This window comes from Danio aesculapii, chromosome 18 (assembly GCF_903798145.1).
Source record: "Danio aesculapii chromosome 18, fDanAes4.1, whole genome shotgun sequence".
Lineage (NCBI taxonomy): Eukaryota > Metazoa > Chordata > Actinopteri > Cypriniformes > Danionidae > Danio > Danio aesculapii.
The window spans coordinates 38,090,316-38,154,232 of NC_079452.1; the positions used below are offsets into that span (position 1 = coordinate 38,090,316).

The 63,917-nt window shown below is 36.1% G+C and overlaps 1 protein-coding gene and 1 long non-coding RNA gene across 2 annotated transcripts; both read left to right on the forward strand.

Annotated features, from left to right (window-relative positions):
* The first annotated feature begins 11,960 nt into the window (after nt 1-11,960).
* On the forward strand, nt 11,961-14,075 carry LOC130246063 (uncharacterized). Its single transcript, XR_008839391.1, has 3 exons — nt 11,961-11,992; nt 12,232-12,360; nt 13,684-14,075. It is a non-coding gene; the product is annotated as an uncharacterized LOC130246063 (long non-coding RNA).
* A 2,061-nt stretch (nt 14,076-16,136) lies between these two features.
* Nucleotides 16,137-58,710, forward strand: LOC130245728 (protein arginine N-methyltransferase 8-B). Its single transcript, XM_056478488.1, has 10 exons — nt 16,137-16,529; nt 24,285-24,524; nt 31,768-31,923; nt 41,235-41,298; nt 44,282-44,424; nt 44,505-44,592; nt 47,241-47,356; nt 53,069-53,219; nt 56,849-56,970; nt 57,851-58,710. Exons 1-10 carry the CDS (start codon nt 16,461-16,463, stop codon nt 57,932-57,934), a joined length of 1,233 nt encoding a protein of 410 aa, XP_056334463.1. The 5' UTR covers nt 16,137-16,460; the 3' UTR covers nt 57,935-58,710.
* The last annotated feature ends 5,207 nt before the right edge of the window (nt 58,711-63,917 follow it).

Here is a 63,917-nt window from a genome sequence, read left to right on the forward strand (position 1 = left end):
CTGGTAAGAACACAGATCGCCAAAAAACTATAAATCCGCCATTATATGGACTACAGATCCTGTAGTGCACCACTCACTCATCTGTTCCTCATTCGGTTGATTACACACACTCAGGGCTGGGAGCTGCTCATGAACTGATTAGATGGACTTTTTAAACAGCACACACACACACACACAAACACACACTTCAGGGCTGAGTCTTGTTTATCTGTACTGTTAACATTAGGACGAGGTTTCCTTGCCTTACCTTCCGTGTTTAACCCTTGCTTTGTTTTGTTTGTTTACTGTTTATTCCTGTCTGCTTCCTGCCTTTAACCATCCACCGGTTTATCGACTACAACTCTGGATTGCCCGTATACATCTGTTTGTTCCTGTATTGACCATTGCTTGCCTGACAATTCTCATAATAAATCCTGCATTTGGATCCGCACTCCGTTGTCAGCATCCCATCCGCATTACAATATAGGCCTGTCACGATATCTATTTTTTTGTTGTATGATATATTGCACCAAAATATATTGCGATAAATGATTTTATTGTAATTTTAAGATCATTTTATGACACTTATTATATAATGCCAGAATAACAATATAATATCACAATGCAAGTACACTCTTTCAAACACATAATATATTATTCTTAAGAATATTTCATTTAATTAGTCATTTTAACACTTTGATAATTAGGCATTGGCATCAGAATGTGAAAACGCATATTCTAAATTAATAATAATTCATGTTAACAAAAAATCTTCAAGGTAAAAAGTAACAAAGGCTGCGATATCTGCTATTAGATCTATTTTCAGTTGTCAGAATAATAATTATATAGTATAATAAGTATATAGTATAAAAATAATTTATAGTAAATACTATAGTGTTTTTTAACCATACCGACACTGACAGCTCCAAAAGAGTTTCAATTATTTTATGTCAAGCCTTCTTTGGACAGGTGTTGAAAATTAACAAGTATTCTAAAACACTGTCCAGTGTAATTGTGATGTCCATGTCAAAAAAGTTATTATGTATGTTCCTTATCATATTACCACACAACTTATGGTTTCATGGGGTTAATACTTAAGATAACTTGGCATTAAACTCAAGATTGCCAAAGTGGTCCTGATTGAAGTGGAAGAGAATGGCCAGACTTCTTCAAACCAATAAAAAGGCAACAGTAACAGGTATAAAAGAGAATCTCTGAATGCACAACACATTAAACCTTAAAGCAGATGAGCTACAGCACCAGAAGAGCATCTTCTGTCAGTCAAAAACAGAAAACAGCGACTACAATTAACATGGTATCACCAGCACTCAACAATAAGATTAGAAAACAAAATTGCCTCATCTGAGACTCAATTTCTGCTGTGACATTCACATATAGGGTCATAATTCAGTGCAAAAAACAAAACAAAAACTTGGATCCATCCAGTTCGGGTGCTGATGATGTAGATAGGGTGATGATAATTACTCTGTCAATTATTTTATGTCGAGCCTCCCTTGGGCAGGTGTTGAAAATAATCAAGTCTGCTAAAACACTTAAACAAATGCATATGGATTGTCTAGTGTAATTGTGATATCCATGTTAATCAAAAGAAAAGTTAATACTTATGTTCCCTACCATCTTACCACTCTGCTTATGATTCCATGGGTGTTAATACTCACTGTTTTGTAAGATAACTTGTCAATACACTCAAGAAAAGTTGCTAAAGTGGTCCTGCTTGAAGTGAGGATAATGACCAGACTTCTTCAAACTGATAGAAAGGCAACATTACCAGCTATATAAGAGAATCTCTGAATGAACAACACATTAAACCTTGAAGCAGATGAGCTACAGCAGCAGAAGAGCATCCTCTGTCAGTTAAAAACAGAAAACAGAGACTAAATAAATAAACATAAAAACATGGATCCGTTAAGTTCAGGCTGCTAGTAGATAAGGTGGCGGTGGTATCCAAAACATTTTGTTGCCATACAGTACTTTTTGACCACAGGAAAACACACATTCACACTGCTCAAATCATCTTAAACTAGCCTCCAGAACATGACAATGAGGGCATTACATTCAAGTGGCCTCTACAGGCACCACATCTCTATCCAACTTAAGATGCTGTGCCACAAGAGATAGAAATGGCATGATACTGTCAAGTAAGTATGGACCGAAATCTAGGGTATGTTTTCAGCACCATGTTGACTACATGCCACAAAGTATACTGTAAGGCAGTTCTGAAGGCACTTCAAAGGTGAAACTCTAAAGTGAACAGTGAGTGTATTTATGCAGTATTCCAACTTTCTTTCACAACTTCAGATTGTAACAAAGTAACTGATGCATTTTTCATGACGTACTGTTGAAAACAAAGGCTTAAATGATTTCGAGAGGTTTCTCGAGTCTGCAAGGCACTGTTCCTACTCCATGCTTGTTAAAGAAACAGATAAAGCATTTCAAACACTCCAACATTCACAGGATAAAAGCATAGACAATGCAAATCTGAAAGTGCGACACTGCTGCAGTAGCTCAAGTGTGCACAGAAGAGTCAGAAAACAAAAACATGCTCGAGCTTATTGTTGAAAAGAGTTCCTCAAAAGTACCTGACGTTTCACCTTATTAACACCAAGCCACACTGCTAATAAGCTGCATTGTTATTTGCATTTTGTTACAGCCGGTTGCATAAACATGACAACATGAAAAAGCACGATTACAAAACACTTCTGCAACTCCAAACTTTCTTTTACTCCTTGCTAATTACTAAGTGTCGCAACAACCTTGATGACACTGTGAAAAAAAACACTGTTGTTCATTACCATGCATGGACTAGAGTTGTCAAGATACATAATGTTCCTTTAGCATTGCCTCTGTTTTCCAATAAACAATTTTAAGTGTTTATTAAATCTCTTTCTTTGTGATGTTGATGTTCTGAGCTACCCATTATGGGACTGTGTTATGCTGATTAAAAAATATCTCAATATTTTATGGAATTTTGACAATAATGATAATTTTGGATAAATAAATGATGAATACATACATATGACACACAAAACTAATTGTCTTAATAAGACAATAAAAAATTATTCAATTAGAATTCAATCAGAAAAGACGTTCACTGCTCAACTGATTACTTAATTAGTTTGAAGCTATTTCCATTAGGGAAATGGGAACCTGTCAATATTGTGTCTAAAATGTAATATACTCTATATTAAAGAAACACTCAGACTTGAGCAGAATGACAACTTCTTAAACTCCTTCAGATAACTTTGTTTTCAGTTTAAACTAGTCAAACATGTTTAAACTGCATATAATGTGCATATAATGTTGTTTAAAGGCGCTGTATGTAAGTTTTTGACTCTTCTAAAGCATAAAAGTACCATAAAATGTTTGCAGATATTTAAGAAACATATTACTTCTATTGCATGCCATTGCTTTTATATAGAACACGGTTTAAATCAGCCTTTAGGCATTGTCTGAACGAATTTAAAAAAAAAAGAGCTTGTTGAACTATAATAAAATAATGAAAAGCCATAAAGGGATATATTTAGTTTCTTAGCTCAAGACAAATTATTTTTTTTTTCTTTTTTGTATTGTTGCAAAACGAGTGATAATTGCAAATACTCAATAACGTCAGCTCATATATTGTTAAAGAGCAGTTACGATATTATCATAGACAATATTGCAATATAGCACACAGCTAATGCCTAAAAAGTGCATTAAGGCATCATAAACATAAACAGGTTATTATCATGACAATATCAATAGTTTTTTAAATCATCAAAACAAACACGTTACACTAACACAGTTGAATAAATGACTACAGCTGGTGTGGAGCCTTTAAATAGCAGCATTTTGGGATCTTGTCTCAAATGCTTTACATCAGGATAGTTTCATAGTAACCAATTACAAAAACTTCACACTGGCTTCATGCAACAAGCTTAATGAGTTTTCACACATGCCACATCCACCTGTCAATCATCCAATTACAAAAGCTCATGGGCACAGAGTAATGGCTCAATTGTGGATTAGCAGGTGTCACAACTGGCGTGTACGAAAATGATCACTGCTGGTGAATGTTATAAGCCTATCTTTGGAAGATTCATAAATTATATTCAAAGAGAATCAAATATGTTGTCACAGGTGGGATAATTGTTCAAACTATATAAGTTCAAAGAATAAAAAAATATTGGGAGTGTTTTAACATTAGGTAAAATAGGGGGAGATGTTTTATTTAATTATATTTTTATATTTTCATTTATTCATTCATAATTTTTTTAGGGGCCGGGTTGCGGGGGCAGCAGTCTTAGGAGAGAACCCCAAACTTCCCTCTCTCCAGACACTTACTCCAGCTCCTCCGGGGGATCCCGAGGCGATCAGAGGTCAGCAAAGAGGTATAGTCCCTCCAGCGTGTTCTGGGTCATCCCCGAGGCCTCTTCCCGGTGAGACAAGTCTGGAACACCTCAATAGGTAGGCGTCCAGGAGAAATCCGAAACAGATGCCCGAGCCACCTCAGCTGACTTCTCTCGATGTGGAGGGGCAGCGACTCTACTCCGAGCTCCTCCCGGGTGACAGAGCTTCTCACCCTATCTATAAGGGTGTGCCCTGCCACCCTGCGAAGAAAACTCATTTCAGCCGCTTGTATACGAGATCTTGTCCTTTCGGTCATGAGCATAGGTGAGAGTAGGAACGTAGATTGACCGGTACATCAACCGCATTACTGCTGCTGCTGCACCTATCTGCCTGTCAATCTCACATGTATTTTAATATAATTATATAATTTATATTATATTATATTATATTATATTATATTATATTATATTATATTATATTATATTATATTATATTATATTATATTATATTATATTATGCCAATTATTCATTTTATATGTCATAATGAGAAAAAGAAAGCGCCAGGCCCAGACGGTGTTCCACCAGCCTGTTTGAGAACCTGCGCTGACCAGCTGGCTCCCATTTTCTCACAGATCTTCAACAGATGACTGGATCAGCGCAAAGTTCCATCCTGCTTTAAGCGCTCCACTATCCTCCCAATCCCGAAGAAGCCAAAGATCACAGGACTCAATGACTACAGACCTGTTGCCTTAACATCTGTGGCCATGAAGTCATTCGAAAGACTGGTGCTAGCATATCTGAAGGACATCCCTGGACCGCTGCTGGACCCCCTGCAGTTCGCCTATAGAGCAAACCGGTCTGTGGATGATGCAGTCAACATGGGACTGCATTGTACCCCACAACATCTGGACAAACCAGGGAACTACGCAAGGATTCTGTTTGTGGACTTCAGTTCTGCCATTAACACCATCGTCCCATCACTGCTCAAGTACAAACTGACCCAGCTCTCTGTTCCTAGCTCTGTCTGTCAATGGATCACCAGCTTTCTGACAGAAAGACAACAGCTAGTCAGAATGGGCAAAATCACATCCGACAGCTGCACCAGCACTGGTGCCCCCCAGGGATGTGTTCTCTCCCCACTGCTCTTCTCCCTGTACACCAACGACTGCACCACAAAAGACCCCTCCATCAAACTCATTAAGTTTGCAGATGACACTACTGTTATCGGCCTCATCCGGAATGGTGACGAGTCTGCATACAGACAGGAGGTGGAGCGGCTGGCTTTATGGTGCAGATACAACAACCTGGAGCTGAACACGCTCAAAACAGAGGAGATGATTGTGGACTTTAGGAGAAACCCCCCTGCTCTCCCCCCACTCACTATCATGAATAGCCCTGTGGCTGCAGTAGAGTCATTCAGGTTCCTGGGCACCACCATCTCTCTATTGTGAAGAAAGCCCAGCAGAGGCTGTACTTCCCTCGTCAGCTGAGGAAGTTTAACCTGCCACAGGAGCTGCTCGTACAGTTCTACTCAGCTGTCATCCAATCCATCCTCTGCACGTCAATCACCGTCTGGTTCAGCTCAGCTGCCAAAACCGACCTCCATAGACTACTGCTGAACGAATCACTGGCACTACCCTTCCTACACTTCAAGAACTGTTCTCTTCCAGAGTGAGTAAAAGGGCTCGCAAAATCACTCTGGATGCCTCACACCCAGCACACTACCTGTTCGAACTGTTACCGTCTGGTCAGCGCTTCATAGCACCAAGCACAAAAACAGCCAGACACAGGAAAAGTTTCTTTCCTCAGGCTATCTAACTTATGAACAGTTAAATATTCCCCTACTGTGCAATAAATATGTGCAATACTTTCTCATACGCACTTGTACACAGCACCTTATATCAATATACAATGCAATATCTTCTCCATTCGCATTTGTACACAGCACCTTATAACCTGTATATTTATAACAAATCTGTACACACAATTCAACATCCAGATTTTTTGACTAACTGCATCACTGTTTAATGTTTATCGTCTTTTTTTCTTTTTTTCTCATATTTATTTTGTGTTGTCACTTGTCACTTTATGTACACTGGAAGCTTCTGTAGCCAAAACAAATTTCTTGTGTGTGTGAAGCACATTTGGCAATAAAACTGATTCTGATATCTTGACTTTTTTATTAATGAAGCTTTACACTAAACCACATACATGTTTTCTTCCAAATGACAAGTTGCTGTAAAAAGGAAAACAAAAAGTGTATATATTATATGAAACATTTAAAGACTATTTAAGAAACAACAACAAAAAAAAGAAAATACAAACTACAAATTCAGTTATTGTTTGAAAATGGCAATGTGGGGTATGGTTATTGTATATTGACATTATTGAATGTCCAACTTTTAATAAAATAATTTTGTTTAAAGTTAAAAAAGCTTTGACCAAATTCTCATTAACATAACAAATATTATAAGAAATGACAAACTTCTAAATGTATTTTGATTAATTAACATATTAAAATTAACCCCAAAACTTGATAACTTAATAGCTTAAATTTCTTTTAGCAACTATACGTTGATTGCTATCTCCCTTCATGCCAAACACCAGGGGGCGCTCCTAAGTAGCATGATGTGAACCCATGAACTTGTGTCATGAAACTGTACATGCACTTCCAAAACATAAAAACCACAAATGACCAAAAACTATCCGGGCAACAACACTTCAACAACCATCATTAAACCAAAAGTCTGCCTCTTTGCTGAAACTAATGTAGACAGCCCAAACATCGTCCTGCTCCTAAACACAAACTTCTACATTTCCATTCACCCAGCATGTATACAGTCAGTTATTTATATATATATATATATATATATATATATATATATATATATATATATATATATATATATATATTGTTTTTTTTCCCTGTAAACTATAAGATTGCATAAAAACCTGGCAGATCCACGCTTGTCCACCCACTCAGTGCACAGTTCGGCTTAATCTTCCCAAAACACCCACAAGCCTGAGCTCCTGTTCTCGCACCACAACTCCCACAGCTCTCAGAACAGTGCAGAAGATCCCCCTTATGCTCTGCTCAAAATTACTGGCAGCCACAATCCTTATCATTTAATGCAAGAGAAAGAAAAGCCAGATTATTGCAAGTGACTTACATTAATCATTCCAGTTTTTAAAATTAAAGACCTGAAAACCCACACACATTTCACACTCTTCTTTTCTATATTTAGTTCTCCTGAATGCTCTGAACAGAATTAATAAGACATTTGAAATGGTGCACAACAATATGTTGCATTTTTAGACATCATTCTTTAAGGGGACACATTTTTATAAGCTGTCAATTAAATTAGCGGTGTCCCCAGAATGTGTTTGTGAAATTTCACCTCAAAATACAGACAGCTAATTTATTAAAGCTTGCCAAATTTGACCTTATATGGGTGTAATCAAATGCTGGGGGTGGAGGGGGTTGTGTGTCACTAAATGCTAATGAGATGCTGCTTTACAGACGAGGGTGGAGCCTTGACATGCCATTCTGATACTCCAGAAACAACAAAACAAGCAAATCTCTCGCAGCTAAAATGTCAGAAATGACCAGTAGTAGATTAAAGCTTTACATAATGACTTAACTGGGACATTTCGGAGTGTTTAGTGGTTACATTTATGTAGCTGATAGAGTGAAGTTGATTCAACTCATTGACTAGCATGCTTTGTTATCGCTCTTTTCCAGTATGCTAGCCTTTGCAAATGTACTGTATATCTTATCATAGGAGAATGTAAAAAGTCTGTTACCTGAATATTAGGGCTGTGTGATTTGGGGAAAATATCTGATTGTGATATTTTTGACAGATATTGCGATTTCAGTTTACTCAATAATCTTCAGCTCAATAATCTGTATCGTAGCTTCTTACTGCTAAAATTCTGTGAGCGTTAGTTAAAAAAGATATTAACTTAAAAATGTATTCAAATTAATTTTTTTAACATATTCAGAAATTAAACACTCATTTTTCTCTAGAGCAAACAGTAACAAGTTGAACTCAAATTAGGGAGATAGTGTAGCTTATTATACAAACAAAAAATAATAATTATAAGAATACAGAACACTCAGCAAACTAATATGGCTGATAAGAGCCTTTCTGTAGCTTATATTGTCTAAAACAAAATAATTATGACAGATGCGACACAAAATATCATGACGTTAATCGTACAGCTGTGGTACTCCAAAATAGCTAAAATAGGTGCGAGACGGAAGTGTATATCTCCTATCCTGCATTTACATAGGTTTTTTAAATCTCTCTTTGGTCACTGCATTAAAAGGCACCATGTCTTTAGCGAGGAAGTGCGTTGTGGCATTAGTTATCTCCTGGGTAGGGTTGTGCCAGCTGTTCGTAAGCCACACTAGGGGCTTTGTAACTACTAGCTAGTTTGTAACTAAACTTGTTAACATGTTCTTGAAGCAAACTAGTTAGTAGGTTGTAAGCTCTCTATAAAGTCATGGTTATAGTCACATTGACTGACGTAATATCCAATAAGAAACATTTAAATCGTTAAATTGCTTTAAAATTCTGCAACTAATGCATCTATAAATAACTGTCCTATGAAAATAAAATGATCAATTATATTTTTATAGTACATTACATTACAGTCAGTCACTCAAGACGACGCACATACTCTCCAATGCATGCAAAATTCTCATGAAGTTATCAAAACACTAAGTGAGGTTTATTTATAAACTAATTTCGAGAGGATCACATGCTTATGATGGAACACAGCTGATCATGTATTAGCCAATTCATGATTCAACAATCAGATGATTCCCAGGCCACTATAAATACCCTAAGTTCCATATTACAGCCATCTTCGTTTTGAAGAATCCCCCCTACTCCTACTAAATTTTTGGTGACTTTGAAACCAAAATATGCTCATATTACCGAAGTCCTGTTTTTCTTTGATATTAATTTGTCTATTAATGCTTCTGAAGTGTAGACACCATCATCCCACTCGTCTGCGCTTTCCTGTTTGTTTTTTTGTGCGCGTTCCTCATAGTTCAGTTGCGCAATTCTGATTGGGCAGAATGAAAGTGTGCGCACTGAATTGGCTAGTAAGACTGTCACACATACATATTTTATACATATCTTATATTGCAGCCTCTTGCGATTAGCTAATTGCAACATTTCAAATCGCGATTGCGATTCAATTTCGATTAACCGCACAGCCCTACTGACTATACAGTGTATAATAAATGTTGTTATGTTTAAAATTATGTTGAAGGTGAAGGTTATCATATTTAATCCAGTCCAACCTCATGAGGAAAAGTAACTATTTCACATTTTGTCAGTTTTGTGGCTAATTCGTACGAATTTGAAAGATTTTTGAACATGAAAGAAGGCTTGGCACCAAACTCAAGCGTCATTTGGGGGGGGGTGAATAAATTGCATTCAAATGTATGAATTTGATTAATTAATTCATATGAATTAGCCACTAAATCAACAAGTTATGAATTGGTGTGAGATAGCTTTGGATTAATCTAATGACATACAGTATCTTTGGTCTCTGTGATCTTTGGTAAATTTACAAATTACCAGATTTTCCGCACTCTACCAGATAAGTTTGGTGTTGAAGTCCAATTTCTTCAAATGCCAAGTACCAAGGTCTACACTCAATAGTTTATTAAATAAAGCACAGGAAAAAAGACAAGCATTTCAAACATTGTGTGAGTTCTTCAGTTTAGCAACACCAACATTTTAACAAAATCCAATGAGAATCTCAAAGTGACACTTGTTTTGGACAAGACGTTAGAGCACAAAGCACTTGTACTGAATCTACTGACCCATTCTTCAGAATCAGCATTGACCAGACCCCCACTGGTGAAGCACCAACACCTTATCAAAATGCTTCAGCACATTTCCTTTAAAAATGAAACTCAATCCCAATGTTCCCAGTGGCTCAGATGTCATGTACCTATGGAGACCCTTATGTTCATTAATACATCCAACAACAGAACATTTGTAATGTTTTCTGTTGCAGACATTTGCTGCATCCACAACCGTAGACAGCTGACTTGTTGCCTCAGTGCCCTATCAGGCAGCTTTTGTGCACAAAGGCACATCACAAAGCTGATTTCAAACAGTCTTCTGAGATAGCATAATGACTTAATCAAGTACAGCAAAATAGAGAGAGCTTTGGTGATGACTAAAGCCCGGGACACACCAAGCCGATGCCAAAGAACTAGCGCAAACAAAACCAACAGTGTTGTTGCCTCATGCTGGCTGCATCTGGTTTGTCAATCTGTCACTACCACAAAGGGATTCGCTTGTGCACATATGTCTGATAATCTGATAATAAATATCATTTGCAAATATTTGACAAATTACAGCCGGCCTCTTTGTGTCCTCTTCACTCGAATCATTTTGTCACTTTTGTTCTCACGCTCCAATTCATTTGAACTTTAAGAGTGATTAACATGAGGGAAAAGTGTGAAAATGTTAATGCCTATCTGAGAAAAGTGTATAAAGTGTGTAGTTAGGTGTTTTACAGCCTTAAAACATCTATAATAATTGTAAAAAATAACTACTTATTTCTATTACTTATTTCGTAATATGACTATTGTGTATTTCGCCTATTGAAGGATATTTTTAGAACGTAACTTCCACGAATAACGAGGGACCAGAAATGAAGCAGGATTCAGATGTGCCTTGATGTTTTCCAAACCCCACCAAAGTGCATTTTTCAAATGTTTGAAAAAGACTTACCAAATTCAGTGTTGCCAACTTTTCAGACCCCATTAGCGAGAAATTTTCAAAAAAGCAACTAGCGACAAATCTAGCAACGTTTTTGTGTTACTGGAAATTTTTATAGACTCTCATGTGCCAATACTGTATTGTCCCTACTCTTCTCAACGAGCTGCGGGTGATGCCCCTCCCCCGCCTCAGAGCACTGACAGGCAGCCCAGTCCTCATACAGCAGTCTCTCTAACCTGCAACCTGAGAACAGATCAGCCCTCTACATACCAACAGCAAATGATACAGCACCGGAAGTGTGAGGTATTTCCATTGTACAGTCAAACTGATCTGCTTCTCCTTTATTTTAACAATTAAATTTGACCGTTTATTCTTTTCTTGTTCACAATCACAGAGATTTTAGTGACAGTTTCGGAACTTGTCTGAGTTTATATCTTGTCTGAGTAATATCTGAGAGATTACTGCAAATTCACTACATATCTAAACTGATATACTTGATTCAAACAGCAATACATTTAGTTGAATTGACATGCATATTTAAAGCATAGTGCAAATATAAATACCCATTTATTAATCTATAAGCTGTTAAACAAACAGAAACGTTTGGACGTGATGATGTCAGTAATATGTCAATTGGCATATGACGTAATCAAGCGACATTTAGTGACTTTTTGGGCAGAGTTTAGCGCCTTTTAATTGAAAATAGTTGGCAACACTGACCAAAACAATCTTACTGAATTGCCCTTTTTTACATTTTTGTAGATGCCCCAGGGATACAATTATAGCACTTAAACACTGAAAAAGTCTGATTTTTATGATTTAATATTTAGCATCTGACTTAGTAAGTAGCTATAGTCAAACAGTGTATTTACTGCACTTGTGCACCACACTGTAAAAAGTGCTACACTCACAAAGTTGGTTTTATATACTTTAAATAATTGCAATCTAGTTAATTATATTTGTTTTATACCAAAAAATATCAATTTGCTTATTCTTTACTTAAAGTAGATCCGTTTTTATATAACAGTATATTTTAAATAAAACTAATGCAATTTATTTGAGTAGATTTTTGTATGTGGTTATTGTGTAGAATAAATGTTATAAAAGTGAGTTGACACAGACAATTTATTAGAGCAGCTGTCGATGTCTGCAGGTCTGTTCATCAAACGTGATTTTAATAATTCTGCGTGACCCCATTTTCACTGCCCGCCACTTTCCAGACACACGCAGCAACTACAAGGGGCGACATTTACTGCTCGCAGCAGCGGATCTGATTAACACGGTAAGTTGCAAAAGTAGCCAAATGATAATTGTAAAGTCATGCTAAACTGCCGACTTCACTTGGCAGGTGAGGTTTTAGCTTGTAAATTGTACTGTAACGTCAGGTAACAGACTGCTCTCACATGAAAAGCTAAGTTGGCTAACGCTAACCAACGCTAGTTCATGCTAACGATTAAAAGTGATAGTCCTGAGAAAAAAAATGTTAAAGTAGTTTTAAAACACTTAGTAGGTATAACTAACGTTACAGAACGGATTAACAAGGTCTCTGGTGGGCGGTCGGGGGGTAGGTGCAGTTTGCTAGCGCTAAGTAGCTTAAGGTTTGTGTTTTAGAGATTTAGTCCATAAGTTTTTTGTTAATACTGCAATGTGAATAAATTACAGATTTATAATTTATTTGAACTTAAATTATATTTATGTTTACAGAACCATTTAAAATGTACGCACCTCATTCTAAAATGCATTTTCTTGGTCTTTAGATACCAAAGTGATTTAGTTTATTTTGTTAAGAAAAACATTAGGTATAATTACAGCTATACTTATTTGCAGGTAAGTAAAACATGGGTAAAATTGCAAACAATAGTGGGCTCCATAGAATTACATTTGATATCTGAAGATTTTTTTGTATGTGTGCAATGAACAAACAGTAAAAAATATCCTAATGCAGTTTCTTATTATCTGTCAGTCTTTCACTAAAGCTAACTGAAAACACTGATTCACTGAACTGTCAGTTGCCAGTAACATTAAATTTGGAGAAAAGGTCAATTAAAAGTAGCTTCAGCAAGAATGTATTGTAAACTTTAATGTAATATGTAAAATGGCAATGTATTTATTTAATTTTGTATTATGACTTAGACAAAGTTTGGTGCAAAATGAAGATGACAGTTAAATCATAGATTTTTATATTCGCCATTTTCAAACTGTTTAATATGTAAGTTACATACATATTTTTATGCTTTATAAGTTGCAAAAATAAACTGAAAATGTAATACCTAAATTTAAATAATTCCTTGATTGACAGGCAACCAAAATACCACACACTGTTACACTGAATAAAATCAGTTTTCTTTAGAATTTGATTCTTAAAAACACCTGGAATAATGTAAGTACACAATAACCTATATAACCTTTTTTTTTAATACAGAAGTTTAACTAAGGTACATTTTAACTGATAAACTAAGGTGTTTCATCCATGTATCATTCTCACTGCACTTTTGTAACTTCACTTGTAGTTTATGTAAGATATTTGCTATTTAGTATTCAGCTATTTAATATTATTTAGTATCAACCACTTGAACTCCTGTTTCTTTTTTCTCTCCAACAATAGAGATGTGTGGAATCAGAGGTGCATGCGGCTGCCCACGGGAAAAATTTGCCATCAGCCCAACACAGTTTGGATAATCATAGGACTGTCAGAGGTTTACCAAACCTGTCAAATGCATGATGGCTCCTGTTTGGACTTACTGATGTCCTCGACTTCCATCAAAACTGTATACATTATTTGACATGTATCAGAGACTCTTTGTGGGACTGGACCTTATGCATCCTAAATCTTCATCAAAGTATGCAGATCTCCTTACTGAGTTATCTTAGATGATTTCTCAATAGGATCTGGCATTATTAATGTTTTTATTTATGTATTGTGTATGTGCAGCCACATTAAAGGCCTGTTTTGTAATCACTTTTAAAAGGGACACTGGTTGACATTGAATAAATGCTATAGTCTTTAATCCATCTTCCCATTCTTGTTTAATTGTTATTGACCTTAAAGTCTGTTTATCTGTTTTTACTTAATCACTGCATATTGTGCGTAGAATATAGAAATGAAGATTTATTTTCTGAGGTTACAGCCAGAAGTCAATTGAATTCATTTTAAATGACATATGCATGGTTAATTTTATTTAGATAATAAAGTTCTTAATACCTAATTAAAATAAGTTCAAGCAACATATAGCAATGTATAAATAAGTTAGGTTTAACAAAAAAAGTAAGTTTATCTGATTTGAGTAATTTTAGAAATATTAGTTGGCTCAACTTAATTTTGTTACATTTGTTTTAAGCAATGTTTTAGTGTTTAATATACTTAAAAAAGGCTGGAAGTTGATTCAATCTAAAACGTCCGATGCAGCCACTTGCCTCACTTTTTATAAGTTAGATCTAGGTCATACTTTTTACAGTGCACTGAAGTCCTCAAACACAAGTTAGGTCAAATATAAGAGATCTTATTCAGACTACTATTATCCTTTTTTCCTTTCTTGTTCCTTTTTGCACACACTACCTATTCTGTGAGCAAAGATGAGAGGGTCATATCTTGAAATGCTGCACTTTGTAAGATGAGAGTGATCTGATAAGGCCAAGAGAGGTAATTCACAGAACATCACAGCTAACAGCAGCTCTTCAGAGCAGTACAAAGAGAGAACGGATGTTACATCCACCCCGCTGTCATTAGCTCTTTGAACCAGGAGCTTCATTAAACATTATGGGTAACAAGGTTCAAAGAGGAGCCCAGCAGCAGCTCAGATGATTTTTTTATGTATTGTGGAATAAGAAAGATATGACATGAATATGAGGACACCAGCAAAGTCCATATCACCTTTTAGTACCATAACAAATATTGTGAAATTTATTCAACTTATAACAAAACATAATGATCTGTGTAAAATAAAAACAGCCAGTTCTAGAAGACTGAGGTCAGAGTTGTTAACATAATTTTAAACAATTTGATGTCATTTTAAATGTTTATATGGGTTAATATAATATTATTAAAAATTAATAAACTAATGATATTAATATCTATTCAAAGTCTGAAGGGTTCAATGTACAGTAATTGTAAACATTCATTCTTTCACTTTCCTTTGGCTTAGTCCCCTTATTTATCAGGGTTCGCCATAGGGGCGATATATAAAACCTCCAACTATTCCAGCAACTCGAATCAGCGACCCTCTTGCTGTGAGACAACAGTGCAAACCACTAAGCCACCGTATCGCCCCAAACATTTTACAGACAAGTGGTAATATTTTATTAATTAGACTTGTATTAAAATATTTTAAAAAATTTTATTAAAACAATTAAAAATAAATTTTTGTAAGCTTTTTGTTATATAGCCTACATAATGTGTGTTTGAGAGAGAAAAATCTTATATTAAGCTTGTTTTATGATGTCTTTATAGTAATAAAGTATATGAATACAAACGTAAAAAAAAAAAATATATATATATATATATATATATATATATATATATATTACAATTAAATACATGAATGAAAGAACCCTTATGTAAAAACGAATAAGAATCAGAGAACTAATTTAGCGACATTATTTGACTGTAAACTGAAGTTTACCTTGTGTGTGTGTGGCTTCAGTATTACAGCAGCAGCGGGACCTGCTCAGCTCCTGAATCACACTCAGCCGGTCAGAGGATGGAGGCGAGGTGAAAGCAGATCTCATTGGCTCCCGCTGCTCCATTTAAAGGAATCCAACTCGTTTGTCCTTTAACATCCTTCAGCATCTCACGAGAGGAACTTTAGTCGCTCGCTATTTTCATAAAGGAACCATATATCTTCGAAGATCCGATCTGGAGCGTGGAGGAACGTCTCTGAACCACTTTTATATAGCCTACGTGAGAGAAGCTCATCAGTGATCGAGGGAGCAAAAAAGCTCATTTCCTCCCTTGTTGAAATACTATAATAAAACGGATTTGACACGAACGGTCTCCTGAAAGACCTTTAAAGGGTTACTTGGGGACTTTATTCCGGATCTCAAGGATTAAGACTTGAACGATTAACACTTTTATTGATGAGCTGATTTCATATTACTCAAATTATGGAACGATGGCGTGTTTTTTTCATAAGTGCATAGTATTTTTTACACGATATGGAGATCTCGCCACGCGTTCCTTTGGGAATCAGTGATCCGGATAACTTTTATACCATGGATCCAGGTGGGCTTTCAACAAGTTTTAAGTGTCGTTTATCTTCTGGAACGTGATTTAAGTTCATTCTGCGATTTGTTTGAGGTTGTTAGGCTAACGACTTCAGGGTTTCTCAAGACTTTGATAAGGTTTTATCGTTCATTTACCTCAAGATACGAAGCTCGCCGGCTCTTATGGGAATAAAACACTCCTCCCGCTGTTTGCTCCTGAGGAGAAAAATGGCGGATACGGAAAGCACTGAGGTAAGGGACGCTGATAAGCAGATCATATACGACGTTCAGTTTGAGTATTGAAGCCTTAGTAGATTATATCGCGTTTAAAATCATTTTTTCGTCATTTGGGTACAATACAGTGAACAAATTATAATTACTTAAGATAGACGTTTAACTTGTTTAAACTGTTCTGTTCCGTTCTCAAGTTTTGCTGTTGTTGTTTATTGCTTGAGGAACGAAGCTCTGAGTATGCTAACTTTTATGGCTATATTCCAAAAAAGGTACTTTAGCATGTACATGCTAGGTTTATAAACCTTATGACTATATAAAATAAATTCGGTTGCTATAATTCGTTCTGTTTGTGTACGGTTTCAATTAGACAAATGGTTAAAATGTGGGCTGGAATCCAAAAGGTTGTAGGTTCAAATGCCAATATTTATCTATTGAGAAACACTTAACCTCAAATGTGCTCCAGTGGGACTGCTACTGTAACAAGCGTACTGTCTGTGAGACACTTTGTCTAAAGAGAAAGGTAAATGCGTAATTACTGATTGATTAGTAAAGCTGTTAATGCTCTGTGCTACTGGTTCACGGGTTGCGGAGTCTGGTCGCTGTCCTTGGTGCTGCACCTGCGTCTGGGTGTGGAGCTGAGAAAAACTGACTCAAATTTTAAAGAGATGATTTAAATGATTTAAAGAGAATATCTTAAAAAACAATTCTGTAGAAATATAAAACCAATTCACATTATACTCATATTATGCATTTAAATAGTCTGTGTGGTAGACAGAACTCCAGATATGAAAAATCACAAATGAAAAAGGCAGCCAACATAAAAATATCCAACAGTTCAGAAGATTGTGATTAACTTGAATAGTTTTTTCTTTGATACGTGAATACATGCACTGTTTTTTTATTAAAAAATTAACCGAACAATTCGGTTTGTTCCATTTTTTTTTTTTTTTTTTTGCCAAATTGGGGTTTAAATTTGTGCAAACTGATCTTTAAGAAAAAGAAGAAATAATTTAATCATTCCAATAATTTAAACTACACACAAAAAATGTGCTAAATAGAACTAAAAGTGTTTTTCTTTTTGATGATTATCACAGGGGAACCATCTTTAATGATGGATTCTATGTAGCAAATTAACCACCCTAAAGAACAAAAACCATTAGTACTAATATACAGTACTGTGCATCCAAAAAGTATTCATAGCGCTTCACTTTTTCCACATCTTTTTTATGTTACAGCCTTATTCAAAAATAGATTAAATTCATTTATTTCCTTAACATTCTACACACAATTCCCCATAATGACGATGTAAAAAAAAAGATTTTTTTTAATTGTTGCAAATTTATTAAAAATAAAAAACCTGAAAAATCACATGTACATAAGTATTCTCAGCCTTTGCCGCGACGCTCTAAATTGAGCTCAGGTATTCTGTTTTCACTGATTATTCTTAAGATGTTTCAGAAGCTTAATTAGAGTTCACCTGTGGTAAATTCAGTTGATTGAACATGATTTGAAAAGACATACACCTGTCTATATAAGGTCCCAAGGGTTGATAGTGCATGTCAAAGCACAAACTAAGCATGAAGACAAAGAAATTGTCTGTAAACCTCCGAGACAGGATTGCCCCGAGGCACAAAGCTGGGGAAGGTTACAGAAAAATTTCTGCTGCTCTAAAAGTCACAATGAGCACAGTGGCCTCCATCATCCGTAAGTGGAAGATGTTTGGAACCACCAGGACTCTTCCTAGAGCTGGCCGCCCATCTAGGCTGAGTGATTGGGGGAGAAGGGTCTTAGTCAGGGAGGTGATCCATAACCCAAAGGTCACTCTGTCTGAGCTCCAGCATTCTTCTGTGGAGAGAGAACAACCTTACAGAAGAACAAACATCTGTGCAGCAATCAACCAATCAGGTCTGTATGGTAGAGTGGCCAGACGGAAGCCACTTCCCACCTGGAATTTGCCAAAAGGCATCTGAAGGACTGAAAGCATCTGACATTGTCATTATGGGGTATTGTGTGTAGAATTTTGAGGAAATAAATGAATTTAATCCATTTTGAAATGAGGCTGTAACATAAAAAATGTGGAAAAAGTGAAGCGCTAGGAATACTTCCCGGATGCACTTAAATTTGGTTCCCCTATTTTCACGAACAAAAGAACCATTTAGAAGTGCTAAATAGACAAAAAAAAAAAACCTACTGAAGAACCGTGTTTTTGTGTGTATAGTCCCACACAGTGGTATATAGTCCATCTTCGCAAACTCTCTTTTTTATTGTAATTATTTGTTGACATGATGCCAGTAAATTGCAGAACTTGGGTAAGACAAAAGCTACAATCAGATGTTTTCTCAATTGCTGATTTCATCCTGACCATTCTGTGCATTATTGTGTTTCTTTTGTCACAGTGAGAAAAGGGCACATATCTGCAGATTCATCTGATCGCCACTCTCAGTACAGTGTTGATCCGTTCATTAAAAGTATTGGTATTACTGACCCCAAAAACGTTTTTTTTTTTCTAAGACAAAGGGAAAATTTCACAACTGGCCTGGGAACAATCAAGCTTTTAGATTCACTTTGTGTTGTCATAAAGGCATCTTAAAATCAGAATTGGCCACTGGCCCACTCTTTCGAATGCTTCTGCTGTACCTGAGTGTCCCATTACGGCACAAGGCCAGAGTTTTAGTGAAGGGCAGCGAAGGCCAATGAAGTTCGTTTATGGTAGGGCTAAAAGCTAAATATCTGAGTCATCATCCACATGGCTTGTGGTTTAAATCCCAGGAATATTAAAGAGTGGAAACAATCATGGGACGGAAAGTGCTGCCATTAAGGAAAACTCTTTGATGAATTTCAGTTTCATTAGTGGCCTTGAACTTTATGCAATCCTCAATGAGGGATTGTCCAGCTGGAATGTATCGACATAGTCATGGAAGCATGAAATCTAATCCATGTTCATTAAAGGATAAAAGAAAATGGGCACATATAAGGAAGCTGTTGTTATAAGGTCCTTGCAAAGTTCAGCACAGCAGTAGGCCACAGTATAATGTCAAGAGATCTTTAAAACCCTCTGATGGATGCTGCCTGACCTCCGAAACGTCTCCCAAAATAGCAGGAAGGCTGAAGACTGCTCTGCACGGAGGGTGCTAGTCGGTCAAACAAGCTCTGACAGAGAGTAAATGGAAGCAGGTTGAGTTAAGTCTGCGTCAACTAGCCCTTACAAACAAAAGTTCAGCCTAAATGATAATTCAGACTAATTTCTATCTGAATTTTTTTGTGGTGCAGAACACAAAATAATATATTTTCTTATTGTGTGTCACCAGGAACCTCAAGTTTAACTGTTGTCATGCGCTTAGGGCACAGTTCAACCAAAACTGAAAATGTACTCACTATTCACTCAACCTCAAGTGGTTCTAAAATAGGCTTGGGCGGTATCCAATTTTTGACACCGTCAAACCTCCTCTCTATTTTACATTGGTATACGATATTACCGTGCTTAATAAAAAAATTATGATGTAAGGCTCAGACACCGTCACCAAACTGTTGGCTTGTGCCTAAACCATTCAGAAATTGAATACATATATGTGACCTTAAGTTCGCGTCACCTGTTTGTATTGTTCGTGTTAGAGATCTGCGCGGGACGCTCTCTCTCATTCACACACATAGATAGCACCAAGCCGCCGACGCACAGCATCACACTCTCTCTCTCATTTACACACATTCATAAACAGCATCCACGTTGATGCGCATGTGCTCGCTCGCTCGGGGGCGATATTGTTAGACCACCAGCTCCTGTTCAAATTACACCAGAGTTACCGACCGCTCCCAGGCTTCATTCGGAAAATTTAAATAAAAGAAATCTGGTCGGGTCCCGCGGCTCCCGCGGTACAGCAGCAGGAACGCAGACCTCTAGTTCGTATTTACCACGTCTCCCTTCTTGTTAAGTTGAAACCCGAAATACTGCTAAACTGCAGAGGTTGTGTTCTTTTTCGAGACCAGTTCACTTTGTGCGCGACTCCCCATCTTACCTCACCTCCACACTCTCTCTCCTCCACACTGTCCCATGATGACAATCACGCATCCGCATTAAATAAATAATATGTAATATTTACTACTTGTCTTCTATTTAAGTGCATTGTATTTTTTATGAAGGTATAACGGTATTGAAACTGACACCGTTGCTATTTTTAGATCCCGCGGTATACCATATTACCGTATTACCGCCCAAGCCTATTCCAAAACATTATGTTTCCTTTTTCTGTTAAACACGACATAAGTTATTTTGAAAACCATTGACTTCTATAGTAGGAAAGAGAAATGCTATGGAAGTCAATGGTTACCGGTTTCCAAAATTTTTCAAAACATCTTTTGTGTTCAACAGAAAGGAGAAACTCAATCAGATTTGTAACAAAATAAGTCAACTGACTAAGTGAAGTTTTCTAATCTAATTTTGAGAGAAGCACATGAGGATCATCGACATATTAATCATATCATTATACAATCAGCGCAAGACTAAACCCCTCCCTAGAAATCGTATTTTCTGATCGTCAGCATCCCATCTTACCACCCTTCACAGCACCTTAACTTAGGGGGAGCATTCTAAGACACAGTGCTCAGACCCCTCTCAGTCTATTTTCTTTCCTGATGAGGGGAATAACACGAGTCAGGGTGTTCCTCCGAGCTCAGAGCCCTCTCCCCAGACAGCATGCCAAATACGCCTAAAAATTTTGTCTCTTATTTGTGCGGGCGAACACTTGACAGTAAATTGTCCATAGTGTATAAGTGTGTATTGGTGTTTCCCAATACTGGGTTGCAGCTGGAAGGGCAACCGCTGTGTAAAACATGTGCTGGAACAGTAATGGGAAAATCAATAAATGGATCAATATAAAATGACTCTCTTTAAAAAGCAGAAAATCCCAAAATTGTAAAAACATCTTAATGATTGAGTAATTTATCAAATGCACTAAAACTATTTCTGATACTCTACTCAAAACTCATTCCTCCAGTTTACAGTAGATGTATATTTTTCCCTATTTGCATTATTTCTCGCTAGAGTATATATTATATCTTACATACAGTAGTATTTTCTCTTTAAAACCTTTTTTGAAATAACCTTTTGAAATAAACATCTTTATACAGATTTCTAATGAAGTAGGACAGGATTTTGTGTATTTATATACAGTGGTCCCTCGCTATAATGTGATTCAACTTTCGCGGTCTCGCAGTTTCGCAGAATTTTTTTTGTGCTATTAGACTTTTTTTTTTATAGAGCATTGTGTACTGCGTCCGGATTGGCTGTAGACCATTGTCAATTAATCACCTCTGTGTCTCAGCTTGCCAAATTAACATAAATCTTTGATCGCTAGCAGTGTGAGTTTCAACAAAGATGCAAAAAGGGTTGTAACTGTCCATCATAAGGGGGTCGCACACCGGATGCGCCACACCGCACAGCACCACATGCATTTTAGAATTGTAAACATAGGTTTATATCAGGGTACGCACCAGTGCCACAAGTCAGACACTGTTTATAATCCTGCCGTGCCACAGAGCGACATCTGAATAATTTCATTTTAAATAACATGCGGACATTAGGAAGAAGAACATTATCTACACAAAAGCTAAAAATCTTCTTGAACCTTTTGCTGACAGCGATGAATGTTTGCGCCTGGTTTTGATCTTTGCTTTCATTCTATAGTACTGGACTTACTTTCGTACGAAAGTTAGAACTTTGAGAGTGTTTAAACAAGAAAAAAAAGTGTGAAAATGTTCATGCCTGTCTGAGAAAAGTGTATAAAGTGTGTAGTGAGGGCTTTTACAGCCTTAAAACATCTATAATAATTGTAAAAAATAAAGCAGACTATTTTGCGGATTTCGATATATTGTGGGTTATTTTTTAGAATGTAACTCCTGTGAAAACGAGGGACCACTGTTTATTCAAATGAATTTAAACGCAATATTTTTGTATTTCTATATGAATAAAATGTATACTTTGTGTTTTATTTTTATTCCTAAATTTCCTAAAATATATTTATCTAATTTTGACCTTTGTTACATTAAAAAGTGTTTGCTTATTGCAAAAAAAAAAACTAACACAGGCGTGATATTGCTGAATATGTGCATCCGAATGATCTTGGAATTGCTGAAGTTGAGTTCAGCCATTTGAAAGGTTTTACTGCCTTTTGTGTTCTTCAAGGTCAACCGTGGGTTTCAAAAGTATAGAGCTTACAGTTGTGGTTCTTGCTGGAGAGAAAACACCACTTAGCTCTGAAATGCACACTGGCACTTGCAGCTTTATTACATGATTCCCTGCCAAAAGCAGAAAGAGCTGTCTATAAATCTACAAAATTCATAAGGGCTCTTCCGAAAACAATGACGATTCTGAGATGCAGTGCAAAACAACTCTTAAACTCCTAATTCCAGTCATAAAGTAACACTATAGATGGCAGTTCTATTTGTGAAGGATCCCAAGAGCACCCGTTTTCCCTTTACGCACATCAATCCAGTTATGTCATGAAAATACAAAACCATCAAGTGCATGGTTAAAAGGTGGAGTGCTGCTGAAATGTGCCATTTGTCGAGGTTAAAAATAGATTGTGAATGAGATTTGTTAGCTGACTGGAGAGGCAAGGACATGTGTTCCCCCTCCTGTCTTTCTAATAGATGCAAACCGAACACCTCTATGCCTCTTGATACAGCTGCTCTTCCCCTCTGCTGACACTCATTATTTTAAATCCCTCGAGCCAAAAGGTTGTACACACACTTACAGACACACACACACACACACACACACACACATAGGCACGCTTATGCAAATACAAAGACTTGCACACATATCATTACTATCACAAAATTGCATAAAGGGTTTAATGGTTCTTCACAGGACAATAATATGTCAACCCAGGCTCTTTGGAATTATATGTCCAATGCTACATTTTTGGGAACAAATATATACTATTTGTCTGCAGTTTTTGTTTTCACAAATCCACTAGAGGGCGGCATGCATATGTTCGACAATCTCAAATATGTTTCTGGGGCACGTTTTCTCATACATGCCATTTCTCGTAAATCCATCAGGTCGCTGTGGACATTTCTGGATATATCACAACCCAGGCTCATTCTGATTATGTACCGCTATATACATTTCTGGAGAGTGCAAAACATGTCCCATGTTTTTTGCAGTTTTTGTTTCCGCAAATCCACCAGAGGCCACTGTGTACACTCTTTCAGATCTCAAATTTTTCTCATGAGTGTCATTCGCGCCTGCTCTTCCAATATAAATCCACCAGAGGCCACTGTGTACACACTTTCAAATAAAAAAAATTTCTCGTGTCATTCGCGCCTGCTGTTCTAATATAAATCCGCCAGAGGCCACTGTGTGCACTTTTTCAGATCTCAAATTTATCTTGCGAGTGGCATTCACGCCTGTTGTTTAAACAGAAATCTACCAGAGGCCGCTGTGTATGTTTTTTCAGATCTCAAATTTATGTTGCGAGTGACATTCACGCCTGCTGTTCTAATGTAAATCCAAAAGAGGCCACCGTGTATGCTTTTTCAGATCTCAAATTACTCTCGCGAGTGCCATTGCGTGTGCTATTCATTGCGTGTGCGTGACCAATCGACTGACCCACCCTCCCCCTTCGCTAAACCCAACCAATAGTGTTTTCAAAAGAACTGATTGCAATTTATTTTAATTTTTATTTATAGCGATTTATATTCATTTTATTTGTGAAAATGAGGCAGTCATTTTATTTTTGTCTGACTCATGTTTCCCTTCTTGTTCCCTTTTAGCAACAGCCCCTGAGTGCTGCCCCATCCCAGTCTGTCCAGCCATCTCCTCTGCCCAGACCAGTGTCATCGGTCCATCAAGCCCAGCGGCCCACACACCCGTCCCACGCTCCTCACACCCCTCATTCAGCCAGCTTACCCAGCTGCCCTGGCAGAGGAAAGATGGCCAAGTTCCTGAACCCAGAAGAGATGACCTCCAGGGATTACTACTTTGACTCATACGCCCACTTTGGCATTCACGAGGTATGATCACATCAGCAGCAAACACTCTCCTTCAGTTCCCCTGAAATCAAAATGAAGGTTTATTTGGGTGTTAGTATCAATATGCCAGTTTTTAAGGTTAACGTTTAGCTAGTGTGCTCCAGATCAAAGAGAGAATTTATGTTTAGCAGATGACAGCATTCAAAACATGCAGTTTATCACTTTAGTCAATATAAATCATTGACTTTTATGACATCACCATGCACTTCAGCTTCTCATTGAATCTTCTACGTTGCAGTTTTAATCAATCATTTATTCACATGTAACAGAACATTCACACCAAACATCTACCTAAATGTGCATAAATAAAAAAATAATAACTAGTAACTGACACATTGTTGATCAGAATGTTTATTAGTCGTAATATTGTGGCGAGGGACCGCATTAGCTGTACTGCTAAAATACACTCTGTGCATGTACACTTACCTTTTATATCTACGGTAAGCCCAGAGCGGAATAATGCAAGACTCACACACTTACACATATTAGTTCATATACAGGCAACTTGGACATTCAAAAATTAATACAGACAGTTACAGTTGTATTAAATAGGGGATAACAATATATACAGGGAACAATGAATGGACTGTTTTCACAATTCTTTATGTATTCACAGCTAGAATTCCAAAGCCAATGATAAACTTATTAAAGCTTAATGTGACTATTTTCAATTTCACAAGATTGTTTTTACAGTATCGATGTTGTAATGTAATTACAATACATCCAGTTAAAAAGGCTTAAGCATTTATTTAGTTGTTCAAGTGTAAAACAAGATGAAAGACCGTGTAAACACTAGTGTCGTCAGTAGCAACAGGCTAGCGCAGAAATTCCATTGAAAATACTGGGGTAAAATAAACTGTCATATTTTAAAGACATGGCGAAGGGGGAATGGAATTTAACATAGTGTTTCTTGTCCGATCTGAGACCCACTTCATATCGTATAATTAACAGGCAGTGAAGATCGCGGATCTTTAAAGAAATCAGATCTTAAATGTGACAATTTTGTAATGGAAAGACCACCGTTCACCAGAAGCCCGTGGGCTGCCTGGATGAAAATATACGAGTTAACATATTGTGTTTGATGGGTTTTATATAATGTAAATGCACACTACCTGACAAAAGTCTTGTCTTCTATCCATTTTTTAGGAACAACAAATAATAACTTGACTTCTAGTTGATCATTTGGTATCAGAAGTGGCTTATATGAAAGACAAAAGCCTCTAGAATACGCTTATTTTACTAAAATAAAATATGATGATGCCCTGATTTTTAATTATTTAATTAGGACAGTAAGGTGATGTTGCCTAGACAAAAGTCTTGTCACTTAACAGAAATAATGTACAATATAGAATATAAAGTCATGCTGCAGTGGAAAAAAAAACATTCTTGCAGGACTCCCAGAGTTCATCAAAATTCTTTGGATTCATCTTTAATGCCTCCCTCCTCCATCTTACCCCAGACATGCTCAATAATGTTCATTTCTGGTGACTGGGCTGGCCAATCCAGGAGCACCTTGACCTTCTTTGCTTTCAGGAACTTTGATGTGAAGGCTGAAGTATGAGAAGGAGCGCTATCCCGCTGAAGAATATACTCCCTCCTGTGGTTTTTAATGTAATGGGCTGCACAAATGTCTTGATATCTCAGGCTGTTGCTGTTGCCTTCCACTCTGCAGATCTCTCGCACGCCCCCATACTGAATGTAACATGATTTTTCCTTTACCAAACTTGACTGATTTCTGTGAGAGTCTTAAGTCCATGCGGGTTCCAATAGGTCTGCAGTATTTGTGATGATTGGGATGCAGTTTAACAGATGATTCATCTGAAAAATGTACCTTTACCAAATGATCAGCTAGACGTCAAGTTATTATTTGTTGCTCTTACAACTGGGATCAACGACGAAACTTCTGTCATGTAGTGTGTTGTACAGTATCAATATGAATTTCTGTCCAGAACCTCTGTGCAGAAAGTAAAGTAAAATAAAGTAAAGTAAACATGATTTTCAGTTTCATGTTAATGCCACATGAACTGTCACATTGCAGGAACACACACACACAATCTACTCTGGCACAGACACATGACAACACAGAGCGGACAAAAATGACCACAAAACACTCGGACCCATTTAAATTACACTGAATGCTGCATTTTAGGTAGAGTAATGGATGGATAGACTCAGGATCACTATTATAGATGGTGTTTTCAGTGAGTCAGATGTGCTGTAGCTCAATGACTCTGACTGGCAGAGCTGTAATACCAACCAAACTCTATTAGCTGCTTTTAAAAGGGGGGAGGGGCTACTCAATATGCCCGCCTTCTTTTCATATTACAGTCAAAATTTATACCACACATCGAACAATGAAGGCACTTCAGGGGATCTTTAACAGAGATGCTGAGACATCCGATGGAGGATATAAGTAATGGACATCAGTCATCTTGATTCATGCTGGGAGTCATGTATAATTCAGCGCATGCAGAGAAATGGAGCAGGAGTGAGGGTGTCATTGAATTATAGGGTGAGAGAGAGCGAGAGTGCGGAGAACAGGAGGTTCAGACGAGACCTGCAAGATTAATTTTGTTCAGACTCATTTTTAGTATATAGGTCAGATCTTTTTTTTCCCTTCTCTCATCTCAATGTGACAGAGGCGTACACCCAAAAATGCTGCATAGATGTGAGGGGGAATGCTGTAATGGTGACTGCTAGGTTTTTTCACATTCGTGCAGGTTGTCAGTTGCAGAGTTGTAAGCAAAACTAAACACACTTTCTATATTAAAATACCTTCCAATACACCTTTAATGACTAAAAGTAGGGCTGTGCAATTTAGGGCAAAATATCTAATTGGGATTTTTTTGACAGATATTTAGATTTGATTTCTGATTTAATTTTGTCAAGCTCCAGCTCAATAATCTGTAAGCCGTGGCAACAATTCTGCGACAGCTCCTAAAAATGCCCTGTTTTTGTTCATGGTCTGTGACTTTGAAACCAAAATATACCCATATAGGGCTGTGCAATTAATCAAAATTCGGGTTCGATTTCGTCTTCTAACAATTATGAAACAACATTGATCGAGATAAAACGATTATTGCATCATATACCGGCCCCTTTCCAGTTGTACACGTTTGTTGCTCTGCAAAGCTCAGTTTCACGTGAAAATGACTAAAAGCATGTACTGTAATGTAATGTTTGCAGCACGGGATGCGCATTGTTTATTGATGTACATACATACAGAATCATTCATATTTTTAAAAGCGCAAATGAGACCGCATGCTGTTTTGTGTGTGCCCGCTCAGCCTCAGAGACGAGCAGAGCTCACACATCTAAAGTCATCTTAATGTGAGCACTTTAATGGTCAAATAGGTGTAAAATGGGGTGTTTAGTGATTATTCATATTAACCCTCATTTGTGTAATAAACAAACGAGTTGAGAATCAAAAGACACGTGAAAGTGAAACCATAAATCAGAACCGTACTGCTCTTAAAGTGACAGCGCGCAATATTCCTGCTGCCGACTGTTTTTATCATTAATCAAACAACCAAAGGAGAAAATCACTCACTGCTCTTGACTGAAGGACTTTTGTAGCTATAATTTAAGTTTTTCTCATACAGTCAAGATGCTTAAAGCACAGTTTGTTTCATATTTTTATTCTATTGTATTTATTTTTCTTTTCTTATTTACAGGGAGGAAAATACCTGTGTATATATACAGTTGAAGTCAGAATTATTAGCCCTCCTGAATTATTAGCGACCCTTTTCTCCCCGATTTCTTTTTAATTGAAAGTTTAATTCAACCCATTTCTAAACATAATAGATTTAATAAATCATTTCTAATAACTGATTTCTTTTATCTTTGCTATGATGGCAGCACATAATATTTTACTAGATATTTTTCAAGATACTATTATTCAGCTTAAAGTGCGATTCAAAGGCTTAATTGGGGTAATTAGGCAAGTGATTGTATAACAGTAGTTTCTTCTGCAGACAATCAATAAGTGTATTGCTTAAGGGGGCTAATAATACTGATCTCAAAATTTCAAAACATTTGAACCTGCTTTTATTCTAGCCGAAATAAAACAAATAAGACTTTCTCCAAAAGAAAAAAATATTATAGGAAATACTGTGAAAAACTCCTTGGGAAACAAACATCATTTGGGAAATATTTATAAAAAAATAATTATAATTCACAGGAAGGCAAATAATTTTGACTTCAACTGATAATCGTTTTGAATAATCATGATTACAATTATGATTAAAATAATCGTGATTATGATTTTTCCCATAATAGAGCAGCCCTATTACAAATGCTGTTTTTTTATATTAATGCTTCTGAAAAAGCAGATGCCATAATCCCACTTGTCAGCGCTTTCCTGTTTGTTTTCTTTTTTTTTTATTGTGGCTGTAGTTTGATTGCGCAATTCTGACTGGGCAGAGCGAAAGTGTGCTTACTCAATTGGCTAGTAAGACTGTAACACATAGCGGGCAGTCACACATTTGCTCTGGCTGGGGGAAATTGTGGAGTTAACTAACTGCAACGTTCCAAATTGTGATTGCAATTCTATTTCAATTAATCACACAGCCCTATAACTAAAAGTGTTGCCTAATTAGGGGTCATTTGCCAAAAGTTGAATTGCTTTATATTACACATGTATTTTGTTTAGATCCTCCCCCGACCTGTTTAAAAATAATTATAAATATATTTATTTAGTTCAATTAATATGTATAGCTTGTTAACATTTGTTGTTGATATTTATATGGCCAAAGGATCCAAATGTTAATAGCTTGTAATTAGGGTTGGGTTGATAGATGATGCCATTGTCCATAGCCGATGGCTGATAGACATCATGATGCTGAGCCGGCATTGCGGTCCTCCACTCCGCCCCATCGCAGTAGCAACCCACTCACGAAAAATACACCCTCAGGCCCCATTTACACTAATATGTCTTAGTTTTAAAATGGCACTTAGAACTGAAAACAATCCACGTCCACTGGCGTTGCATCTAGCATTTCTGAAAAGATCTTCATCCACACTATACCACTGAAAACGCACATTACGTGTCCACACACACACACTCTCTCTCTGTCGCACGCCCATCTGAGCTCCAGCAGCCAGCAGGTGCTTTGAGCACAGAACCCCAGAGAGCTGTGCACATCGGACAGTTTATCAAGGATGTATCGCTGGATCGTGTCTCACTATAGTCGTTAAACGTGATATTTAATTAATCTTGTCTCTATCTAACAACTCTTTTGAATCTATCAGTTAATGTGTCACAGTGTCAGTTCACTGCTTCAATCTTTCGCTTTCACGCTTGTACTTAATAATTTTAGTGAAAACCTCAGATACTGTTGGTAGGTTCCTGTTGCTAGTGCACCTTTTTTACCAACCAAGTTTGTTGATGCCATTATAACGACAGCTGAATGAGATCCAAAAGTTTACGTTCAAATAATTATTAAATCACTTGTTTCTAAATGATGTTTCTAAAAGTGAGGGGGACATATTGCCCCATATTCCCACTTTAAAAGCAGACATATTCCCTACGCCCCTGGCCTATTCATGCCAGAGTCCTGCAGAAAAAGAGATTGACAGGTGGTGGTAACTTGTGTGTAACTTATCTTTATTTATGATTTGGTTATGGGTAAAACAAAGACCATCCTTGTCAGGTAGTTGAAACAGTAGGCTACAGATAATTAATTTGTTATAAATTAATTCATTATTCGGGTGACGTGGTGGTGCAGTAGGTAGTGCTGTCGCCTCACAGAAAGAGGGTCAATGGTTCGAGCCTCGGCTGGGTCAGTTGGCGTTTCTGTTTGCAAGTTCTCCCCACGTTCGCGTGGGTTTCCTCCGGGTGCTCCGGTTTCCCCCACAGTCCAAAGACATGCGGTACAGGTGAGTTGGGTAGGCTAAATTGTCCGTAGTGTATGAGTGTGGATGGATGTTTACCAGAGAAGGGTTGCAGCTGGAAGGGCATCCACTGCGTAAAATGTGCTGGATAAGTTGGCAGTTCATTCCGCTGTGGCAACCCCGGATTTATAAAAGGACGAAGCCGAAAAGAAAATGAATGAATAATTCATTATTCATAAATAATTAATTCACCGCCTACAATGACAATGTCATCGTCCATCGCAATGTTTCACATTAGACATTATACGATGCCAAATTGGTCGACATCGCCCAACCCTACTTGTAATACAGTAGCTTGTCAACTATTATCAAAAATCGTCCTTTTAACATCGCAGCAGATCACATTTGTTTCTTTTATGATAAAGTCATTTACCTTCAACTCTTACATTTATTTTAATCTATTTACTTTAATATTTGAATAAAGATTTTTTTCTTCAAACATTTCCACAACCTCCTAGCACTCCCCTTCACGATGTTCCTGATTTGTGGGCCTCAGAAATGTGCATATGAAACGTGACCAAGTAGGCTTTACAGCACAGGTGTCAAAGCCAGACCCCGGAGGGCTGCAACCCTGCACAGTTAAGTTCCGACCCTGCTTCAACACACTTACCTGTAGGTTTCAAACAAGCCTGAAGGACTCAATTAGTTTGATCAGGTGTGTTTAATTAGAGCTCTGGCCCTTCACTGGCTTTGACACCTGTGCGTTACAGTATTAAGTCTCTTTAAAACTACTGTTTGAAAACCTGATAGTCTACCTAGACATATTTTTTTGTACCCATACCTTTCTAAAAAAACATAATATAGCAGGTTTGTGAAAACAAAAACTGCAAGAAAATGTAGTCCGGGGTACATATTTGTTGGTTCTCAAAAATGTAGTCCTGGGCACATTTTCAACGTGCCTGGGTTGCAAAGTATGATGATTTTGCCGTTTAAATTTTTTTAAAAACCATTTTAAGGTCAAAATTTTTAGCCCCTTTAAGCTATATTTTTATATAGTTTTCAATATTTTCAATAGTCCACAGAACTAACCATTGTTATATAATCACTTGCCTAATTACCCTAACCTGTCTAGTTACCTTAATTAACCCTGTTAAGCCTTTAAATGTCACTTTAAGCTGTATAGAAGTGTCTTGAAAAATATCTAGTATAATATTATGTACTGTCATCATGGCATGTATTAGAAATGAGTTATTAAAACTATTATGTTTAGAAATGTGTTGAGAAATCTTCTCTCCGTTAAACAGAAATAGGGGGAAAAAAACAGGGGGGCTAATAATTTAGAGGGGCTAATATTTCTGACTTCAACTGTATGTGTCTGTTTGTGATTGTGCAGGAAATGCTAAAGGATGAAGTGAGGACGTTGACGTACAGGAACTCCATGTACCACAACAAACACATCTTTAAGGACAAGATCGTGCTGGACGTAGGGAGTGGAACTGGCATCCTCTCCATGTTTGCTGCCAAGGCTGGAGCCAAGCACGTGTATGGGGTAAGAGGGCGGCCCTCCTTATGCCTAAAACCGCATGAGCCTGTAGCCTCCTACCCTTCTGGAAGCATCCGCACAGCCCAAAATAGCATCATGTGTGGCAGTCGCACCGAGAGCTTTTGAAGGTGTAAGCGAATAATCCTCTTTTGTGGAGAAATATGACGACATATTACCACCTACTTATTTCATAATAAGGATCAGAAATGTATGTTCATGCAGGGAATAGTAATCGTTATAATGGCAATCATTTTCTTTAAATTCTAATGGAAAATTCTTAGATGATGGAAGACGTCCCTCTTAAAAACGATGTGTATTTTATGTTTAAATTGTAGCATATTTAGATGGACATTAGGCACATGCTGGATGATAAAGCAGCCCCTGTGGTATTATTGTAAATTAAAAGAAACATTTGATAAAAGACAAATGAGTTACTTCATCTTAACAAAAAATAACAAAATTATACAAATAATCATACATCACATCAATATTTTAAATATATAAGTAACATAAAATGTATAATAAATAGTACTACCTTAATATCAATATTAAACACATGTATATTATTTGACCATGTCCTAAACAAGGTTGTGGTAATAGCAACACTACTGCAAATTGTTGTTTTCTCAGCAAAGGTTTTTTTATATACAGTTGAAGTCAGAATTACTACCCCCCCACCACCAACAACTTTGATTTTTTTCTTCTATTTATATATTTCAAAAATAATGTTTAACAGAGCAAGGAAATTATCACAGTATGTCTGATAATATTTTTTTCTTCTGGAGAAAGTGTTTTTTGTTTTATTTTGGCAAGAATAAAAGCAGTTTTAAATTTTTTAAAATCCATTTTAGGGTCAAAATTATTAGCCCCTTTAAGCTAATTTTTTTCCGATAGTCTACAGAACAAACCATCATTATACAATATCTTGCCTAATTACCCTTACCTGCCTAGTTAACCTAATTAACTCTTTAAATGTCATTTTAAGCTGTATAGAAGTGTTTTGAAAAATATCTAGAAAAATAATATTTACTGTCATCATGGCAAAGATAAAATAAATCAGTTATTAGAGATGAGTTATTAAAACTATTATGTTTAGAAATGTGTTGAAAAAATCTTCTCTCCATTAAACAGAAATTGGGGAAAAAATTAAACAGGGTGACTAATAATACTGACTTCAACTGTATATATTTAAAATATACATTTGTATTAGGGTTGAACAATATATTATTTGTAACTTTAATAATGATAAATTTTATTGAATTTTTCATAAAATGAAGAAATTGTATTAGAAAAAAAAAACAAGAAAACATCCATTTCCCGCTTACATTTGAGCACTGTTAAGCACATTTTTAAACAGCGCTGATTTGCCATTGTGTTCATGTGCTCAACAGAAATGACTGTGATTGGCCTTGAAGGTCATCAGTTTACCGAACTCACCGCTGTTTACTTAGTGTAACCACAGATATAGGGACAATGGAGCGTTTTAAAGCTGCCAAGATCAGTGATTCATCAGCGGATTGCTCGTATGTCAGCTCATAAACAGACTAGCTGATCTTCGCGGCTATAAAACGCTTCAGTGTCCCTGTATCTGTGGTTACACTCAGTAAACTTGATTTGTGTTGGGACAACATGAAGTAATTAAGTTAACTTATTGGTTTTTACAAATTTAAGTGGACTGAACATAAAACATTTAAGTTCTCCCCCCAAAAAACGAAAGAATTGTGTCGTATCAGCTCATTTTAAATAAGTACTGTAGCTTGAACAAAGAGCAAACACATTTTTTTGAGCGCAGACAATGTATATCCTCAACCATCTTTTTAAAAATTACTTCAAATTTTATAATTTCCTGTTTGCAAGAACAGTCAACATCAACATTGCTTGTTACTGAATCGAATCAAATGTTGCACCAACAACCCTGCGCTGATTAAAATGTAATTCGTTTCACCACTGACAAAAATGACAACAGTAACCCTGTTATTTTTCAGATTATTAATATAAAGCATCTTTGAATCTTTCATTTGTAAAGTCCTATATAAAATAACACAACTTGACTACAGATATAAATTCAACGCGCAATCCGATGACCTTGTGAAAGCATCACCCAACCACAACACAACCACAGTACTTTTTCTACAAAGGGCCCCTTCTGTTTTTCTGTCTCACAATTTCCTGAATTCATTCTATTTCTCCTTTTCACTTCCTGTCCATTCAGACCTCTCTCTCTCTATTTCTCAGTACAATCCACCCCAGTGGTTAGTGAAGGTTTTTAGCGGTCAGCCTTTATTGGCTGTGCTGATATATCAGACTCTTGCACACCACATTGTGAGGCTCCGGTAATTGGTTCTTCAGAAAAATCAGAGAAAAAAACACACCAAAAAAAGCAGTAAAGGTCAAAAGGGCCGCATTAACCATGTGCTGCTTGTTTTGCACTTTCTCTTTGAGAAATAAAGCTTGTTAAGCCAAGTTAGAGTATGAAGAGAAAGGAAAAACTCTCCATTTTATCTGTCCTGGCAACCTCTTGGGACAGAATGTTCTCTCGGTTTTCTGGAGAGAGCGAAAAGTCCTTGGAAAGTGGATCTGTGTGTTGGAGTCGAGGTCTGTGTTGTAATTGAACTGATATGATTCACACCTTGCTGCTCTTATCCTGTTGCACAGTGATAATGAACAGCTATCTGAATGGCTTCATCGTATTTAAATGCCAGAGTGAGGCTGTTTCAGTGCTCATCACAAAAAAACAAAACCCTTGGACAGTGTAGAATATAAACTAGATTTTTACATTTCCCGGTACTTACCCAATAAAAATTGACTGTGACACTAGTAGGATTATCTGCATTGCATTTTGGTAAACACACAAAACAGATGACAGCCAATCAACCGAGAACAAACCTTCTGCTTCTGTGTGAGAGGATGTATCTCTCCATGCCTGCAGGTGGCAGTAGTCGGTATTGTCATTACACAAAGGAAAACCAGAACTAGCGCTGCATACAAACCAATCCTGAACAAAGGATTGTTCACGTAGCATTTTAACAGCGCTTCTCTCTCACCACAGATGGACTTGTTTGAGCAAATATGTCTGATGATCCATATAATTTGCAATTATTTAAGAAATACAAAATAGACTATAAATTGACAAAATGACAGCTGGCCTCTTTGTGTTCCCTCGTGACTTGCGTTGTTTTCTTAGATTCGTCACTTCAGTTTTTGTTCTGATGCTCTGATTCTTGTATAGGATCTGACAGCCAGGCAACATAGTGACGAAGTCATGCACACAAGCTCTAATGCAGTCATGGAGAAGGCTTCTCACAGTTGTCAGGCCAAAAAGTTTCATTTTGCTAATTATTTATACTTGTTAATATCAGTTTGTTTTCAATATGTGCTGATCGGGTGCAGTCGGGTCTGTGTCTTCCCAGTCTGGATCGGTCCTGCGTTGGGTCTGGTACATTTAGAGTGCTTTCACACTAGCACTTTTGGTCCGCACCCGAGTTCATTTGACGTCAAAGTTTGTTACATTTAGCTAGGTTGAACGATGTCTTCTGAACTTGGGTGCGCACCCGAGAACCATACATGAGAGTCCGCCTGAAAGAGGTGGTCTGGGGTACGGTTCGCGTAAACTCTGGTCCGGTTGTCTTCTGAGATGAACTGCCAACTATATAACAAACTTTAGTTTTCATAACGTTCATTCGTGTGTGTATGTCTGTGTATCACGTACTGTACCTTGGTGACAAGCAGGACTGACCCAGTGCAAACACAGTCATAATGTCTGCTTGTCTCCTACAAAAACGACTTCTGTGGACATTGCGTGATGTTCTGAACGTTTTTTATATTTTTGTGGCAGATAGAAAAAAGTCACTCTCTGTATGTTGCCTAAACCAAAATATATTAAGAAAAAGCAGAATGACCCCGATGTGCAACATCTTTCCATTTGGTCACTGTGGTGGCTGGTCACCTAGCAAGAGCTGTGCACACAACAACAGCTGGATGATGCACGCAAACCAGGTTTCACAAGGAAAAAAGACGGTGTGAACAACCCAGCCGAGAAGAAGGCAATGGGGCAACAATTGAACTTGGGTTTGGACCAGGCAATCAACCCAAGTGTGAAAGCACCCTTAAGGGCCAGGACACACACCAAACCGACGCTAATACAACTACCAGCAATAAAACCCAACTGTGTTGTCACCTTCTGTCAGCTCACGTCTGGTTCAGTCTGGACTAAAAAGCTGCTAGTGAACACCCACAAATGGACAAACCTCAACTGAATCTAGAGTGGTTAATAATTATTAATGATTATTACAGCTGATTAATAATTGTATGAATGTAAACTTTTGGATCTCATTTAGCTGACCCCACCCCCCACCCAACGAACTTCCAACGCACTCGTGCAAATTGTAAACAAAGCAGCATTTATTACCATTCCCACAGTAATTGTCACTCTCCATGAAATTCACCATCCATGAAACACACCATTGGTGTGTTCTATCCCTAATGCATTTTTTTCAGTCTGCACAGGTTTGGGTTTCTCATTTTTAGTGCTGTTTTGTGCAGCACATTTGCCTGTCTTTTCAGGTTTGGGCACCATTTTTTGGACCTCTGAAGACCTCTAGTATAGAACACACCAAACAAACCAGCCTGACAGATTCTCACTGTTGGCTTTGTGTGTTCCAGTCTTTAGTGGTTAATGAGCCAAAAGCCATGTAGTTTCACAGGAAAGACTCCCAGGTCTTGTCTTTTCTACTGTAAATTTATGAGATTCTTTTCTAGCAATTTGACACTCTGCCAGGCAAAACTCATATGTGTTTATGGTAACTGTGTATGATTTGATAGACAATGATATTTCAAAATGACACTAAACACACAAGTAGACGGCGGCGCGATGATCCTTTCAAAATTCTTGCAAGAAGCAAGTGACTCTTTATTACTGAATTATTGACTCAAAGGATCAATCCCGGTTCATGAATGAGACATGGATGTGAGCAAATGTTTTGATCTGCCTTTTCTGCAAGAATTTTTGTTGATTTAAAAATAGACAATATAGCTACTTATACAGTATTTAGATAAATAATCATAAATTTTGCATTAAAACAGCATGTTGCTACTAAATCCAATGTTCAGTTGCCAGGGAATGCTTGAACTGATGAAATATTTAGCATGAAATACAATATAAATTACTTTGATTAAAAGCATCTGCTTAACTAAGTTATTCTAAGCACTAAAGTAGATACTATTGCACTAAATGTTTGTCATCGCTAACATATTTTAAGCCAGGTAAAACCTGTAATGCGTAGCAAAATATTTATGAATGAACTTATAAGACATGCTACAGTAGAAGCTGGTTGAATAACTCAAATTAATATTTCAACACAGAACTTTTTTCTTTCTGAAAAAGCATTAGATAAACTCATGTTTAATATTCAAGCTTGTCTTGTTTGCAAGGCTTTGCCCTTGATGTGTGTTTACTGCAGCTCAGGCCACTCGCCTTGATCATGAGCATCAAGCACTTTTCTGAAAGGGAAAATGTGCTGACTGTGTTATGGGCTTCTCTGATTACTTTTAAACTCAGTGCTGACCCACTGCATTACGTGAAACTTTTACAAAAACAGGTGGGCCAGTCGTGTTAGAAAAAGCGGCGGTTCGGATTATTTGTCAGCTGAAGCGATGCTGACTGACTCTGGGCTACACTGGAATTGATGGCAATGGCTGTGGACACTAACGAAAACACAAGGGACGTCATGAGGCAGAAGGATGTGTGCTGTCTAGAATCGACTTCTCACTTATACAGCTGATGGCTTTATACTTCATCTCTTCTCTTCACTTCTGCCTCCGGCCACTGACAGCCCTGTTACTGTGTGTGCTCGTTTATGTATATCCCTGTCTGACAACGGGACGGGGCTGTGAATGTTAAATAGGGTTTAGGTTTAGGTGGCTGGAGGCTGATCAGAGGAATATGTCTAATGGGCAGGACTGCAAGACTCATAATCCTTCAAAGTACAGTGACTGTAAGGTAAAGAATGGTGTCTGTGTAACCATTCAATAATATAGAAAAGTTTGCGCTTTTTTTCTTAAGAAATGAATGCTTTTAATCAGCAAGTATGAAGTGAATTGATAAAAAGTGACAGTAAATACATTTATAATGCTGCCAAATATTCTATTTCAGTAAATGCTGTACTGAAAATTTCTACTTGGGAAAAAAATGTGTAGAATTTTAATTAAAAAAATACCAAGTCGCACATCTGTTTTCAACAATGATCACATAAAACAATGATCACTTTAAAAAGTTTACAAAGCTACAAATCAGAAAATTAGATTTGCCAGTTTTGCAAGCTTATATTTGAATATTAGATAAAAAAAGTCTGAAAAAAGGTCTTAAATGCATCCATCCACCCATAGATCCTTCCCTCAAAGAATTCAGGAAAGTGGGTAAAAGTGGACAAAAGAGATGGATTAAAATACTGGGAGTAAATGGTTGTGACCCTGTCAACAAAAACAAACAAAAAAACATCCCAGCTGTAAATCAGACCCCCTAGTTTTTCATGATTTTTTGCGATTAAAATGACAATTTGTGGCAGTAATTTCCAGAAATTTGCAGACAATTTTGCAATTTATATATATATATATATATATATATATATATATATATATATATATATATATATATATATATATATATTATTATTATTATAGTATGTCTGATAATTTAATTTATTTTATGAATTAAACTAAATTAAAAAAAATTATGAATCATTTTAAGGTCAAAGTTATTAGCCCCTTTAAGCTAATTTTTTTGACTATCTACAGAACAAACCATCATTATACAATAACTTGCCTAATTACCCTAACCTCCCTAGTTACCCTAATTAACCTAGTTAAGCCTTTAAATGTTACTTTAAGCTGTATAGAAGTGCCTTGAAAAATATCTAGTAAATATTATTTAATGTCATCATGGCAAAGATAAAATGAATCAGTTATTAGAAATGAGTAATAAAACTATTATGTTTAGAAATGTGTTGAAAAAAACCTCTCCGTTAAACAGAAATTAGGGAAAAAATAAATAGGGGGCTAAGAATTCAGGGGAGCTAATAATTCTGACTTTAACTATATATATATATATATATATATATATATATATATATATATATATATATATATATATATATATATATATATATATACACACACAGTTGAAGTTAGACTTATTAGCCCCCCTTTGAATTTTTTCCCTTTTTTATATATTTCCCAAATGATGTTTAACAGAGCAAGGAAATTTTCACAGTATGTCTGATAATATTTTTTTCTTCTACAGAAAGTCTTATTTGTTTTAATTCGGCTAGAATAAAAGCATTTTTTAATTTATAAAAAAACATTTTAAAGTCAAAGTTATTAGCCCCTTTAAGCTAATTTTTTTTCCAAAGTTTACAGAACAAACCATCGTTATAAAATTTCTTCCCTAATTACCCTATCCTGCCTAGTTAACCTAATTAACCTAGTTAAGCCTTCAAATGTCACTTTAAGCTGTATAGAAGTGTCTTGAAAAATATCCAGTTAATTTTATGGCACAAATCATAAAAATAAAGCTTCTTTATTTTGGTCTCTTGTCAAGACAAGATCTAAAACGATAGAAATTAAGCCAAAGAAAGTTCGTATAACTCTTATTTTTAACCACCATCTTACTTTCTCTCAGATTTCACCCTGACGTCATGTACCCCATTCAGGATATGCGTTAGGGCTTCCCCTACCGTAATAAACCTAAAACACAGATTGCGGTAAAACTCTTCAATGGCAGGAAAGCGTTTTCAATAATTTATCGATTTGACGCACACCATAATTCCAGCCATACATGTAAAGCACAAATATATTCCTTCAATTTGGTCACATCCAGCGGCCGTCATTCGTGAACCAATCTCCATCTGATTGTTCCATTGCCCCGTTTGCTCCAACTTTCTTTTGCAGTCTGAAGCGTGTCAAACGCACAAAACACCTAATTCACGCCACAGGATGTCTATATCTCATCTATGTTATGACTACATGTAAATCACTTGCGCTTCATCTGCGTCTGCTTACTGTACTAGCTGAAAACTCCCCCCCACCCCCCATTTCGTGTAATTTAATGTAGGGCACAGATGAGATGTAATTTTTCGAGAGACACTCATCACATGCGCCGCGTATGCAACGTCTATAAGTCATGTAAAACAACTAATTGCAAACTGAAATAAATACAATTTGATTATATGGTTTGGAACTGGATGTTTTATGAGATTATTTACATTTTTTTTGCAGCTTTTGTTGATTTTGCGTTGGATTCAGCGATCGCGTAATCGCGAAAAACTAGGGGGGTCTGGTAAATAGAGTTGGGGATTGTTTGGCTTTAAAAAAAATCTTTAAAAAGCTAAAAAAAAAATTATAATTCACAAGACACAAAACAACGGTAGCTGACAATATAGAATCTTATTAATATATGTTAAAATTATATTATAATGTTATAAAAATGTATTATTATTATCAATATTATTATTATTATTGAATTTTTTTTACAATGAACAATGTATTAAAAGTTATTTTATAATAAATAAAAACAAAAATAGAACTACAAAACACAACACATTTACCTAAAAATCACAATAAAAGCCAAGCCATCTAACCCAACAATAATTTAACATTAATACCCAGTTATAGTATAATTAACAGCAAAATTGTCTTTATTTTGTATATGCTATGAATCAGTTTCAAATTTCAGCAATTCTTTAGCGATTATTTGATATTTTATTTATTTTATTACAAATTACAATATCAAAAACAATAATTACAAATTAGTTATATTACTTGCGTTTTGCAGATTTCAAATTAAGCCACTCATTTCTTCATATAAAATAGAAACGTGTTTCCAATCCTGTAGTTAAGCCTCTAAATTCAATTGACAGCTCAGGCATTTAAGTGGCACCAAAATCTGCATTCTGTTTCAGTCCAGTTCACACATTTCTTTCGGTACACAACCCTATAGCTGTAAATAAGACCTTTCTTTCACTCCAATGTTTACAAGTGGTGAAACAATGATAAGACATGTCCCTGTCACGTTTGTAAGTTTGCTTAATATTTCTGAGCCAATTATGTTTGCAATAACTGTACTGTAAGTATTTTAATCTTAATCAAATTCACTTTTTTTTAAATGCTATATTGTTTTACAGTTGCTGAAAAAGGACATCAAGATATAATCTTGATATACAAGTCTATAGTCTATAATCTATAGAATTCCATGCAATTAACAAACAAGGTTGAATAACAACTGGAAGTTTGAATCCTATTAATATGAATTATTTCTTCTTCAGATTGAATGTTCAAGTATATCAGAATACTCAGAGAAAATCATCAAGGCCAATCATCTGGACAGTGGTGAGTAGATGTGGTGTGAGTGTGTGTGTGTGTGTGTGTGTGTGTGTGCGTGTGTATGCGTGTGTACGTGTAAAGCAAAATGACTAAAAGGATGAGACATGGACAGGAAAGAGTGGATGTTGTGCATGTTTCTATTCCGCCTCCTAAATATACATAATTTAAAGGTGCAGTATGTAAGTTTGACACCCAGTGGTTGAACTAGGTATTCCACTCCTGGATCAAAACAAACGGAAGTGCCGGTTGCCAGATTGAGGACAGGAGCTAGTGATTTAAACCGCGTTCTAAATAAAAGCAACGGCAACCGATAGAATGGATATTTTCTATATTAAAAGGAGTTTTTGTCCTAACCAATACCTCGAATTGATATATTAGAAACAGCTTCTATTTCTCACAGGTGAACAACAGAAAACTTGATGACATGATCACCTCAGGTAAACCTCATGTGTTTTATTTAGTGTTAAATGCTAACAATGTGAGGTTGAATGCCATATTACATGACATTTATTGCCATATACTGAAAGCATAGTTCACCTCAGATCAAAAATAAACCGTTTGAAATTGAACTTTAGAACTAAACACATATGAGTAATTCAGCATATACATTTATTAATGTTAAAGAGGTTTAATATGTATTAAATAGATATCCTTGAAGACAAACATGCTGATACTAACATCTAAAAACATTATTTTTATTTCACTGGACCTTTAAATAAAAGAGTACAGTACATGGATTACACATAGGGTTGGGCGATTTGGCCTAAAATCAAAATCAAAATCTCGATTTCAACTCGATTACGATTATTGAATGATTATTTTATTTATTTTGCCCTCATAGTTCATGGACAAGTTTTTTACAATAAATATGCTCACATATTAGACATTTTTAAATGAAGGGTGCATTACTTGATTTTAAAATAATTGAAGGAAACACACACTGGGCCCTATCATATACCTGGCGCAATAAGGTGCAAGACGTGTTTTCACAATGTGTTGCTATTTTCAGACCAACAACATATAAAAACCAGTACCTCCATGCCTTTTTCACCTTGTGGGACTTTTTTCAGTTTATTCACGACAACTTGCTTTTGTATAATGTTATTATTACCATTAGTATTATTTATTATATGCATATTTATATTTGTTTTATTAAAAACAAGCTTAGATTTGTCCACCTGTCAGGTTTTTGACCATATGGGGCATAGAACGTGTCTTTGGATATAACTTAGTTGTTTGACCACACTTCGTTATTAATGTTAATTTACTCATTTACTGAATAAGTTTTTAAATTGTTAACTTATGTTGTTGTCTCGAGGAGCGTTGTTATTGTGTGATTGTTGTATGTATGCAATTGTTGTCCAAAGTCCAGTGTTAAATACAAAATTCCTTTCTGTGCCAAGCAGAACGGACAATAAAGTTTAAACTAAGCTTAACAAACGAAATTAATTATGTACACGTTTCCTTATCCACGAAAGAGAGAAAGTGAAAGTGAAAGTAAAGGCCAAATGGAGGAGGTTGTTACTTTATCCTTGTGCTGCAGATGCTCTGTTTATCTGTTTTCTCGCTAGTGAAACGTTCAGTTTTTACACTTACAAACTCCGTCATGTAAATAGCAAATGCGCGATCACGCGACGCAACTGACTCTTAAAGGCAATGGGAGATGAGACTCTGATTGGTTTATTCTCGAAACACAGCCATAACTCATTAAAAGAATAAGCTCAACCCTGTTAGACCATGCGCCGTGGTGCAGTGCATCTTTCCATCCTTCCATCTTTCCTCTACTTTCTATGATTATTTATTGAGCATTAATGCTGAACAACTGAATATAAAGCACACATTACCTACAACGAACCGTCACTTTTTTTCTGAAAAGAAATAACTTGCACTTTTGGAAACAATATAAATTATTTTCAAATGTTTTTCATACTAAATGTAGAAAATAAGCAGTATCTTTTCTAAATAAATAACTCTTGTATCTTACATCTTCTGTAAACAAATATTTTAATCTAAATAATCATTTTAATGTAATGAAAAATATGCTGTCTCAAGGCATCTTTACTGCAGCTTCTAAACATCATCAATGTAGTGCAAAGTAAGGCTCAAGAATGGGTCCATTGTCCTATTTGACCAGAGATCAGATGTTGCTGCAAAGTGGTGTTGCTCTGCAATAACACTTCCGAGAGGCTAGCTGGCTGTGGGTTTTTATGTTCCTGTGTGTCGAGTTTCTTAATGGGTGTTTTGTTTTTTCTAAAAACCACCTTAATTTACAAGAAGCTAAACTATATCATTTAGAAGTCCTCAGTGGGACTCGACAGTTGTAAACACTCGCTCCAACAGGCTCACGGATCTCTGCACCGCCCACACTCATCACTGATATCAAGTCGACATGTAGTTACATTTTTTGTCGGTGTTAGCCATGGCAAGGGGTATGCGAAGTATAAACAGAGTGGGGTCACATGACTACACACACGGTAGGTAATCGAAACAAATCGACCTCAAAAAATGTTATCGATTATAGGTCCTGAATGTCGATTTCGATTACTTCTCGCCCTAATTAGTCCTAATTACACGCATGTACTACATACGATTTGTATAGTTGTTTGAGTGAACGTATCAATCTATAAGCAAAAATATGTAAGGATTTTAATACATTCATTTTCTGCAAAAAAAAAAAAAAAAAAACATAAAAACATCACATATAGCAAAAGCTAAAATCTGAACATTTTCCTTTCTTTTTTTATGAAGTAAACCTCACATTTCTGAAAGATTTTTTTTTACTGTTTTAAAACAGGCATCACTATAACATGCTCCTATTGGATCATTCATTATACCACTGCAGTATTTTCAATATAAGCTGATGTTGCAATCTCAGCTGGAGTCTTTACACGTGTGTCTTTTACACACACGGTTTGACCCACATCTTTTAACTGGCCTTAAAAAGAGAAAGGATCTGTCAAGCGTGACCTTATTTGTGTGTATGTTCCAGTTATAACCATCTTTAAAGGGAAAGTGGAAGAAACGGAGCTGCCAGTAGATCAGGTGGACATTATCATCTCGGAATGGATGGGCTACTGCCTTTTTTATGAGTCCATGCTCAACACTGTCATCTACGCCAGAGATAAGTGGCTGGTTAGTGTTTATCTCTGTGTGTGTAAATATAGCTCAAGTGCCTACAGAATGAACACAGACCCTGTGATCTGTATCTTTAGAAACCTGGAGGTCTCATGTTCCCAGACCGAGCTGCTCTCTATGTGGTGGCCATTGAAGACAGGCAGTACAAGGACTTCAAGATTCACTGTGAGTCCCAAAACAAACACACAAACATCTTGACTCAAGAAAGCATTCAGCTTTACAAGCTCGCAAGCTGCTAGAATAAAGGAGTTCTGCCATGCTGTGAAACTACCATATTCTTAAAGTCAGGAATCCAAATTCACAATGTTTATTTTGCTAGTGCAAAAGTTAATCCACTGATTTAAAGAAAGTTTTAGTAATCTTCAATTTAAAAAATGTCAGTTTGCTTCCACGTTTGGTGTGGTTTCTCTGTTGATGTCAGCTTCACAATTTCAGCCACAATATTCTTAACCACACCGTAAAAATACTTATTGTGGCCCTAAATTCAACATTCTGAATATCCTATATACATTTCTAGAGATCGCGAATTATGTAGAAGAGGTACGTACATATGGCTGCATTATGTTTTTATAAACGGACACTATGGGGCGGTATGACGCCGTTCCTTTCCTCGCTTAACAGCTGACCACTTGTCAATCAGTGCTTTTTAAAACACTATCGGTTGGAGTTAGAACAGGATCGGTCGATCGGTCATTCAGTCAGTTGACATCGGCCTCTGGTGGATTTACGCAAGAGAACAGTCGCGAATGGCATTCACGAGAGAAATATAAGATCTCAAAAAGTTTACACAGCGGCCTGTTGCGGATTTGTGAAAACAAAAACTGCAAAAAAAAAAAAAAAAAAACCTAGCTCCTAGGATGTATTTGGTGCTCTCCAGAAATGTATATAGGTTTACGTAATCAGAATGAGCCTGGGCTGCTTAAATTTATTAGTTGAATCAAATGAGCTTTTCTAGCCATCGCAACTTAAATTAATTAAACTAAACTAGCTAAAGTTTTCATAACTTAACCAGGTTTATTAACTTATTAAGTTAAATCAACATAAAAATAGTTGTTGTCTTGGCTTTTTGTCATTACATTTTTTTATAGCACACATTTCTCTTACCGTTAGTTTGCTATTAATGAATGATGTGCGAAAAGAAAGCCCCTCCCCCTATTCAATATTCGTTTCAGCTGGAAGTGCATCATCATACTGAAATAAAAAGGTATATTCGACTTCATGCAGTGCTGCGCAGACTGATCGAAATCTGTTTAGAAGTGGTGCATGCTGGTTAGAAATTCTGTCTGACTTGACACTGCGCCAATGCCACATGCCCTGTAGCTCGCCATGTACGTCAGTGTACTTGAGACGCAGAGCGGAGTTGACCAGTATGACAGGGTTTGAGTCTGAAACTGACTAAAAATACAAAGCTAACCTTTGTCTAACTTATAAAAATAAGTTAAATCAACATAAAAATATTTGTTGTCTTGGCATTTTATCAGTACATTTTTTTTTTTATGGTGCACATCCCTTTTACTGTTAGTTTGCTAATTGGGAAATGATGTGAAAAAGAAAGCCCCGGCTCCTACTCAATATTCATTTCAGTTGGAAGTACATCATCACACTGAAATAAAAAAGGGTGCATTCAACTTCATGCAGTGCTGCGCATCAAAGTACCACGACATCGCTCCATGATCAGATGGTGGACTCAGCCGATGCAGCATCCGTATTTTTTTCCGTCATCAAAGTACCGCGACATCGCTCTAAGCAGCTGTAAAGCAACTGCAGGAGCCGCGATGACGACACCAATATTACACAATTTGCTCGATTCACCGCATGACAACAACTATGTGCATTTCGGGTTTATTATTGGACAACTTCCGTCTCATAAATTTCCAAACAATTAATTAACTTTTCATGCCATGTCTATCCATACATATCATGCTTATTGAAAGACTACAAATATTTTACTGCAGTAATCATCTTTTTTTGTTAATTACATTGTTTATAAAGGCTATATTATTTGCATAGGTTTATTTTTGTCCATTTTCTATACAGACCATTTACAGTATTCAGCTCCATAAATTATTTAAATTATATATTTTTAGTGAATAACCAAATATCAATTTTGTACTCAAATTTGTGCTGTAACTTTTTTGTTGTTATTGCAATAAATAAATAAATAAATAAATAAATAAGCCGTGGTTCATGTCGAACGCACCTATGGTCTCTGCAAATTCCAGTTCATGCATATTTTAAAGCAATATTTCACCCAGAAATTTCACCCTCGACTAGCATTTCTTCTCTTGATTTGATATTTTTAAGAATGCTGGAAACCGGCAATTGACATTAGTATGTTTTTCTATGGATGTCAAAGGCTGCCAACTTTCTTCTTTTCAATAACTTCAGAATAACCAATATTACAAATTTCTATCTTCTAAAAGATGTTCATGTCTTTGTAAAACTCATAAGTACAATCTGTAAACTGCTAATTTTCCAGAAAGAAAATGACCGTGTGACCACTGTGACACCTAACTGCCTCACATTCATTTAGACGCTATTCTCAGGCATTGATAGCTGCTATTGAAAAGCATAATTATGAGAATGTGAACAGCTTTGAGTAGACCGTAGTGTTGTCATATTGAAATGACAGTAATTATGATATAAAGTGTGTAAAAGAACTGAACCATAGGACAGTTTATTTTAATGCGTTATTCAGTGTACATTTTTTGCTTTGTAGATTTAAATTCTGATGCATTTTAAGACATTAAATAATCTTTTCATGTTGTGTAGATATTTGCTGGCCCTTAGTTTTGCTCCTTCTTTGTATGCAGGGTGGGAAAACGTCTATGGATTTGACATGACCTGCATCAGGAATGTAGCTATGAAAGAACCACTGGTGGATATTGTGGACTCAAAACAAGTGGTGTCTAACGCCTGTCTGATCAAGGTCAGCCATTAAAACCCTTTTTTTTAAATCATGTAACTGCGTGTTTCTCTCCGCATGTGAAGTATTCGACAGATAAAGCCAGATCCACTGAGAATACAGCAGCATTAGTATGTAACTGATCATTAGCTGTATCACTCAGTGTGACAGTTACATAATGATCCGTTGAAATGCAATTTCATTTCATTATAAACCACTGGAGTAGGTGCTGATGAGATGATTATTGGTTGAATCAGATTCATCAAGCCTGGAAGAGCCTGGCTCTGCAGATGGACTGTGAAATCCTTATACAAACCTCTCATTTGACTGCCAAAAGATAATATGGATATGAGCAATTCTGTCAACCTTGCCAAGTTTTCGCCAAAATAGCAAAACCATTTTTGTGTTGTTTGTGTAGGCTTGTATTTTGCAGTGCTTTAAAAATGCACAAAAATGTATGTGTCAGTGTTTTTTTTAAACAATTATATTTGATTTACCAAAGTCACACAAGTGGCAATTTCACATCCGTCACAGAATTTAACTCACAGAATTTCATGGAAAAGTATGTTGTATGCTGTAAACTTGCAGACTTTGTCACATCCATAACTCAGGTTTATTTTTCTCATTTAAAATATAAAAATGTTTACAGATTGATATTTTTCTGCTCCCACAACTCTGTGGCTAGTTGTTTTGAAAAATATAAAAGGAGATGTTTCAATATAATGTTAACATAAACTTTCTATGTCAATTCATGTTTTGAGATTTTACTGCAAATGTCACATCCATAACGCTGGAATTGCTCATATAAAGAAAAGAAATATACAGGTATTTGAAGCAAAAGGCTTTTCAGCTTTTCAAATTTAAAAGCAAATTTCTTTTACAACTAATACAATTTAAAATGGTATTAGTTAAAAATAAAGGTAATTTGATCATTTTGTATGTATTGTATCAATGTGAATTGCAGTCTGTAATTGTTTAGTTTTCACCGAGAATCACCATGTTCAAAACAGTACCTCTAATAGTCTTAAATTCAAGTATTTCATACAGTGGACTGGACTTAAACAGCTTGCACTTTTAATGACAAATTTATTTCACAAACAGCATTTGGAAGCTTAATATGTTTTTCTTTTACAATGATAAATCCTAAAATTCAACTTTAATAAGTTCTTTCATGTCATTGTGTATGTACACAAGCTCAAAGGAGTGGGTTCATTCTTGGTTCACTTAAAGTCATACATACAAGTTCATAAGAACTCATTCATTCATTTATTTTCTTCGTTAGTCCCTTTATTCATCAGGGGTGGCCACAGCAGAATGAACCGCCAACTTATCCAGCATATGTTTAAGACAGCGGATGCTCTTCCAGCCACAAGCCAGTACTGGCGAACACTCATACACTCTCACATGCACACTCATATAGGGCTGCACGATTAATAAAAAAAAAATCACAATCTCGATTCGACCCTACACACGATCCTATTTCAGCTTTTCTACGATTCAGCCAATTATGTTTTCAAAGTCAGAGAAAAGAAAAAGCAGCCGCAGAAGTGTTCATAGCAACATTGACACCTTCAAATGGCGTTAAAAGGGCCACATACTGTATTTATAAGGTATAATTCACCCAAAAATTTAATTTCTGTCTTCATGTAATGATGTATTCACGGCCACGAAATCACACGTGAGTTAACGCAATTGTTTACTGCCCAGAACGCGCGTTCACGCAAATTACACCAACTTTAGTGAACACAACATGCATATGCTGTGAATAACAGGTAATGAAGTTGTAAATTTTGTTCAGTTTGTTGCACAGAGCGATCGTTTGAGGCCCGTGCGGGAGCTTTGATTTGCATGCATGTGTTTTTTTTTTTCACAGTGACGGCAGCCATGAGCCGCACTAGGAAGTGAAAGTGAAACCTGTGCGCACATCATTTAAATGACCATATCGCATTTTAGAGTTATGATTACAACAAGCATTTGATATGTTTTTTCTTTCATAGCGAACACAAAGTGTTGTGCATGAAAATAAATGTTTACTGTGTCAGTATAACAACCCTAGCCTATATATAATGGAAATATAATGGTTTAATAATGTTGTCAATGACAAATGACAAGCACATGTCTCAAACATAATAATTATGAATAGTTATATTCTGATGTCATCATTTTACTGTGAATTAACAAACAGGACATATTAAAAAACTGTTCAAGTCCACCATAATACAAAATTTTGAATTTTAAGCAACAGTAGAACTACTTATAGGCCTAATATTATTATTGTTGTTTTACCATTTGTTTGAGAATTAACAATAATAAAAGGCTAATCATATTATCCTTTTTTTTTACATCTACAGAATCGGGATCTTGATTTTAAGCAAAAAAAAAAAAAGAATAAATAAATGTGATTCACATTTTTGCCAGAATCGTGCAGCCCTCATACACTACGGCCAATTTAGTTTATTCAATTCACCTATACCGCATGTCTGTGGGGGAAACCCGAGCACCAGGAGGAAACCCATGCAAACATGGGGAGAACATGCAAACTCCACACAGAAATGCCAGCTGAACCAGCTGGGACTTGAACCAGCAACCTTCTCGCTGTGAGGCGACAGTGCTAACCACTGAGCCACCGTGTCACCCTTCATAAGAACTCATTCTGACTATATTATTTGAATGAATGAGTTGTTTACTCCAGACACTGATTGGATCGTTTGGATCAATGAGTTGTTGTTTTTGTCATTAAAATATACAAACACACTAGAGAAAAGTGTTATATATTTTGCTCACTAATGTACTTATTCCCAAATGTTTTGAAGAATATTCAAATGCAGGGAAATAAGCAATTTTAACTAGTCCTGTGTTACCAATCTATTGACATCATATAGCCTACCCTCGATTTCAGTTTTTTGTTTTTGGAAAATGCTTTGAGTGTTTCATTTGACTGCACAAAACAGCATTGTAGATTAGCTCTGACCAGATCATTTAAATCAGTGAATCATTAATTAGAGACCCTGACTAGTTCATTTAAATAAGTGAATCAGTTAACTGTACACTCCCTGACCTTATTAACTGGATCAGTAGGATGTTAAAAGGGGAGGGGTTATGATACTCATTTAGCCCAATCTCATATTAATCTTGTGTAAAATAGTGCTGCATAAATCTTTTCATTTTTTATCATTCCTCCATTTTTTATACTTAGAAAGAAAATATACAGCTTTGCTATTCTCTCCGGAAAAAGCGTGCACGCATGGTGCAGCTTCAGAGAAAGACGAGCTGAGGCAGAGAAAGACGAGTGCATTGCTTGTCAAAGATCAAAACATATCAGTGTTTCAATGAAATATCGCTTGTTGTGAGTTGCTGACATTTGAATTCAAATATTTACAAGCATAACAATGCATGTGCTTTGTAAAATACACACTGTTGGAGAACGGAAATGATATCCATTTAACATAATCTGATTTATTCACAACAGATACACGCGGTTCAGGCAACTAGAACATTAAAGGCCCTGGTGTACTTCAAATAAAATCAAACAAGAACTGATATGACATCATTTTGCCCAGATTTAGTTAGAAATGATATACATTTAGAGTTCAATTTGAAACAGTCAGTCAACTTTTGAGGGAGTGCTTTGGCTTCTAAACACTATGTATTCATTCATTCATTTTCCTTCGGATCATACACTAAGGACAATTTAGTTTACCCAATTCACCTATAGAGCAGGTTCTTTGATTGTAGGGGCACCTGGAGGAAACCCACGTGAACATGAGAAGAACATGCAAACTCCACACAGAAATGCCAACTGGCCCAGCGACTTTCTTACTGTGAGGTGACAGTGCTAACCACTGAGCCACCGTGCTACCTTCTAAACACCATGGTCTATGACAATTAAGCAATAAGTGGGTGTATTCTGGATCTCCACCATCTTTGACGTGGATTGATTTGTATCAGCAGAACAAAATCCAACACAACAATACCAGCTAACAATAAGTTAGCAACATGACTAAACTCGAGGGTTGAGTAGCAGAGTTGGTACAGATGTATCTTCACCTGTACGATTGCTCATGGAGAGATTGTTAAGACACACACTGGACTAGAGAAGCCATCGTGTCGTGCCTTTTAAATTTCTAAACACTGTTTAATTCGGTTTCTTTCCACTGCAAATAAAAAGCAATGTAAAGATTTGGGATGCGGGGATGGCACTTTTTGTGTGACAGGCTGGTGGGGGTAAGCAGAAGTATTTAAAACCTAATTGTGAAATTGTTAAATTAACTTAACAAGCACATTGATGGCATGCTTTCACCCCTTTGTTGTTTGTTCTTCCATGAGAAGTTGCCATTAAAAGAGTTTCCACCCTTAATGATGTCAACAAGTTATGTTGTTACAAATTATTCATTCATTTATATTTTATTCAGCTTAGCCCCTTTATTAATCAGGGGTCGCCACAGCAGAATGAGCCTCCAACATGTTTTACACACAGAATGCCCTTCCAGCTACAACCCAGCACTGGGAAACACCCATACACTCTCGCATTCACACTCTTACACTAAGGCCAATTTAGCTTATTCAATTTACCAATAGTGCATGTCTTTGGACTGTGGGGGGAACCGGAGCACCCAGAGGAAACTCACGCAAATATGGGGAGAACATGCCATAACGAGTTATGTTCTTGGAAAAAAATACTTTTCATAACTAGTTGCTCCTATGTTTTTTTTTACAAAGAAATATGTGCAAATGGTATCTGACAGGATCATTTGAATCAGTGAATCAATTAACTGTCGATTCATTCTGACCAGAGTTCCAGAGAGTAATGTAGTATAATTAAATGTTATTACAAGCATACTAGTAAAATAGAACATTGTAAAATTAAATGTTTTCCAAAATAGGAATACTGAACAGAATTAAAGATGCTCAAATATGCACTTTACTACAGTTTAGCAAAGTAAAAACACTTCACTGCTGTCCACCATTGCAAAATACCATTTCCTTACAATACCAACTGTATGACCTTTCAGCTTATGATATAAAATTAGGTTATATCATGATAATTTGGCCTTTATCCATGCTCATCTTTCTTAAAATTCTAAGTAAAATAACTTAACTTAAAGATCAGATCGAACTTCAAAGCTGAGGCATAATGAATGACAGCACTTAAATGAATGGAAATGTGATGCACGGCTCACTTATTTGATACAGTGATTAATGCTCCATTTCAAACCCTGTGCTATATAGCTTCATCTAAAGTAGGTTGGACACATTAACAAATGGGAGACTGATGCCTTATGGAAATGAGAGTGACAGGAATATAAAGAGAGACGGGAAACAAAGTTTCAGGTTGTTTTTCAGGTAAATAAAGTAGAAGCAAGGCTCGGCTTACTAAAACAGCTGATACTGTACATACTAAACATAATAGCATCCTGAAACTTGTCTATAGCACTTGTTCACTGCTGCTCTTATAGTTGTGTGAATTGCTTCCTTGTCCTCATTTGTAAGTTGCTTTGGATAAAAGCGTCTGCTAAATGTAAATGTAAATGTAGCATAATAACTGAGATGATATCAGAGCACAGTATAACATTTCAGAAGAAGACATAGAAAGAAAATTAGAGTTCAAGCTGGATACTAATCTTTTAACTCTCACACTGAAAAGATAAAAAGGAAACTTTAGCAGAAACTCAATTGAGAATTTCATCTTGCCCCTTAAATCTTGAAATTTAAAGCTTTGCTCTTATTTTATCTCAGGAAGTGGACATCTACACGGTGAAGCCGGAGGAACTGTCCTTCACCTCGTCCTTCTGTCTGCAGATCCAGAGGAATGATTACATCCACGCTTTGGTCACCTACTTCAATATTGAATTCACCAAGTGTCATAAGAAGACGGGCTTCTCCACAGGTGTTGTGTTTAAAACTTGTCTATGTTCTGCAGCTGGGGCCACTGTGGCTTACGTTAAAGTCAACTTTGTGGTGAATGTCTGCTCTCTAGTGGCTGAGTTATGACACAGCACGGATAAAGAAATTGCCTTAAACCAAAACAGCCACCAATGCTAAGGGTTTTAAATGAAAATCAGGCGGTATATTGTTTTATATAAATATTTAAACACTCATAATAGTTATCATTAAACATTAAAGAAATAAAAACTGAATCATTTACTCATGAATCATTTTGTTCTAACTCTGTAAGCCCCCCTTTTTTTAAGTCTTGCAATTATAAACAAAATGTTCATAAATATGTTTTTTTATACAATCTGAAAAGAATTAAATCACTGAAGAAACTCTCAAACAACTAAAACCTAAAGGACACCAGCAAGATTACTTAAAAGGGGCAAATGTTTTGGTCAAGCGTTGACCATTGTCAATACAAACAAAAAATGGAAGCCATCTAAATTTAAGGAGTCATGTGATAATTTAAATCACATGATCAGATTAGACCAAGCACAGATGGGTTGTTTTTTCCCACTATCTGAAAAGCATTATGTAAGGTAATTTAATGACATTATAGTTTAAAAAGTATAACGAAAACTGGGGTCTTATTAATATAAATTATGTGGCATTAGGCAAGTAGGCCTAATTTTTGGGGGCTGAACATATCATGTTGGCTTTAGCTGTTAAATGGAGAAGGGTCTGCGTGCAGAAGCAAGCTGAGATGTATGCAATGCTTTCAATGCACACACCAAACCCCAGCCCTAACCCTACCCCTCACAGTGACATCATTAGCTTCACTGAGTGTGTTGTGTCTGAGATTGCATGTCTGAGACTCAGATACTTATAGTCAGATACTACTGGTTAAATGTGGAAGCTTGTTTTTTTGCTTTGGAATAAAAAGGATTAAATGGATATCACAATTTTATCTTTGTTATATCAACCTTACATTTCAGACCTTTCTTCTCAGAATAGTGAATTATAAATTAACATCTCACAATTCTAACTTTCCCCCAAAAATGAATGTCGATATTATAATCATCAAGTTGTAAACACGCAATTCCTTTTTTTTTTTTTTTAAATCAGCATTTCATATTTTTTTAACATTAATCTTTATATCTTGCAGTTCTGACTCTTCCCCTTCCGAATTGTCAGTCTGCATCACAATTTAGAACTTTTATCAAAACTTTGTTATTATTATTATTTTAGTAACTTTTTTTTAATAGCGGAAACAAGCTTCCATGGTTGAATAACAAAATATGTCCATGAATGAATATTTATTCAAGAGTTCACACTTAGCTGATGATTATTATAAAGCTTGTTTGGCATGCTGTCCCGAGAGAGAGCCCTGAGCTCATAAGATCCTCGAGCAAGGTGCAAGGCGAGAGGGGAGTTTGAGCTCAGGTAGATCTCGAGAACTCCCCTGCTTTAGTAGCTAATGAACAGCAAAAAGGTCGCTGGTTCGAGCCTCGGCTGGGTCAGTTGGCATTTCTGTAAGGAGTTTGCATGTCCTCTCCACGATCGCGTGGGTTTCCTCCGGGTGCTCTGGTTTCCCCCACAGTCCAAAGATATGCTTTACAGGTGATTTGAATAACCTAAATTGGCCATAGTGTATGTATGTGTGTGAATGTGAGAGTGTTTGGATGTTTCCCAGTACTGGGTTGCAGCTGGAAGGGCATCCGCTGTGTAAAACATGCTGGATAAGTTGGTGGTTCATTCCGTTGTGGTGACCCCTGATGAATAAAGGGACTAAGCCGAAGGAAAATGAATGAAAGAATAAAGCACAAAGCCAAACGTATCTCTCACTTAGTTTTGTATTATTAGCTGTATTAATGTTTGTATTATTGTATTAGTATTATAGGTATTTTGTGTATTATTGTATCAGTTGTATATTATTTGTAGCACAGCCTAATAATTTACAATGATTTATTTCAGTTCTTTTAAATGGAAATTCCTCAATACTGAAGGGAAAAACCTCATTTAAATCATCAAGGTGGAGAGCGTTTTCTTGGTGCTTTTAAAAAAATGGGATTCAAGCAAATAGTTTGCTGCAGTTTGCATTGACAATTGTTTTTTATTATAGGTTTTTGTTGCGCGTCTTCTCTTTTCTGTATCTCAGCAGTCTGATGTATTGTTATAGCAGTATAGAGAATATCTAAGGGTCTGTGTGTGTGTGTGTGTGTGGAGTTGAGTGTTGTGAAGTGCCGTGGGATCTCCAGACACACTGATCTGAGGGCTTTAAGTTCTATTGACCTTTAAGGCTTGGCGTATTGCTCAGTCAGCACACAGGCCTTTCCTCACGGGCGGAAGAACAAGTGATCTTTCAGCTGGCAAGAAAACTAACACTCAGTCAGACACATAGATTTACAGTCTTTCATTCTCACGCACACGCACACACATACACAGCGTTTGCAGTGATCATGAAAGAAATGCCGGCTTATGTTTATAGGAAAGCATGGAAATCTGAGTTTCTGAGGTGAATTTGTAAGCAGCAGAACAAGGCTGTGTGCTGTCATGTTGTATCATTTTACAGTATGTCTGTTAGCAAAATGAACACAGATAGGAGGATCAAAAGCCTGATATTGATCGTATATATTCCAAGACAGAGCAATATTCAATAATATAAGATATTGCGATAAAGAGGTACATAACATGGCATTGTTATGCTTGGTACTTCAAAATACTGTTTATATTTATTTATTTAAATCTGTAGAATGCTTTAAAGAGTATTCAGATTATTGTATTTGCAGTGGTGTTCATCACAGCACCAAATGCTTGACTAATGAGTCTACTTATTTAAAAAATAAAAACATTTTCACATGTTAATCTTGCTTACGATATACCCAAGATATTGTTAAAGAAACTGTTATTCTTATTTTTATTTATTTTAAGGGTTCACACTTAGATATTGCTTGGTACTAATAGCAGATTTGGCATGCTGTCCTGGGAGAGAACCCTGAGCTAACTAGGATAACTGACCCCAGGGCTCCTGCCTGGTCAATTAGCATGAAAGGGGGTCAGAGATCAGTTTAGTTTAGTTTATTTATTTAAGTGCAATAAAACAGCAGTTGTTGACCATTGTGATCTACACACTAGGGTTGGGCGATGTCGGCCAATTTGGCATTGTATGATGTCTAATGTGAAACATCGCGATGGACGATGGTATCGTCATGGTAGGTAAATTAATTCATAACAAATTAATTATTTGTAGCCTACCGTTTCAACTACCTGACCCGCATGGTCTTTGTTTTACCCATAATCAAATCATAAATAAATAAAGTTACACACAAATTACCACCTGTCAATCACTTTTTCCGCAGGACTTCTGCATGAATAGGCAGAGTGATCTGTGTCGTTATAATGGCGTGGACAAGCTTAGTTGGTAAAACCGGTGCCCAACCAACAGGAACCAACAAACAATGTCTGAGGTTTTCAGAAATGCTAGATGAAACACCATATGGATCGTTTTAATAAATAAATAAATAAATAATATATGCAATCAGAATGCAGTAACTGACCAATCAGAATCAAGTGTTTCAGTGAGTAAATTCTACATTAAATGTTATATTTTATTTAGTTTCTCTTCTGTTTACTTCATCGTAGCACCAGATGCCCCTTTCACACACTGGAAGCAGACGGTGTTTTATCTGGAGGAGTATCTGACTGTGAAAAGAGGAGAGGAGATTGTCGGCACCGTCAGCATGAAGCCAAATGAGAAGAACATAGTAAGAGTTCCAAAAACTTATGTTTTCTAGAACTTTTATTGCTTGTATGTTGTTGTTTTTTTTTTGGTTTATTTGTATCTCAGCTCATTAACATGCTTTCTAGACTATTATTATTATTATTATTATTATTATTATTATTATTATTATTATAGTACAATATTAGATTTTTATCTGTTGTTCATTTATGCTGCTCAACAAGGTGTATATGATTAAAATACAGTACAAGCATTAATATTATAATGCATTATTAGAGTTATGTTATTAACAGTTATATTATTAATATAATATTTAAATTAAATTACATTAAAAAAATATAATATAAAATGCAGTTAAAACAACATAATATTGGGAAATATTGAAAAACTATTAAAATGTGGTTTATGTTTACAATGTAAAGGTCAATATTATTAGCAATTTTTTATACTCTATTCTATTTCTATTCAACAGAACAAACCACTGTTCTCCAATAACTTGTCGAATTATTCTAACTTGCCCAGTTATTCGTATTTAACCGTAATTAACATAATTAACCTAGTTAGGTCTTTAAATTGCACTTCAAGCTGAATACTAGTGTCTTGCAAACTAAGTCGAAAAATATAATGCTGTCACCACGGCAAAGACGAAACAAATTAGCTATCAGAAATTACTTATTAAAACTAATTTGTTTGCAAATGACTTGGAAAAAAGCTTCTTAAATTTTTACAGGGGGGCTATTAATTTCGATTTCAACTGTATATAAGTGCACTAAATTAAAGTAATTATTTCTTGAAAAAAAACTGAGGCTTTGATCTTTTGTGTATAAGTGAATTGAACAGTTTATTTATGACTTTTTGTTATAATGATGATAGCATTCATCGTTTCCCCTTCTTTTTCTCTCCAGCGTGATCTGGACTTTACGTTTGAGCTGGATTTTAAAGGTCAGCTCTGTGAGGCCGCAATCGCTCATGACTACAAGATGCGCTAAGTGTCCAGCAGAGGGCAGAGCATTCAGAGAAGCAGAAGCAGAAGAGCAGCTCTCCATCAAAGCTGAAGCTGCTGCTGGAAAACACACATAGAGAAAGACCAGAACACAAGCTGTTCGCTCTGGGAGATGTGCCAGTGTTTTTTTTTTTTTTCTTTTTGGAGGGGATAACAATAGCAGCCTTGCCTTCGCTAACCATAACCTGCACTATTTTGCCATCTCTCTGACTTTTCAGGGGCCAAAAATGACTGACAGCCCTCTGCAAACAAAAGAATGTCATGGTTTTATGAATGTTAAGTGTAAGTTTAGGGTTTCTTTGCTTTTATATTTGAGGTGTGAGTTGAGGTGTTCATGTTGAAGGATGTTGCTTCAAGGAACTTTAGGATATTTTAATTTAACAATTTGTTAATAGAATAACTCTAGATATAATGTATTCAAACTGAATTGGTGCTGGACTTTAGTTATTTTAATGCAATAGGATAAGTAATCTTAAAATCCAGGTTATTCTCAGGAAATGGTGCAGTTTTTATTTATTTATTTGTAAATGTTAGGGTTTAATCTACTGCTAACTTAAGTATCACTGAATTATGCTTTAATGTGAGCATTTCTTCTTTGGTTTGTGCTGAGCTCTGTAAAAACTTAATCACGATGATTGACTTTTCACCAAGATTGATGAAAACAAATTATTGAGCATCATGAAGCAAATACACATAAATGTAAGTCTGGATGAGAATGCAGTGGAACATGTTGTGTTAAAAATGGTCAAAATGATTGTTCAAATTACACAGCATTATATTATATTATATTATATTATATTATATTATATTATATTATATTATATTATATTATATTATATTATATTATATTATATTATATTATTAATTAATTTTCCTTCAGCTTAGTCTCTTATTTATCAAGGGTCGCCACAGCAGAATGAACAACCAAATATTCCAGCATACGTTTTACCCAGCGGATGCCCCTCCAGCTGCAACCCAGTACTGGGACCCTCCGACATTCGCACACACCAATACACTATGGCCAATTAGGTTTATCTTTAGTTTAATTCACCTAGAGCGCATGGCTTTAGACTGTGGGAGAAACTGGAGCATCCGGAGGAAACCCATGCCAACACGGAGAGAACATGCAAACTCTACACTGAAATGCCAACTGACCCAGCCAGGACTCACACCAATGACCTTGTTGCTGTGAGACGACAGTGCTAACCACTGAGCCATCATGCTGCCACTATATTATATTATATTATATTATATTATATTATATTATATTATATTATATTATATTATATTATATTATATTATATTATATTATATTAGCTTAAATTTCAAGCATTACACTCGAGGATTATAGTTGATTCAAAAAAATTAAGAAAGCATTAAAATATAATAAACATAAAAATAATAATAATAATAATTATATATATATATATATATATATATATATATATATATATATATATATATATATATATATATATATATGCTCTTATTTTATTACATTTCAACAAATGTACTAAAATAAAAATATACACAAACTGTACAAAAACAACTAAAATCACTGCTCTATACAGAATAACTATTATAGATCAGTGACTAAAATACAAAACCAAAATGACTAACTTTCAAACTGAACTGAAAACAGAAATCCTACATAAAAACTTTCATAAATTATTATTAACTACAATAGTGTCTTGATGATAAGTTATTTTACTAATATAAATTCAATATAATATTATGCATTACAGCACATGGACACTATTTCCTGAGAATAACCCATCATTCATGAAATGATTTAGGGCATTGATGAAATCAAACCTCCAAATACAGATTAAAAAAAAAAGAAAAAAAAAAAGACTGAGAATCCAATAATGCAACTTACAAGCCGATTTTGATTTACTAATAGCGTTAGTATGACTGCAGTGCTTAGTATTTATAATTCTAGATGTGTGATGATTACATTTTCCACTTTGCATACTCATACTGAGATGGAAAGCGAGATAGAGAAACAGCACATAATACATATCAAACTGCCATGTGGACTGTTGGCTGTGTCTGCGGTGAGCTCTTGATGGCACCTGCTGCTCTTCACCTGTGCTCTTATTAGAGTCTTTGCCAAGGCCATGACTGGGAAGTGTCCCGGTCCATATGTGACCCCCTCTGTCACAGCTGATTATACTGTTCAAGTCCTCACCAAAGACATTCAGCTCACAAGCAAAACGCATTTTCCATATCAACCGTTCCATGTCTTGTTTTTAACTGGAGGTATTGATCTGTTTTAACTATAGTCTGATTTGTTGGTGGGATATTGTGCAGGATTAAGAAAGTGTGAATAACTTGGGCTTTTTGTGTTTGAAGTGGTTAATTCTGGGTCATTCTAAACCCTGGGTAAACAGAAAATACTGTAAAGTGTGAAACATATCTTTATGGGGTTAAATGCAGTCTGAAAGCCCTACTGTGTTATATTGTACAATCCTAAAGTCCCCCTGAAATCAAAAGCACATTTATTAGGGAGGGGGGGGGGGGGGGGGGGGGGGTGGGTTATTAGATAGTATTATTGTTAATTTTAGGTTATTTTAATGTCCGTGTGAACTGGGAGTTCCTGAGACTTTTCTTTTAGTTTCTTGATGTACTTCCAACTGAAACAGAATATTGAGTAGGGGCGGGGCTTTGTTTTAGCAGTGGTTAAAGGGGCGTGGTTAAGAACATTATGGATGATGCTGTTAAACTAACATCAACAGAGACGCAACACCACTCTAAACACAGAAGCAAATGGTCAGACTTAGATTAAATATGACCAAAAAACTCTTTTTTACTGTAGCCTATTACCTTGCATTATAGACCAGGAGTATGTTTACATCGGCACCAATAATCCGATTTTAATACAATTAAGACAATACTCTGATTAAAAGTCGACCATGTAAACAGCGATTTTTTTAGTAATTTAATCAGATTAAGGTCATAATCGAACTAAACAGAAATTGAATGAAGACTTGTGGAGTTTGCCGATTTTAGACACATTATTGAAGTGCAGCACAGACATGTAAACACCTTAATTAAATTATTACCATTATTTTCACTGCATTTTGCGACAGGATAATCAATACACACATGGCTGTTTGACACTATTCTCTGCACCTATCAAGTCAGTAAAGGACCACAGACACACACCGCGAAATGCTGAGGTTTTTTCTCCCATTTGGCGGTATCAAATTGCATTAAGAAAACACTCTTACAGCATTTCATACTCACATCCAGTATCTCATTTGTCACTGGGGGCATGCATGAAATGTTGTGAAAGTCCCAAACTGAAGTTACACCAGAAATTACATGAAACTCCGGAGGAAACATGGATAGCGTGGTGACGCGATGACAATAATCGAATTATGTGCTATAACATGTAAAACGGGATCATGAAAGAAACATTCAAAAAGCATCTCATGTAAACACCATAATCATATTATTGTCAGATTATTCAGATTAAGGCAAATCATTTGATTATTGATGTCCATGTAAACTTAGTCATTGTAAATTTTGCTTTTGTGCAGACTTTAAAGTGAAGCTAGTGTGAAAACCCACATTTAGATTAGAAGATAAGAGCATCCAAAACTTTCAGCTTCTTACTTTTTATGACATTATCATGCACTTCTGCTTCTCATCAGATCTCCTGACCAATCGAATGCACTGTAGTATCTGAAGTGTCCCGCCCCCTACAATACGCTAGAGCAGTGGATGAAACGGAAAACAACGGCATTCAAAATTACATTTTTAAACATCGTGGTGAATGGCACAAAGTGCACTATACACTAAAAATAATGGAATACGTCCCATTTAGAGACAGACCATTTAGAAACAGGTGATTAATAATTATATGAACGTATGATCTCATACAGCCCCCCAACCCTCAACCACCCACCCCTCTCTGCGAGTCTGTAAACTGCTAAGCATTTACTTCTTAGCAAACTTCTCTTTTACCTGGGGTTTAAAACAACAACTCAGAGTGAAAAGCCCTACTGCTCTTTCATAATGTACAAAGTTGAGTTCACCTCCTGTCGCATGAGCGTCGCTTATTGGACAAAAATGGCACATGATATATTTACATACAGTAAAGGCTCTATCCAAAAGTTGTTTTCTGAACAGACTTAAAAGGTAAGAATTATATTAACAATGGCCGCTTTCAACATTATTTGACTTTTTTTTTTATCCTCAAATGCAGGTGGTTTTTGTGAATGTGCAAAGACTAGCGATTGGCTGTCTGTTGATAAGACTGTAGGGCTGTGTTTAAAATCTCCCTCAAACCCTTTTCACTATAGCCTACATGTCATAAAATATAAAATAGCCCACTAATATTGTCCACTTGAAGCAGGGAATGAACCAGTGCTACATTCCGCATTGCATAGGCCTAGTTATGCTTGCTGTTAATAAACAATTGAAACTTAGAAAACAACTTCAATAATGAAATATATTTGAGTCGTTTGTTAAATAAACTTTAGCATGGCCGAATAAAATAATAATCAAACCGTTTTTATCTGACATTAAGTTGTACTCACCTTGTAAAATGGACGGTTCAGCCGTTGGCTTTATCCTTTGACAAGGAAGGCGCGACATTCGGCGGGAATTCAATCGTCAGGTCTCTCACAGTGCATTGTGGGTATTTTCTAGTAGTTGAGTGTTCATCGGTTGTGCACTAAATGTTGTAGTGCTTTATGGCAATTAATAATGAACACCTAGTAGGGTTTCAGACGCTACAGTTATCTGTGTAAGGGTAAAGGTGGTGACTTTGGACACAGCCTACATGTTTTACACTGCAATGCGGGGATTCCAAACCCGGGTAAAAAAAAGTGGTAGACTATTAACCCCGGTTGTAATTGACAAGTGTGAATAGTTTGTTTACCTGGTGGTTACAAACGGTGTTTAAAACAATGAATGAATGCTTTCCTCATTCATCATTGCTGTTTCAGAAGAGATGGGTTGTTTGTCGTTAATCATATCTAAGGTTTACATGTTAAATTTTTTTCAAATTATTATTCTGCCATGATTTGATCACCTTTCAATCAAAATAATAGTAACGAATAGCTTAAAACAAATACAATTAAATCTAAGTCAAATGTTTTTGGTGTACAATAGCATGCCTTATTGAAAGTGTCTTTGGCTGTTTGTAAAACATGAGAATTAAGATTAAATATGAAAGTGACAGATTAAAAAAATAATTAATTAAATAAAAACTGGTGAAGTGAGATGTTGGATGGTAAAGCAAATAAAAGTCATTTGTCCATTAAACTGAATGTAAAACTTGATTTGACTCTTTATGCAGTTTATTTTGCCGTCCACAAGAGGGCCTAAAGTGATTATGAAAAAAGGACAAGTCTATTTGACTGGCTATGATAGAATGATAAAAACTGAACTATACTGTATAGTGCTAGCTTTTCTAGTTTGTGAAGGCAACATACAAGAGTAAATGACTATAGTTGTCATATGACCTGATTATTCTACATGTTTTTTTTTTATATAACAGCTCAAGATTTCAATTTCAAACTTCTTTCCCAACAGTTCCAGAAACAAAAGGTAGAATTGTGACATAAAATCTTTAGATTTCCCCTCACAATTCTTAATATACACTCACCGGCCACTTTATGAGGTACACCTTACGGGGTAGGAGCACCTTTTGCCTTCAGAACTGCTTTAATCCTTCATGGCATAAATTCAACAAGGTACTGTACTAGAAATATTTCTCAGGAGATTTTGGTTCATATTGACATGATAGCATCACGCAGTTGCTTTAGATTTGTCAGCTGCACATCCATGATGTGAATCTCCCGTTCCACCACATCCCAAAGGTGCTCTACTGGAATGAGTTCTGGTGACTGTGGAGGCCATTTGAGTACAGTGAACTCATTGTCATGTTCAAGAAACCAGTATGAGATGATTCGCACTTTATGACAAGGTGCGTTATCCTGCTGGAAGTAGCCATC

Excerpts from the sequence above, each read along its gene's own strand:
- LOC130245728 (XM_056478488.1), top strand. The coding sequence starts at position 16,461 with ATGGGAATAAAACACTCCTCCCGCTGTTTGCTCCTGAGGAGAAAAATG. Across the intron at positions 44,593-47,240 it reads CAAGGACTTCAAGATTCACT|GGTGGGAAAACGTCTATGGA; the intron begins GTGAGTCCCAAA and ends CTTTGTATGCAG. Across the intron at positions 56,971-57,850 it reads AGCCAAATGAGAAGAACATA|CGTGATCTGGACTTTACGTT; the intron begins GTAAGAGTTCCA and ends TTTTCTCTCCAG.